The sequence below is a fragment of the Protopterus annectens genome, chromosome 9.part0 (assembly GCF_019279795.1).
Source record: "Protopterus annectens isolate FY-2018-M chromosome 9.part0, PAN1.0, whole genome shotgun sequence".
NCBI classification, from domain to species: Eukaryota; Metazoa; Chordata; order Ceratodontiformes; family Protopteridae; genus Protopterus; species Protopterus annectens.
Genome location: NC_056743.1, coordinates 1644517704 through 1644589792, shown reverse-complemented (window position 1 = coordinate 1644589792; position 72089 = coordinate 1644517704).

The following is a 72089-nucleotide window of genomic DNA, read 5'->3' as shown; positions in this document are numbered from 1 at the left end:
ACTGAAAATACATTTATGTGGAGATCAACATTATATGTAGTGATATTTATGTCTGTTCAGTCATCTAGTTATCCACATAAAGCAGTACAGATGGCATGTCTTCTTTTAAATAATATCAAAGGCCTACAGATAAGATCCCTCCTACCTACTCCTACTAAGTGCAGAATGTCAGATCATGCATTAGTAGGAATTCCCAGGGGATTTCGCAGTGTGTCCTGAAATTGTGGTTGGTTAATATCATGCAACAGTGGACTATAATGACAAAACATGTGACTTGGCAGTTGCCTGTTTGTGTGACGTAATGGTTAATGGACTCCCTACCTTCTTATATGACACACAAAGCACATCGTCTGTTATTCTGGTATTGATACCTTTGACCTTTTACTTGAAATACATCACCTAAATTCCAGTGGGATGGGTTCCCTCCATATGGCTCTGCCTAAATAAGGCTGCCGCAGGCCCCACACTTACTCTTAAGTCTTGTTCACTTGCAAAGTATTCACCCTCTCTGCCTGTGCCTATTGCCTGCAGCTTCAGCTTCAGCCTGTAGCACACACATCTGTATATAAAAAGTAGCTGTTACAGACATTCTCTTTGTGATGATGTAGTATCTTTACCCCAGTAATTTTCCACCCCAACATATAAGAAAGAGGATGAAAACTACATTGAGCACTTATGTGTTGTTCAGTGGTTATACAGGATTTGCTGATTACACTGCAAATCAGCTGTGTAGACTGCAATTTGCATTTACAAAGCACAGACTGATTCAGAGGCAATAACTTGCTAATTAGAACCATGTTAAAAAGGCAAAGATCAAGCTAGGGGAACCATTGTATATGAGAATTACCTTGCAGGGTGAACTCGCTAGCACAGCATTGATATATCTGTACCTTTCCACAAAGGAGTATTATACTCCATCAGGTATGTAACCATTTTTTTCCAACAAAATACATATGTGTAAAAATGCTTAGGGGGAATGGAGATTACATCATTGAGTCTTTCTTAGAACTGTACTGATGAGATGTCATTTATCTCAAAATGTGTTATATTTACATAGAAACTAGAGTACAATAAGGGTATAATGCTTTGGGGTAATTAGGTACACCAGTCTCCTGGTGATTTCCCATGATAGGTCTTGTAATACTACACTGCTATTTGTTTGGCACAGACATTGGTATATATGAACCAAACTAGAATGGACTCCTGTGTTGGGTGTGTGATCATACATCAGTATCCGTCATGGCACAAACAGGAATAGCTTATTATTACTACTATCCTACTTGCATCCACACCCTTTGTATGTTTGCACACTGTCAAGAATGACATGTGTCATCAAGCAGTGAATATTGCTAGCAATCTTTTATTGATGTATCTCTACATACTGTTGTCCCACATATGTGCTCCAGACATGTGTCCCCATTTGCTTGTCTTTCAGGAAATATGTATCCCTGACACCAGAGCCCTTTTACAGATGATGAAAATGACATAATCCTGGAGGCATTGCAGCAAAACCATCAACTCCTGCTATCCAGGGGGAAGGCAAACAGGAAAGAACAGGCAATAGTGTGGGCTGATCTGGTCTGTGATGCCAATGTTATTGTTTACCAGAGCAGGATATATGAGCTGGTGCAACACTGTGCTACCAATATGATCACCACCGCATGCAGAAGAGCAGTGGACATGGCCAGGGTTCGTAGCATTACTGGTGGAGGGCCTGTGGCAGAAAAATCACTATCGACCACTGAGAAATTCCTGGTGAACCTAGGAACACATTACAGCTCCTAGGCATCCTTCGCACAGTATGTTGTGGATGTGGGTGCCACCATTTCCACACAAGAGGAGCATCCAGGTATGCTTAGCTGCATTAGCATTGGAATGCTGTTGCATTCAGTGTGTCATGGTGTACATAGTTTACGTGGGTGTCATATGTGTTTTTTTTTTGGGGGGGGGGCGGTTTAGTGGAACTTTGAATGCCATGCTAAGATTGTGACCAACATAACAGTTAACATAGTAGCCACTGTAAATGTGGGACCTTTGGATGTATTACTCTATTATACTGCAACATGTAGTGCTGTTTACATTACCTCTCCCTCAAACTTCCATAGATCCATCAGGAAGCAGACAAGGCCATGCTCCTGCTCCTGGTAAGCACAACACTTTTTTGTTAGAGATGTATATTTAGTGCAATGTATTCGCTAAATTGTCATCCCAGGCCTGCTGGCTGGATTGATGTACTATCTGCATGATTGCCTACTGCACAGATATTTTCTGACTGTACACAGTGTAGACTCATTCCTATGCCTGTAGATGTGAGCACACTGATAGATTTCAAAGTATTGGCAGGACATTACAGACTGCCATATGTGTCAACTTTGCAGAGTTTTGCCAAATGTCAACAGTGTACATCATTGTTGGTCATGAGATTCCTGTTTAAAAAGCTTTTATTTACAATATCTATAGATGTTTGTTAGAATAGAATGTCCTCATGTCCCACTATACGGGGTTGGGGGTTAAGCAAAATCTGTAATAGTGACAGCAGTGTATACAGCATAACATATATTACAACATAGTACTGCAGAGCACAGTAGTTCAGGTATTAATGTACTGTTTTTCCCTTTTTATCACAGGCGACCAGGGGGGTTGGTCTCTATCGCCTTCACAACCTGATGTCAGTGTCTCTTCAGACTCTGATGATGATGGTGGCCAAAGTGAGGCACAGGTTGGGGGTTGCAGGGCTTAATCTGTTACAGAGGTTGACATCCCTCTTCTGCCATCATTATCACAGTACACAGTCAGTATGCCTACGTATACCTAGTCCCCTGAGGCCACAAATATTAGACAGTCAGAGGGTGGAGACATTGAACAGGACAGTGTGGCTACTATGGCTGCAGTTAGTGTCGATACTGGCAATAGCCAAAGAGCTGGCAGGGTTACAGGGTTAGGGTTGCCCATAGGAGGCATGTTGTCCCACCACCACCTGTTGCAGCTGTCTACTCATGTGTCATTTGGTGTGTGTTTAAGACCATCATGGAGGCACAGGCACATTCCAAATGGAACACAAGACGAATGCTCAGGGTTATGGATGCAGCACAGTCTGACATTCGTGACTGCCTCCACCATGTTGCTGATACCCTGTATCGGTTGACTGATGCAGTAGAAAGACAGTGATCTGACACAGATCATACACTATATGTCTTGGGATGCACATTGTCTCTGTTGGAATTATGGTTTGAGATAAGCATTGGACCTGTGGATGTAAGTCAGCAACTACCTCAGCTGAGAGTCCATGTGGCCATGCACAATCAAGCTCCCATAGTTACAGTACATCCAGCGCTCCAGAGGGGAGCATGGGCTCATGGTCCTGGGTGTTCCTGTGGAGGACATGGTCCCAGCAGACAACAGTCACCCTCAGGTACTAAGCCCAGTTCTGACCTTAGGCATGGATGTGCCAGTGCAACTCCTGACAGAGCCAGTTTCCATGTTCAGGGGCAGAGATGGTGAACTGTCAACTCTACCATTGGTGGTACACAGCTGTCCAACATACAGATACATAGGGCTAGCACAGAGCTTGACTGTGTTCTTGCAGACACTCTCACACCACTGTCAGAGGCAGGTGATCTACAGACACACACTCCACATTTCCAACATCCACCTTGCCTGCTTCCCATCATGGCTCACACGCTTGCCAGCCTATTGGGTCAGCCTAGGCCTTCTGCACCCACACAAAATACCCTGTGCAAGTGATGATACCCTGTGCCACATCCCTATCATCCTTTGATGCAAGGGAATGAAGCTATGTGTCTGATGCACATGGTGACTATATAAATTACTATGTTTTTGTTTTATCCATTGCTGCCTTTGACATGCCACTTGTACTGGTCATTGACAGATATTGCATGCTACCATTTGTGATGAGTAAACTACATTATTTTGGGTACATTACATTGAATGATGTTGTAATTGCTGTATACTTACAGAATGCAAAGTGTCTCATAGAACTTTGTATGCTTCAGTTTCAGGATTGTGTAAGACACACCTATGTGTACACTAGTACAATAAACTCATAGAAGTCAGAGCAGAGGATGGAATGTCAGCACAGAAGGAAATTTTCTTCAGAAAGGTAAAGCAGTATAGGTGCATGGATCCATAGATTCATATGTGTGTAATAGGCTATCATGAACAATGGTTTCTTTTAGCATAGTCATGCATCACTATTCTCTGACAAGGTCTGACATCCTTGATAAGTGTAATCAGGATTTTTTGAGCTGAGACATCTATAAGCTGTGGCGTGGGGGATGAAACATCTATGACTTCCCTGTGTCCATTAGACACATGTGTCCTAAACCAGTTATGACTGTCTTGTTCTGTATCCCATTGTATAACTTGCACATGATGTGCATTACAGTGGAAGTGTGCTTCACATGGATGGGGAGCCTGTTACATATAGGGTGCAGTCTCTGGGTTACATACCTATCCCTTCAGCATGTCCTATTTATACCACAGTCCAGGTGTAGGTGTGTAGAATAGGTAATTTTCATGCTAATCCTTTCTTGGATATGCAGGAGGTACATTGTTGGATCTGACACCTCCCTGTATGGCAGCCATCCATCCCCCCTCCAAGTCATGTCAGAGACAGAATACACAGTTTCAGACTTGACACAGTCTGCATAGGATGTTATTTACATTATGTATTGGTTTACTGTGGAACATTTGTGGCTGTTACAGTTGTCAGATATGCTTGTGTTGTTACATACCAAAGGTGGTATTGCACTCAACGATAGGTGTGAAGAATGCCAAATACAGTGTAACAATGTTGTTCTGGGATTTACTTGCCATGACTTTCTCTATAGGTTGTGCAACATGGAATGAATCCCCACACATCTTACCAACCTGTGTAAGTCAAAGGCTAGATCACTGCCCATATGTCCCCCTCTACTGGGTCAACTGTTGGAGGTGTGTAGACACTACGATATTTACCAGGGGTAGATGACTTCCCAAATGATAGTATTGTGCACTCCTTCGCATTTAGTAATTGTCAATGGCAACAAATGAAAGTGTGTGTCAGCCCATCCTGGATAACTGTTGGTTCTGTGTGGGAGTCAGTGACAGCTCCTAATTTGCAATCATCAGCAAATGTAGTCAGTCTGAGGTCACTGACAGTGACCATGACTGCACTGAAGGGAATGGCTAGAGGGGTAATCCCAGGAATGATTTGTGAGGGAAGTCCACTGGTGACTGGCCTCATTGTAGCGATTGAACACCCAATGTTATCGTCCTGGATAATGATGGTCAGACACTTAGTTATCCACCGGCTGAAATACTACTTTGTAAATAACCTCTATAGTGTTTCAGCAATGCCTGATGGCCTAATAGTGTCAAATGCCTTGGCAGGCCATGGTAGGATGAGTGACTCATTTTCCCCTCATTCATTGCATAGGTTAACAGACAATGAGGTTCACTGGTCAGAATAGACCTGATCTGCCTTTGACCAAATGGTCATGTCCATGATAATTCTTTTCATGACTTTAAATATCACACTACTGGGACATCTGGAGACAGTGCTTGTCAGTGCATGCTACTTGTTCTGCGTGTAACTCAGTATTGCAATTAATTCCATCATGGTTTCCAAGAAAATGGTCACCCAAGGTGTCTGCATCTGTACAGAGCACGTGCAAACAATAGAGGGGGAAGTATTACATTTACCCTGTGAAGGTGAGGAGGGAGGTTTTACACAGTTATTTTGCAGTTGGACACTACTCAAACAGTGTGTACTGAAAGGACACAATTACCTTGTGAAGAATGTTGAAAATAGGGGAGTTCCCTGAACTGCTGGTGCCTGGAAATTACTACTGCTGGTCTCCCCACAACCACTTTTTCTTCTGGGATACTATGTTCCTATACTGTTCCACTCATCAGAAGTAAAATGTTACTATCATGCTCAATTACAAACAATTACAAAATTCCCCGACAGCAGGACTGGTAGTGTGACAGGTGTATCAACAGACAACAGGAAATATAGACCTATTAGCCTGAGTAGCCATATCTGTAGGCCCATGGGGCAAATCATCATGGACCTGATCAGCAGAGATGTATGTCATCTGCAAACAGTTGACCCTATACAGTTTTGAATTACTGAAAGGTAGATCATGCTTGTTAAACCTGGTGGACATGCATGAAGCGGTTGCCAAGGACCTGGGTAAGGGGGCATCTGTGCATACAACTCCCTGGACTTATCCAATCTGTGTGACACTATTCCCTACTCAGGCATTATTGACAAAAATCACAGAAGGAGGCATCAACAGTATTAGAGGGGTCACTAAGTGGCTCACTGATAGAACTCATAGTCAAAATAGGGGAATCCACCTCCCGTAGCTGATCTGTTACCAGTGGTGTTCCACAGGGCTCAGTCCTGGGTCCTCTACTGCTTGGCATCCATTTAACCAAAGTACAAACACAAAGTGAATGTCTGTGGCTGACAAGGTTAGCTGATGCCTGCAAACTGTGATCAGTCATAGCATCTACCAGTTATGTCAATATCCTTCAAGAGGGTCTTCATGACCAAATGCTTGTTGACATATTTATGGCCGTAAACTCCATGCAAATATGTATGTAGTAACATTTCCATTGGTAACACCAATGTGCCTGGTAAGTAGCACTTTAGTAGCAATACCTGATGTACATACTCAGGGGTGATAGGCCTGGGCACACAGGCATGGCCACACAGGTTTATTTATTATTTACTTATTTATTTATTGACATTTGTTGACCGAGAAAGTCCACTAGGCTTGAGACCCATTTTCAGTGGAGGCCCAGGGAGAAAAGCTCCAAGTTACATGAAAATCATTCTGTAAGGAAACAAAATTATAATTATAAAGCAGGTGAAATAATACAGAAAACTATCACAGCAGCAAATATGTTGTAAAAAGGCACAGTAGAGTAACAATGGACCATTAGCATGTAGGAAAATTATACAGTTAGAAATATTTAACAATACAGCTCAATTTTTTTTTGGGGGGGGAGTAGGAAAAGGGAAAGATAAGTGTAGTGGGAAGGTAGCATTAAAGAGTTAAACTTAAAGGTAAGACAGATATAGTTAGAATCTAATAGCTAGATAGTGGGAATAAGTAGATTATAGGTGGCATATATTTAATGGTAGCATTAAAAGTAGAAAGTGACAGAGAAGAAAAAATGTGTTAAGATGGTTGTAATGATGTGTGGACTATGATACTAAAGATTAGGGATAACTCGTATGATGTAACAGCATAACATATACATAAGTGTATTTACTCCGTGAAACAGTTCTGCTAGATTAAGGAGGCTGAGGATATGTGTTGCATGTGCAGCTGGGGTTACCAGTGAGATGTTGTTTTAGTTTTCTTTTACAGGAGATTATGTTGTCTAATTCTGTAACTGATGATGGGAGGGTGTTCCACAGCTTAGTTATGGAATGGGAATAGAGGCAGCTACCTGCTCTTTTACTAGGTTTTGATACTTTATGTAGGTGTTTGTTGTTAGAGCATAGATTTTTGGATGGGACGTAAGGTTCAATGATATTTTCAGGGAAGGGCAGCGCTTGGGCTTATAAATGATTTTATGAGCAAATGTACATTGTGTGTAATGTAGGTAATGTCCAAATTCTTGCCAGTTTAGTCCTTTAGTGGCCTGACAATGAAGGGTGTGATTTGGTTGGGCTGATGCAAATTTTGCAATCTTATAGTAACAGGACTGTAGTTTGTGTTGCAAAGAGTTGTGGCGATTGGTGAAGATAGGAGACCCATATAATAAGGTTGGAAGGAAAAGACTTTTTGAAAGTTTTATTTGGATGGATTTGTCTAAGTATTGTTTGTTTCTGTAAAGTTTGCCTAATTTGAAGAGAGTCTTTTTTATTGTGTTATTAATATGCAAGTCAAAGCTAAGTTTTCTGTCAATAGTAATTCCTAGCAGTTTGGCCTGATTTACTAACTCTAGTGGGGTTTTGCTTATGGAGAATATAGTAAAGTCTGTGGGAACAGGTTTAGATGCAAAGATGAGTAGTTCAGATTTATTAGGGTTAATAAATAGCTGTGATTGGTTTAGCCAAAGTTCTATGGATGTAAAGGCCTTTTGTGTTAACTTTTGGATGTCAGAAAAGTTATTGGAGGTACAGATTATGGTTGAATCATCTGCATACTGTACCTACTTTACCATACACTGTACCTACTTTACCATAGATCACCATGTCCCCCCAGTAGTAAGATGGGAATTATATCTCACTCATGTCATAACTGAGGGCTCTGTCACCCGAAAATGATGTAGTTACATTCTCCATGTACTTTTCCCTAAGAAGGACAATATTTGAGTACAATGGACATTTTTTCATGTACCATTCCAAGCACTAGTGGCAACTGTACACAACACAAAGGTTCCTCACAAGGGAACTTCAAGTCTTCAGGATCTGTCCTGTGAGGATCGTCTGAAATAACTGTCATTGTAGCCTGTGTGAAATAGACTTCTCAGAGGTGATCTCTGCCGTGCATATGGGGAAACGCCTGACCCTGCTTTATTGGAAATGCTGCATATATGTAGGTAGAATGGTACATGGATTACTTGCTGTATTGACATTAACCTAGTATGTGACATTACTAACATATGCTGAGGGGAGAGATATGGCTCTCTTCAGATGCAATCTGTATGATTGCCTGGATGACTGTTATTTCACCACAGGACTTCTGCATGTGTCCCTTGTGGACAGGGGCAGTATGTGCTGATCATGAAAATAAGGTTAAGAACTTTCCTAGCATTGTAAAGGTCCTAGGGCCATTAAGCTGTTATAGTGCAATGATCCTGATTCTGTACTTTGCTGTGAAATGTTCTAGCAACCACACATTCAAACCTGGCTACAGTGAGAATAGCACCACTACCACCTTATGTTTACAGAACACTGCACAGCATACAAACACTATAAGTTGACTGCAATGAGATTCGAACCCCTACCTATTCAATGGTGCACACTACAGATCACAGTACTTAATGCATGCAACACCACTCACCTGCTACAACCAAAATACTGCAAAACCCTACCTCTTTCTAAGTCAGTGTGGTGATCATAATCATTTTGTATGGATATGCACCCACAAACCCATCCCAAGTGACCTGGAGTGAGATTAGAACCCCTAGTTGTCTAGTCTTACACACTACAGATCATAGTATTTAGCGTTCTTGTGACGGCTCAAGCCTGGCATTCAGATGGCAGTTGGTAGTCTTAAGGTACATGACATCAGCAAACCTTGTGGAAGACAGGAGTTTGGAGACTGGTAACAACTGCAAGGGCCAAAAGGTGCAGAATCATCACAGTTTGGTACTCAATGTGGGATTCTCAGTTGTTTGCCAGGGAGATGCATGCACTCACACACACACACACACACACACACACACACACACACACACACACACACACACACACACACGCACACACACACACACAAAATGTAGCCTGGAGTGGGATTAGAACCCCTACCTAACTAGGTCATGCACACTGCAAATCACAATGCCAACCGCACGTGCCATGGCTGAAGTCTGTTGTATATATCGCTGCAGGTGAACTACTTGTGGAGTACATAAACTAAGCTTTTGTTGTACAGCGTGGGTGGACTACAGAGTGACAGTGCTTCTTACTGTAATCTGAATCTAGTGGCCTAGCAATCAGATAAATGTTTGTTATCCTAGCTATGTGGTTACAGTAGCCATTTAGTCCATATGTAGCTTTGCATTTTGATGGGCAAGCACAATGTGCCCTGTCAATGTGTGGGTAGACAACATTATACATTACACCACCTGCTCAGCCACCTGCTCAGCTGTTTGTGTATATGTGGTGACATCCAGCAGGCACAGGGTGCTGTAAGTTCAGGTGGCACAGTGGTGCAGCGGTTAATGCCTTCGCCTCACAGCAAGAGGTTCTCTGGTTCAATTCTCGGCTGGGGTGCCTTCTGTGCAGAGTTTGCATGTTCTCCCTGCGTTCGCATGGGTTTCTGTCCCAGAGACTTCCCATAGTCTGAAACAGACTACCTATCTATGTCAAACAGACCTCCTCCGGGTACTCCGGTTTCCTCCCACATTCTAAAGACATGCTTCTGGAGCATTTCTCCCCGGGCCTCCGCTGAAAACAGGATCTGTGGAACCTAGTCAGACTTTCCCGGTCAACAAATGTTAAATAAAAAAAATAAATAAATAAAAAGTGCATTACCTTGTGTTGAGCCCTTAGCCTTGGTCCTTTGAGCAACATTATATATGTGTCATAGTGCAGCTTTACTCACCATTATCAGGGTATCTGGGACAATACAGGCATGCACACGCATATGCAAATATATATGTATGTATAAAACAGGGACGTATATATAAATGGAGGTGTGTATATGTTTGTGTGTGTGTGTGTGTGTGTGTGTGTGTGTGTGTGTGTGTGTGTGTGTGTGTGTGTGTGTTATGTAGATATATGAGGAGAGACAGAGATGTATGTGTTTATAGGTTCATAGGTTCATAGGTAGGTACTAGGCTATTGGCCCTCAGGCCTATATAAGCCTAGCCAAAAAATGTACCCTGGCTTTCGCCACCCAAGAAAATAATTTTCCTGTGCCCCTGTCGAGCAGAGCCACAGAAGTGATCCCTAGGGTGAATTTTCCATTTCCCATCCAATCATCAAGATTTTTCTTGAAGAGTGCTAATGAGGAGGTCTGTTTGACATAGATAAGTAGTCTGTTTCAGACTATGGGAAGTCTCTGGGACAGGAAGCTATCCCTCCAGCATGTTCTGTTTATTGTGGTGACAAGGTTTAGGTCCCTAGAGCATGTAGCTCAGAGAGATCGGGATTTCTTTAAGTGGAGCATGTCCAACAGCTCTGGGTTTGGCATAGCTTTGCATGTTAGGCAGTGATCACCCCTGAGTAGGCGATATGTGATGGAGTAAAGCTGTAGTTTTTTGAGACGGTCTGCGTAGCGCATCTGTTTGAGGCCAGTAATCCTCTTTGTGAGGTATTTCTGTGGTCTTTCCAGTTGTTGTAGATGTCTTGTGAGGTACGTACCAAAAGGGGCATTGTACTCTATAATGGGTCTAATGAGTGATGAGTAGAGGGGAACAATGACCTCTTTTTTTCTGGATGAGAATCCTTTTGTGATGAGATGAGCCACATAGAAGGATTTCCTGACCACTGTGGTGATGTGATTATAAAAGGAGAGACTACTGTCCACCTGTGTCCCAGGTCTCTTATCACATTTTTGGCATTAAGTAGACTACCAGCTATGTGGTAGTTCATGGGTACAGAGTTTTTACCAAAGGGGATGACAATACACTTTTTGGCATTGAGCTTCAGGCCATGACTTTGACACCAGGTATCTGTCTCAGTGAGGCCCTTTTGTAGTTTGTCCACATCATTAGGAGTTTCGATTATGGCTCCTAGTTTGCAGTCATCTGCAAACTTTGCTAGCCAAAGACCTTCTGTGTTAGCCTGCACTTCAGATAAGTAGGTACCAAACCGGAGAGTAGCCAGGACTGAACCCTGTGGTACTCCACTTGTCACTGGTCTGAAGTTGGATTTGGCATCCGCTACTTTCACAGTGTGGGTTCTGTCCATGAGCCAGTTGGCAACCCATCTTGTGACACAGGGATTTATACCTAGTTTAGTCAGCTTATCTATAATTCCAGAGTTGGGGATGGTGTCGAAAGCCTTGGCAAGATCTTGATAAACTGTGTGAACCATTTTACCCTCATCTATGGCTTTGGTGACTGCTTCAAAGAAGTCAATCAGGTTTAGGAGACATGATCTGCCTTTTACAAATCTAAATTGGGTAGGGTCCAGAGTTTGGAGATTACCAATGTCTTTGTTTATGAGTTCTATGATGATATGTTCCATGGCCTTGCAGACCAAGCTCGTCAGGCTAATGGGGCAGTAGTTCCCGGGGTCCTTCATGGCTCCACCTTTGTGGAGTGGGATAACCATTGCGGTGTGCCATTCAGTGGGTACAAAGCCTGAGGTGAGGCTATGATTGAACATGGTACTTAGGTAGGGTGCCAGTTCATTCTGTAGTTCATGTAGAACGCAGCCTGGGATATTGTCAGGTCCCATGGATGCTGTGTTCTTGGCTTTGGAGAGTGTGTTTTTTACCTGTGCAGCCATGATTATAGGAACTTTGCATTCTTCCAATATAGAGTTGGACCCCCTAGGGGGTGAGAGGGGGGGTAAAGTTAGCCCTGAACCTATCTGCTAGGATGTTGGCAATATCTGTTGGTTCTGTATATTTAGCGCCATTGTGCTGTAACTCAGAGCAGATCTGAGTGTTCCCATTGAGATTCTTGACATAGCTATAGAATGCTTTGTGGTTGTTTTTAGAGTCAGTGGCAATTTTGTTTTCATAACTAGCTTTGGAGGATTTTATGAGGCATCTCAGCTATATATCTACATCTATGTGTGTGTGTGTGTGTGTGTGTGTGTGTGTGTGTGTGTATAAATATATACTTATATATATATATATATATATATATATATATATATATATATATATATATATATATATATATATCCATAGGGGGAGAGAGATAGTGACAGATAGATATGTATACCTATATGTATGTACAGACATTTTAAGTGCGGAGCAACAGAATTGCACTCTGCTTAACTAAGTGTATGTGCATGCTCAGTGGGATTTTCACTAGTTATACACTGACTCCAGTCCACACTTGCATGTACTCCAGTCCAGGATTCTGTGTGTTACACAAAATTACTTCTGTACCTGTTACTGCACTGCTCCACTTCACTTAAATTGGCTACGACTTTCTGAAGTTGTCTAATTTAATTAATATGTGACAGACGTTAATAATATTACACCACATGTAGAAGTTATACATTAGAACCATGAACACTATCATACAACCTACTTGCCCTAGACCATTGACCCACACAAGCAGCTTCCCAAACAGGAGTCATTCATCACAAAATCACCTGAATAAATATATACATTGTTATTCCTGCATTAAGTAAGACATACAATGTATGATTGTTTTTTATGTTACTGCCTTGAGACTGCCTTGAATGGTGATATACCATTGATGAATTAGTGTTACGGCAGTTACAATGGAACACTGCTGTGTTGAGGGTGGGGGAGTAACACCACATTTTGTGCTGGGATACACAATAGTCTATCGTGTAACCCCACTGTTGAACATCTCCCTTGACTGATGTTCCAGTAATCTGTTGCAGTAGGAATGCATGAATATGCCATGCATGAGGCCTAGATACTAATGGAAACATGATAGTGGAATGGGTATCTGTAGTTCTATGTGGATGTTATTTTTGTCCAAGTAGCCGACTAACTTTACTTCCATAATGTACCAGATCCATGTATGCAATGCCAGTATTGTGCAGGTTATAGACTTACCTTGCAAATGCAACAGGTGACACAACTGTAGCTCAGAGCTGACTCTGGCAGATATAAGCAGTACACAGCCAATACATGGATATGTACAGGATGTGTACTGCTTATATCTGCCAGATATAAGCAGTACACAGCCAATACATGGATATGTACAGGATGTGTGGATTGCCTGGCATCTGTTTTAATTTCTGTATGTGAGTAGGAGTAAATGTAAGTCCCTAGGTCCCGAGGTTGTCAGTGAATGTGCTATGCTTTGTCTCTTAGCCAAAGCAAGGGCATACTGAGCACGGCTACATCTGCCTACAGGGACATCAGCAGGGAGTTCCTCCTCCAAGTCCTCCTGTGTCTGTGGCTGTGGTGACCTAGGCATTGGTGGGGAGCTATGTATCCCTTCCCTTTGCTGATCCTGCTGACAGCTGTTTCCACAGAATCAGATTGTGTAGCATAGCACATGCTATGAATAAATGTGCGCATGTGGCTGCAGAGTACTGCAGGGCTTCACCAGATATACCTGGGCACAAGAACTGTGACTTCAGAAGCACAAATACACGCTCTATGATGTTCCTAATTTGTGCATTTGCCTCATTATGGCATTCTTCTGTGGGTGTGTGAGCATTTCGGATGGGTGTTATTATTGTTCCAGGGCATAGCCAGTATCACCCAGTAAATGGCCATGTGGGATGTCCCCCCTAACAAACATCCTGTACAGCTATGATATGTGTCAGATATGGGAGTCATGATAGCTGACAGGACTGTCAGCACACACATTCAGAATAAACCCCTGGGCATTGCACACGATGACCTGGCAGTTGATGGATTGGTACCTCTTGCGGTTGACGTAGAGTCTACCCTGCTCACCAGGTGGTGCTTTGATGTGTACATGAGTGCAGCAGCATTAACTACAGCATCTAGCACATAGAGATGTAGCAGATCTGCAGCAGCCCCTAGCATTATTTCTGTTAAAATTCCCACGTCTGTCCTCCAAGGGTCCAAAGTATTAGGGGAAAATCAGAGTGAGGGTTTATGCATACTTTATACATGTCTGCTGTAGGTCCATCATGTGAGATTGGCTAAGTATTATGCATTTCACTTGCCAAAACTGTAATTAACATCATTTAATGGCCCTACTTTAAATTACTTGCTGCCTACATCATCACTGTGACCTGGGTGGTATTTTTCATGTGAACATGCTCAGCTGTGTGGTGCACAGTGCAAACCCATGCACCAGGAATTAAAAAATTCTAAAAAAGCTAACTGGACACACCCCTCTACTTATATCCACATCCAGTGGAAATATCAACAAGGTATAGGAGCCTACACAAAAGGGATCTTGCTCCTGTTACCGATTCAACAAATTCACCTAATTTGCATACATATCCATGCTGACAGCCTGTTGACTACATAGTTCATAGCCGTATGACCTAGGCAACAGTACCAGTGCACCATTGTGTGGACCTGATGCAACATTCTATAATACATTTCTGAGAAATATAAAATGCTTTTTATTCCTATTTCTTTTTTTAATTTTTCAGTTAGGCATGTTTGTGAACTATGGCACATAGCGCAAACATGCTGCAATCATTAAAAAAATATATTTTTACATATTCCCTTGTATTTTCTGACATCCACAATGCATTTTTAGCACATCAATGTATGTGATCTAACCATTTCAGCGGAGTTATTTCCATATTTGTGGACTTTTGCATCCTCTTCTTTCCATGTAGACAGCTGCACATGGAAAATTTTTGCTTGCACGACAGACACAAGACACAGGATCTACACAGATGCCTTTCTGCTTGTTGGATCACTCCACCTCGGTCATTTGCCTAAGATTTGCATGCTTATGAGGTCATTTGCATTACACGGAACTTTCCTTGTTTATGTGTGCTTGTGCACCGCTAAGTGGCACTTAGAATCTAAAACTGTTTGAGCTTGTGTACGCATTGCACCGGTTACAGCATTTTGTCAACTAGGATATTAACTACTTCCCTTGCATCATAATGGGCTATATTTTGTGGACTAGCTGTGAACATTGCTGGTTGAGAGTTCTTAAGTTCCTGGAATAGTTAAAGAAATACTTCTAACACTGCTTGGATTGATTATTTTAAGTTCACACAGCTTTGAGCTTCATAATTATTTTTTAAATCAGTTTACTAGTCAGCTTAGGTGTATTCTTGAGGTGGATAGAATATGATCTCTTATAAGCATTAAATCATTTTTTCTCTTGTTTTATAATTTTTTTTATGGGAATTTCACCATAGGAGTTTGATTTAAAATTTCTCATTGTATTTGGCATGGATAAGGACTGACCTAACAACTGTTTATGTGGAAGTAGAAGTCAGAGGCATAAATACCAGCTTTAGCAATGGGGTCCATCACAGGATAATTAGAGTGGAATTTATCAAGGTCATCAGGTAACTTTAGATGGTGTCCTTTTGAGAAGTCTTTAAGCACTGAGGTATTTGCAGAGAATATACCACCAGTTTTAAAGGCAAATGTCACTGATTTCTGGTCTGATTTAACAAGGGAGGATGTCACATAATGAGGTGTACAAGAAGTAGCCAAATTTGTACGTACACTATCAAGGCTATTAGTAGAAGTCAGTGGCATAAATGCCAGCTTTAGCAATGGGGTCCATCACAGGATAATTAGAGTGGAATTTATCAAGGTCATCAGGTAACTTTAGATGGTGTCCTTTTGAGAAGTCTTTAAGCACTGAGGTAGTTGCAGAGAATATACCACCAGTTTTAAAGGCAAATGTCACTGATTTCTGGTCTGATTTAACAAGGGAGGATGTCACATAATGAGGTGTACAAGAAGTAGCCAAATTTGTACGTACACTATCAAGGCTATTAGTAGAAGTCAGAGGCATAAATGCCAGCTTTAGCAATGGGGTCCATCACAGGATAATTAGAGTGGAATTTATCAAGGTCATCAGGTAACTTTAAATGGTGTCCTTTTGAGAAGTCTTTAAGCACTGAGGTATTTGCAGAGAATATACCACCAGTTTTAAAGGCAAATGTCACTGATTTCTGGTCTGATTTAACAAGGGAGGATGTCACATAATGAGGTGTACAAGAAGTAGCCAAATTTGTACGTACACTATCAAGGCTATTAGTAGAAGTCAGTGGCATAAATGCCAGCTTTAGCAATGGGGTCCATCACAGGATAATTAGAGTGGAATTTATCAAGGTCATCAGGTAACTTTAGATGGTGTCCTTTTGAGAAGTCTTTAAGCACTGAGGTATTTGCAGAGAATATACCACCAGTTTTAAAGGCAAATGTCACTGATTTCTGGTCTGATTTAACAAGGGAGGATGTCACATAATGAGGTGTACAAGAAGTAGCCAAATTTGTACGTACGCTATCAAGGCTATTGAGGCCTTTAATAGGATGGGTAATTAATTGTAAAAAGGAGCTAGTATTTATAAAGTCAAGGAAGTATTGTGCATGCCAGCCACAGCTACTGTAGGACAAGCAGTTTATTGACATATAGTTGAAGTCTCTTACTTTAAAGGTGTTAGGTTTAACTGGGATTTTGACTATGTTGTTAAGATAGCTATCATGCTTAGTAAGGGACATAGTCAGTGATCTATAACAAGCTGCGAAGTGGTAGCTAATCTTATATATGGTGATTTGGACAACTAGCAGTTCAAATTAGGTGTTTTAAGGAAGCTGCTGTGATGGAATGATATCCTTGACAAATACTGATATGTTCCCACAGTTGCTAGTACATCTAAAGATGTGATAGGCACTAAACCCAGGACATCTCACTATGTGAAAGGCACTAAACCCAGGAATACAGGAAGTGCTTCCATTGTTTTTAAACCATGTCTCTGTAATCACACACACTAGAATGTGTTTTGAGTTAGAGGAGAGCCATAAGTCTAAACATTTTTTATTATCTTAAGACTCTTGGCATCCTACAGACCCTCTTTAATATGTTCCAAATAAGAACTTCTTAGGTTCCAATGTCCAGCATGTAGATTTCAGTCTAAAAAAGTACCATGGGGGTAGCAAAGGCTTTATTCACAATGTAAAAGCCTTGCTAAGTGAAGCGCAGGTTATCTCTGGTAAACCAGGAGGGGTTGCCCACAAATAATTCATGGTCTAGGGAAACTGAAATATGCACATAAACCTCAGCAGCAAACCAACAGTAAATTTACACAAGGACCCAGCATTGTTGCAATCCAAAAATTTGGCAGACAAGTAAGGTGCAGCAAAGAATTTATTTAAACCAACCATCAGGTAGAAGAAAATGCAATATATTTATTAATTTATTTTATTTATTTCACCTTTGTTGAGCAGGCAAGTTCTACTAGACTAGTGGCCTCTTTTTAGTGGAGATCCGAGCTGGTATTATACTACTCAGGCAAATTTGGCCATGGGAACTTCCCCTGCTCATTTTGGTAGGTGCCATGGGATCTTTTATACCTACCTGAGCTACCACTAAGTCAAGCAGATACGATCTTAGTCAATTGTCTTGCCCAAGGGATAATACACTAAGGAGTATAGCATCCCCCTTATGCTGTACTACAACAGCAATCCAATCATCCACAGTGGGAACAAAACCCACAGCTTTCTGGTCTTTCATCACCAAATTGGATTGAGCTTTCTGTTGCTCTACAGAATAAAATGGTATACTGGTCTCAAAGCAAAAAACTTCTTCCTTGGAACCAAATCATAATAGTAAAAAACAAGAGCTAGCTTTATAGACTCACTTATAATTTGATATCACTAAACAAACAGGAAAAAAAATCAGCATTAATACCTATGCAAATCCTTAGAGCCTGCTTAACTTTAGAAGTTACATAGGTGAAAATGGGCACATCACCTTAAATTTACACATTCAAAATACTTGTGAAAATGCAAGTACATCTTACTATGGTCAGAATATAGCCAAAATTGGGTGTGTATACTACCACCCAGTGGTGAATGGAAAGAATTGCATGAAACTGCAAATAAAAGAATAGTCATCAAGTTCTGGGGAAAAGTATCCCAAGAGTAATAATCCATATTTGTTCCTTAATGTATAATATCGCTCATGTTTCTGAATGCTTTTGATATAAACCTTATTAATACCATAAAAGCAGAATCTGGCCCCTGGATATAAAACAAATTGTTTATATAGAGCATTACCGATTCTTTGACTTTTGATATAATTCAAAAGTTCAGATATCCATTAATTAAACTTTCTAGAAGTCTTGCTTGCACAAAATGTCTAGCATGTACAAACTGGTAAGTAAATAATATTCTCAGTTTTACATGTAATGGAACATCTGATCTCAGAAAATTCTTCAAAGTGAATTCTTTACTTTTTAAAACATACTGACAGAAGGTAGAGTTACAACACAGAAAATTTCAAGTCAGTATGCTACCATCTAAAGTTTTATGTGTCAGAGAAATGTCATTCCATTTCTTATACTGAGCTAAGAAATTCTGCTATTTGATTATCTCTCTTGTATACAAAATTACAGAACTGGGGGAACAATTTGTTAATTTCAGGTTCAGTTTTTAAAATGCCCAAATAATGATCGAATAGATTTTTAACAAGGTGAATATTTTTCCAAAAGTAGTTACAAAATTGTTACTTTTTATAAGTGGAATATGATGAATAAGTTGGCTTCTGGCTCCAGACTCACCTGAGTTGAGTAAACTGTTTAACACTGTTCAGTTTTCATGCTCACACTCTATTGGTAACATCCCTTCAAATGTGTGCTTTCTGTCATCTGTTGTATAACATCTTCTGTGGAATCATAAGCTAATATTCAGGTTGAGTATATTATGGGTATGTTATAGCTTGTCATCATTGTTTAAATGGTCAGTACAGTAGTGGGTGGGCTTTGATCACCTTATTGTTATATGCTGTTTAGCAATGGTCATTCTTTAACCTTCTTATTCTGCATTATCATTTTCTCTTTGAAAGGTATGTTATCTTGCCTCTTTACCACAACTTGTGTTTTGGCTTTGCATACATACATAGAAATATTTTAAGCACAGGCATTAATGTCCTTCTAGCTTGTCAATATACCAAAACATTTGTTCCCATAATGTGTCCAGGCTGTTCTTAAAACTATCTAACCTAGTACTTGCTTTAGTATAATTTGGTAGTATGTTCCATACATCAGCTACTCTGTCAGAGAACCAATTAGTAAACTTTTCATTCCTAAAGAATCTTCTACATAGGTTGTCTGATGATTCTCTACTACTCTTTGATAGCCCCAAACATTCCCAGAGGTAGTTGTCACTAAATGCCCTATATACCCGAATACGATTTTCTGTTAGATATCTGTAAGAGACACTGTACAAGTTCAGATATTTTAGTCTTTCATAATAACTTAAATGTTCACATCCATGGATGCCCTTGGTATAGCTCTGCTGTACTTTTTCCAGTTTACTTATACTTGTTTTCTTATAGGGTTTCCATATTGTTATTCTATACTCAAGTTTGGGTCTAATATAATTAACAATGACTTCATCATTTTTTGATTTTCTAGACTTTATAAATCTTTTTTATACAACCTATAGTTCTATAACTATCATTAACACATTAGCTGATATGATTAGAAAAACTCATAGCTGGATCTACCCATATACCCAGGTCCTTAAATGAGTCTACAGTTTCAATCATTGTGTGTTGTATTAAATATTTACCTTTCAGTTTATGCCTACCAAATTTCATATACTTAGTTTTTGATGTATTTATCAGCACATTATTCTCCTGTGCCCAAATGGTTAATTTAGCCAAGTTATTTTGCAGACATGCCTTATCTGTAACACATGTAATCAGTTTATCCAATTTCAGGTAATCTGCATATAGACTGTAGAACATCAGAAGAAAAGTTAAGTCTGAAAGATACAATCTAAACAAGTAAGAGCCTAGGACAGAGCCCTGTGGGCACACCCTGACTGCAACCAAGGATTTCACCTATCCAGTTGCTATATGATACTTGCCATGTCCTATTTGTAAGCCATGCAGCTATCCATTTTGTCAAGAGTAAATCAATACCTAGTTGTTCTAATTTAATGATCAATGTTTTGTGTATGACCCTGTCAAATGCAAATGCTAAAGTTAAATCTATATAAATCACATCACAGCACAATTTTAAATTCATAGCTGTTATTATATTGTTATAGAACATCATGTTCCAGGTGGTAATAGATCTATTTTCAACATAAGCATGCTGATATGGTTTCAAGTCCCAACCTGTCCAATTCTGACAATAACTTATCCAGTAGTACCTTGTCCATTATTTTTCCACAATATGAAAGTAGACTTAAGGGTCTGTATTACTTTGGGTTTGACCTACTCCCCTTTACCTTAAAGACAGGTTTAATAAGCACATTTCTCCAATCTTGAGGAATCTCCCCATATTTATATGACCTAGTTTATAATAGATATAACAGTACCATAAGTTTTTGGTGAAGTGTTCTCAGGTCATTGTTACTAATTCCATCTCTTCCCTGTGCTTTGCTTGGTTGCAGTTTGCACAGTTCTTTTTCAATGTAATCTAATTTGATTTCAGAATCTGAGGTTACTTGGATGTCACTAGGACAACTTATCGCCCCTTTTCTGGAGCCAAACTGTTTTGCTAAGATTTTGTAAATATGTCTATAATTTGTTGGTTCTGAGAATAAATTTTAGAATGTGCACACAGGTTATCATTTTGTATATCTTTACTCCTTCCACATTTTATGTATCTATAAAAAGGTTTCCGATTATGCTCAATTCCTTTATATACATTTTCTTCAAATTATTCTTGATCTTGTCTCACACTACATTTAATCTGTTTGTCCAGCTTGTTTATTTCAGTCTTCAAAGTTGTAGTTCAACCTCTCATCTATGTCTTACATTTTTTGTCTCTCGCCTTAATCAGATATCTTGTTCTTATGGAAATATATCTCCTTTACATTGTATGCCTAAATCCTGATGTTAAACATTTTTTTTTGATTTTTGCACTCAAACAGTTTCTCTTTCAAACCCTTCCATATTCCATCTGCAGTTTTTTCCACGGAACACCTCACTTCAGTTAATTTTACATAGTAACTGTTTTGGTTCCATATAATCTATAATTAACTTTCTGTGCATTGGTTTAGATTTTAGTTTGGCAGAATTATCTAGCAACAAATTAACCTTTATAACCCCATGATCACTGCACATCAATGGTGGTAAAACTTGACTTGAAGTACAGTAATTTCTTTAGGAAGACAAACAGTGTCTAGTATGTTCTGTACCATTTTTTTTTGTTTTGTTTTTTTTTTTTTTTTTTACAATATGAAGCAATTGTTGTTCCTGAATATACATTGTGAATAATATCCTTAGTTTTGTTGTTGAATCAATATTATTCCAGTCTGTTTCTGGTATATTTAAGTCCCCAGCTAATATTATTCTTCCCTCCTGTGTTTCATGCAAGAAGTGTATAAAGTACTCTAGGTCATCTACACTTGACTTTGGTGGTCTGTACACTCCAACAATTGTTATATGTTCCAAGGATGTCTTTATTGTCACCGTTACACAGTGTATAGGATTGGTGTTATCATTGAACATGTAATGATTACAGATCTCATAACTATCTTTAATCCCTATCATAACACCTCCACCTGATTTTTTTAGAATGTCTGTTACAGTAAAAACATTTATACCCTGTCAGAACTGGTTTCAAGTCATTGTTCTTTAACCACATTTCACAAATATTCTGTGGGAGCATAGCAAATTTTCCAATAAAAAAAACTTTATTATTAATGTTCCTAGCATTAACAAACATCAGAGATCCTGTGAACTCTTACATTTCCGACCTGGCAAAAATCCTTCCTAGTGTTTGTTACATGTTGCAAAATATCTGCTACAAAAATTCTCTTCCTTGATCTTGATAAATGCATGCCATCCTGTCTGAACACACGTGTGCTGAAAACTAGGCTTGGATGCTCTACACATTTCAATTTTTTAAAACAGGACATTTTTTCCATGTAGGTATTTACCCCAAAAATCTTTTCATTAATGGTGACTTGACTATTCTTTCTGTAGGTGATTTCTGAAAAATACATCCTATCACCAGTACAAGCTAGACTATCTATGAGGACTGTCAGTTCCCTACTAACAGTCAGAGAATCTTTGCAGATGAGATTATTTGTACCAACATGAATAAAAACAGATCCTTACTTCCTTACATTAAGGCATTCCAAAGCTTGTCTCACATCTTCTATTTTTGTTCCTGGTAAACAAAACACTATTCGATGTTTATTATCATTTCTGCAAATATAAGTATTAGTTCCTTTAACAATTGAATCTCCAATTACAATAATATCTTTGCTGATCAGTTCTGAAGAATCTTCAACTTCTAATACAGTAATATCTGCTTTAGTAGATAATGCTGTGGTGTATTTGGCAGGCAGAGGTAAATTCCATAATAGCCTACATTGTAGCATACTGACAAAAATCATAATCATTTGCTAATACTGTGCCATGCCAGTATAAAATACTTTTGTATGAGAACGCTAATGTCTCAGTCTACTCACGTAGTGATGTGAACAGTGACTCATAGGTTTTAATCACTTCCCCTTTTGGTTGGCATGTTACTTTCTGATGTTCAGTTTTTACTCTTCAACACTGTTGTAATATTTCCCTGAAACTTGTGTCTTCATACATCTTTAATATGCATTATTCTGAGGCTTCACTTGCATGTGTCTATAGAATATCCTTATAAATCCCTATGTCACAGGATGGGTTGCCAACTGGCTCACTGACAGAACCCACACTGTGAAAGCAGCAGACTCCAAATCCGACTTCAGACCAGTGACAAGTGGAGTACCACAGGGTTCAGTCCTGGGTCCTCTCCTGTTTGGTATCTACTTCTCTAAAGTACAGGCTAACACAGAAGGTCTTTGGCTAATGAAGTTCACAGATGACTGCAAACTAGGAGCCATAATCGAAACTCCTAACGATGTGGACATCCTACAAAAGAGCCTCACTGAGATAGATGCCTGGTGTCAAAGGCATGGCCTCAAGCTCAATGCCAAAAAGTGCATTGTCAGCCCCTTTGGTAAAAACTCTGTACCCATGAACTACAACATAGGCGGTAGTATACTTAACACCGAAAGTGTGATAAGAGACATTGGGACACTGGTGGACAGTAGTCTCTCCTTTGATAATCACATCGCCACAGTAGTCAGGAAATCCTTCTACATGTCACACCTCATCACAAAAGGTTTCTCATCCAGAAAAAAAGAGGTCATTGTTCCCCTCTACTCATCACTCATTAGACCCATTATAGAGTACAACACCCCTTTTGGTATGTACCTCATAAGACATCTGCAACAACTGGAAAGACCGCAGAAATACCTCACAAAGAGGATTACTGGCCTCAAACAGATGCCCTACGCAGACCGCCTCAAAAAACACCAGCTTTACTCCATCGTATATCGCCTATTCAGAGGTGATCTCTGCCTAACATACAAAGCTATGTCAAACCCAGAGCTGTTGGACATGCTCCACTTAAAGAAGTCCCAATCCCTCTGAGCTACATGCTCTAGGGACCTAAACCTTGTCAAAACAATAAACAGAACATGCGCTGGAGGGATAAATTCCTGTCCCAGAGACTTCCCATACACTGGAATAAACTACCTGTCTATATCAAACAAAGCTCCTCATTAGCACTCTTCAAGAAAAATCTTGATGATTGGATGGGAAATAGGAAATTCACCCCGGGGATCACCTCTGTGGCTCTGCTCGACAGTGGCACAGGAAAATAATTTTCTTGGGTGGCAAAAGCCAGGGTACCTTTTTGGCTGGGCTTGTATAGGCCCCAGGGCCGATAGCCTAGTACCTACCTATGAACCTGTGAACCTATGAGCCTTGAGAAAAGCCAGAGGTTTGAAACCTGAAATCCAGTTTGCATTCCATTTTTGAAATAAAGCATAGCTGTCACCATTATTCCATCTTCTTTAATGGCTCTGTGTAGTTATGCAATGATTTTACTTTATTAATGTTGGAGTGTTTCAGATACCCTGAGGGGTGTATGTATTAGCCTAACTTTTCTGTTTGCAGACTACTAAAAGCTAAGGTGTCCATGATATGTATTTTATGTCCCTTACCCCCATGTCTGAGGCAGTCATTCACCTTGCCAGCAAACTGGGGATATACTGGCATGTGGACTAAATTGCTAGATTGACTCTTCCCAGGGGTACAATAAAGTCATGTTTTCATAACATTCTCAGTGTACTACAACCCATTGCTGACAATCTGATGTTGCCTCTTCTAGTATAGGTTCATAGGTGGGTACTAGGCTAATGGCCCTGGAGCCTTTACAAGCCTAGCCCAAATAAATTGCCCAGGCACCATGCCACCCAATGTTGGTTCACAGTGCCCCTATCCAGTAGGGCAACTGGAGTGATCCCTGGGGTGAACTTTCTGTTAACCATCCACTCATTAAGATTTCTCTTGAAGAAGGCCAGTGAGGTGCTCTGCTTGACATAAATGGGAAGCTTATTCCAGAGTATGGGCAGTCTCTACAATCCATTAAATCATCCAAGGCTAGTTTTGAAAGAAAAATTGCCAATGACTACAAAGATAACCACAAAGCGTTCTTTAGCTATGTCAAGAACCTAAGTGGAAACTCTCAGATCTGTTCTGAGTTAGTGCAGAATGGCACAAAATACACTGAACCGACTGATATTGCAAACATTCTGGTAGACAGGTTTAGTGCAAACTTCACCCCCCTCTCACCCCCTAAAGGGCCCATAAGCATACCAGAAGAATGTAGGGCCCCATCAATCACCGAAGCACAGGTTAAAACAGCCCTATCCAAAGCCAATAACACAGCTTCAATGGGACCAGACGGGGTCCCAGGCTGTGTCTTACAAGAGCTCCAAAATGAACTAACCCCTCACCTAAACACACTGTTCAAACGCAGCCTCTCTATAGGCTACGTACCCATAGAGTGGTGCACAGCAACAGTTATCCCGCTCCACAAAGGTGGAGCCACAACAGACCCCAGGAACTATCACCCTATAAACCTGACTAGCCTGATCTGCAAGGCTATGGAATGCATTATCATGGAACTCATTAACAGAGACATTGGGAACCTCCAAACCTTGGGCCCTACCCAGTTTGGTTTTGTTAAGGGCAGATCATGCCTCCTAAACCTGGTGGACTTCTTTGAGACAGTTACCAAGGCATTAGATGAGGGAAAGGAGGTCCACACAGCCTACCTAGATCTCGCAAAGGCTTTCTACACCATTCCCCATTCTAGTATTATAGACAAGCTTACCATCTTGAATATAAACCCCTACGTCACGAGATGGGTTGCCAAATGGCTCATGGATAGAACCCACATGGTGAGAGTTGCAGGCTCTATGTCTGACTCTAAACTGGTTACAAGTGGTGTCCCCAGGGCTCAGTCCTAGGACCACTCTTGTTCGGTATATACTTCTCAGAGGTACAGGCAAGCATAGGAGGACTATGGCTGACCAAGTTCTCAGACGACTACAAACTAGGGGCCATAATTGATTCTCCGGCTGATACGAACACCCTTCAGATGGGTCTCACTGAGATGGATACCTGGTGTCAAAATCATGGCCTCAAGCTAAATGCCAAAAAGTGCATAGTCATTCCCTTTGGAAAAAACAAAATACCCGCGAACTACCACATAGGTGGTAGTCCCTAAATACAGAAAATGTAATAAGGGATCTGTGGACCCAAGTAGATAGTAATCTCTCCTTTGATAATCATATTGCCAAGGTGGTTAGAAAATCCTTCTATGTGGCCCACCTAATCACAAAAGGGTTTGCATCTAGAACAAAAGAGGTTATTGTGTCTCTCTACTCATCACTCATTAGACCCATCATAGAATACAATGCCCCATTTGGGATGTACCTTACAAGATACCTGCAACAGCTGGAAAGGCCACAAAAGTACCTCACCAAGAGGATTACTGCCCTCAAACAGATGCTCTATGCAGCCCAACTCAAGAAGCTCCAGCTGTACTCAGTTGCATACCGCTTACTCAGAGATGATCTCTGCCTGACATACAAGGCCATGTCCAACCCAGAATTGATGGACATGCTCCACCTAAGAAAAAAACAAATCCCAGAGAGCCACACGCTCTAGAGATATAAACCCCACCACAATGATAAATAGGACATGCTAGAGGGATACACTCCTATCCCAGAGACTCCCCATGCTTTGGAACAGGATTCCAATGTACATCAGGCAGAGCCCCTCACTAACACTCTTCAAGAGAAACCTTGACGGGTGGATGGGAAACAGAAAATTTACCCCGGGGATCACTGCACTGGCTCTGCTGGACAGTGGCGCAGGGAACTAATGGCTCTGCTGGACAGTGGTGCAGGGAACTGATGACTCTGCAAGACAGAGGCACAGGGAACTAATCTAAGGGGGTGGCAAAAGCCAACACATTCTGGATAGGCTTATAAATGCCCTTGGGCAGATAGCCTAGTACTTACCTATGAACCTATGAATCTGTCCCTCCAGAGTGTTCTGTTAATTCTGGTAATGAGTTTGTGATCTCTGGAGTATGTGGTGCAGAGGGATTGGGATTTCCTTAGGTGTAACACTTCAAGTAGGGCTGGGTTGGACGTGGCTTTGTAAGTCAAGCATAGATCACCTCTAAGTAGACGATAAGAGACTGAGAACAGATGAAGTTTCTTGAGTCTGTCCTTGTAGGACATGTGTTTAAGGCCTAGGATCCTTTTTGTGAGGTACTTTTGTGGCCTCCCCAGCTGTGGTAGGTGCCTGGTCAGGTACATGCCAAATGGAGCATTATATTCAATGATTGGTCTAATGAGGGATGAGTAGAGAGGGATGATGACGTCTTTCTTCATGGATGCAAAGCCTTTGGTTATAAGATGTGCCTTGTAGAAGGACTTTCTGACCACAGTGGCAATGTGGTGGTCGAAGGTGAGGTGGCTGTTGACCTAGGTGCCCAGATCTCTTATGGCCCCTTCAGTGTTCACTGGGCTCCAATCAATGTGTTAATTTTTGGGAACTGAGTTTTTTCCAAAGGGAATGATAAAGCTTTTTTTGATGTTAAGTTTCAGGCCATGGTTCTGACACCCATCATTGTTCTAAGGGAGGCTTTTTGTAGGATGTCTACATGACTTGGAGAGTTGATAATGACTCCTAGCTTGCAGTCATCAGTGAACCTGGTCAGCCAGAGCCTTTCTGTGCTGGCCTGGACTTCCAAGAAGTAGATGCCAAACAGGAGAGGGCCCAGAACTGAGCCCTGTGGGACTCCACTCATGACTGGCCGACGGTCTGATTTGGAATCCACAACTTTCACTCTGTGAGTCCTATTTGTGAGCCAATTTGCAACCCACTTAGTGATGTAAGGATTGGTGCATAGTTTCATGAGTTTATCAATGATACCTGAGAGGGGAATGGTATCAAATGGCCTTGGCCAGATCGAGGTAGGCTGTATGCACTGCCTTATCCTCATCCACAGCCTTGGTGACTGCCTCGAAGAAGTCAACCAGGTTCAGCAAGCAGGATCTCCCCTTGACAAAGCCAAACTGTGTGGGGTCAAGAGTTTGAAGATTGCCTATATATTTGTTAAGCAGGTCCATGATGATGCACTCCATAGCTTTGCATACCAGACTCATCAGGTTAATGAAGCAATAGTTCCCAGGGTCTGTAGTTGCTCCCCCTTTATGGAGCTGGATGACAGTAGCAGTGCACCATTCGTTAGGGACATAGCCTGAGGTAAGGCTGTGATTGAACAAGGCACACAGATGTGGTGCTTACAATTTGCAGTATTGTCATAGCTCCTTCCTCACTCTGTTTTTTTTTTTTTTCCATTATTTTGTTCCTCAACTCCATAAGCACATTTATGTTGTCTGCTGATTATGTTATTATAGTGTAACACTTTATTCGTCCTCAACATCTCTGGCACTTTTCATTGCACATTGATCTTATATTTGCAGCTGTTGCTGTTGTTTATGTCAACATTATACAACTGTGAGTGCACATTGCATCCACTACTGTAGTTGTACATACACCATCATTGTTTACCTCAGCTACTTGCATTTAATATGACCACAAGGTGATGTAACATGATCTGGCCATAGGTCTGTGCTTTGGTCACAGTGATAGACTCCTTGTCATGCAAAATGGCCTAGCCATATGCATAACTGACTAGTATTCCTGCTCATCATGCTGGAAATGTAAATGTTTTAAATGTTGGATTGGCTGAGTTCTGGGCTCAGTGTTAATGGCTCCTTGGGCTAGTGTGCTATTGAGTGCATCCCCCTTTCATCTCAAATCCATACTTCTACTTCCAATCTTCAACAACCTGGTACAAAGATAAAAGCAACACACTCATACCTATAAAGAGCTTAGAAAACAACTTATAATCCTGTTATCCTTCTAATCTGCAAAACCATATAATGAGCAACAGCTATCATAGAGAAATGTCGATGATCATATATAACCACAGAGAAATGACAGCACTCTTCTCATATTAAAAATTGACAAAAATCCGTCCTTTGCATGCACTAAGATGTTGCCATTATTCATGCAAATAAGTTAAACAGTTGCACTTCAGCAGGAAAATGTACAATTCTGCTAAGCCAGTTCCTATATTCTTAATGTTTTGTTTGTTCAGGGAACCAAAATCATTCTGTATGCAACCAACTGCAGAATTATCCACAGTACTAACAAACCATATGACAGTTATGTATACACATATTAACTTCAAATGTACTGAACTGAGTGATCATACAGCCATTCTGACTATTGCTTCAAAATGCAGTTTTGTCTTACCTCTCTGTGTTTGTTGCTCATTCTTGTCTTATCTGGCCAGTAATCTGAGACATACAGTCTGTAAGACATTCTATATTATTGTCCTTGAAATGTGTGAGGTTTTTAAATTGCAATAATGTACAATTGTTAAATGAAGGGGAGGTTGGATGTTAATGAAAATAACCTGTGAATTGTGTGCTGCTTACTTATATTTCCAACCTTGATAAAATTACTTCTACACTTTGTAAGACTGACCTGACACCTACTGGAAGTAGGGCAGTCTGCATTCACAGTTACAATACATTAGCAACAAATACTGCGGGAGTGCCTGCACTGTGTTTAAATCTGCTACACAGAGCCAAGTATTTGAGATTCAGCAATTCTCATGAGTTCACACCTCATTTTACATTTTCTCCATGCTCACAGTTTGAATCTATACCATAAAAAGGCAACCATGTAGCTAGGGAACCTAAAGTTGAGAGACTTGTTTATGTGGAGAACACAGAAGAGGCTATTATTTGGGCTATATCTGCACAGAAGACTATTGACCTTCAGAAGGTATGCTTGCATTTTTCAGTTATATACTGTATATGTTGAACTGTGATGAAGAAAAGTCTGTTTATTTGTAGCAAATTATACTTTTTTCTGTATGCATTACTTAGAAGTGTACTGATAGCACAGGCATGTTTGTCAGGGTATTTCACAGCTATACATGATTGGCAATAGCTTAAAATGGAATGTTCTGTGCTAAACATGTAGACATGTTTCAGGGACCATTCATTTGATAGCACTTTTAGCATTCCACTGATGTTTTAGCAAAATGTGTCATTTGCCTGTTCTTTTGGGGACCAAGGAGCAAAGCTGAATTTCTGTTTTGACAAAAACAAGGATATGTTACTTTTATTACTTTTCTTGTTTTGCATACAGTCTTGTTTTTTGTATGTGAATGCAATATGTTACAACCACACAATTCTTGTTGTTCATATTTCAAATATCTTAACTGTTTTATGTTTCTTCAGTGGATAATAGTGAAATGCTACCTTTTCTGTTTTATCTGGAAACATAATTTTTTTCTAGGAATATGATACTTATATATATTATCCTTCTTTTGTGTTTTAGGTCACCTAGGACTATGGCACCCAAGTATCTCAATCCCTGACCCCTCCCCCATTCAGGGATCCTGAGAATCAGGTCATTGTGAAACCTTTTAGGTGCCATGGTGCCTTTCTCCTTGAGATGAGATATGGTAATATGTCAGACAGAATGGAAATTCTGCAGTAAATAATTGCTGATGTGAATGCAGTAGGCTTCCACAGCAGGTCATATGATTAGGTGTGCCATAGGGCGAGTGACATTATCTCATTTGCATGAAGGAGGGCAGCCAAGGTGGCCTGTGATCAGATGGGTATGTAGATGACCTACTAGAGAGTCACCACTAACAGCAAATTAAGAGTTTATGTTGATTGTCAGGGATCCAGACAGCTCTCATGAAAGTACAGAACAGCATGTCCTTGACAATGGTGCTACTGTTTCAGGGTCAGCAAGTATGCCTCAAGAGGAGTTTCCAGGTTGGCTTATGTATCTAAATTGTTAAATACTCTTGTATAGTAAAATGTTTGCAACAATACATTATTTTTGTTTAACAATAAATTGATTACAGGTGGGATTATAGATTGCTACAGTTAATGTATTCTGATTGATTTCAGATGGGCTTAGGTTGGACCTGTATTTCAAGTTCTTGTTGAAAATATAGTTAATGGACATATAAAGGGCAAATAGTTGTACTTCTGTATTACTGTTAATTGTGATGATGTTGTCCTTAACATTTGCTTAATTTCTTCCAGAATCATCAGGGAAGCATAGCATCAAATGCACATGGTAAGCCAAATAGTTTATTTGTCAGTGGTGATAAGCAGTTCAAAGAACTATATATTTTATCCGGTTCCACTTCATATCATCGAATTACCATTTCATCGAATTGCAAATCATCGAGACCAAATCGTCGAAAACTCATTTCATAGAAAACTCATTTCATCGAATCTCAAATCATTGAAAACTATGAAGCAACTACAAATAACATCCCAGACACTTTCTACTATGTTTATGCAGGGGGGCAAGCCCCCCTGCACCCCCCACACCCCTCGTAATTAAATATACCAACTCCAAGGTCACACTACAGTGAGGTTAGGAAATTACCTTTTTTCCCCCACTGTAGTGCAACCTTGGAGTTGGTATATTTAATTACAGGGGGTGTGGGGGGTGCAGGGGTGCTTGACCCCCTGCATAAACGTAGTAAAAACATTGTGGAATGTTATTTGTAGTTGCTTCATAGTTTTCAATGATTTGAGATTCGATTAAATGAGTTTTCGATGAAATGAGTTTTCGACGATTTGGTCTCGATGATTTGCAATTTGATGAAATGGTAATTCGATGATATGAAGTGGAACCTTTTATCCTTATGTGTGATGTGGTTGTCAGGACTGTTGTGTGTATTGCTGTACTGTTTGCAGTAGTGACATCACTGTTAATTTGTCAGCATACATTTGACTATAGTTGTGTAGCTATTATTTTTTTTCCTGTGTTTGTTGCTTGTTAACACTGGTGAGCCTGACAGTGTAAGTGTAGGACTTCTACCACCTGATGTCAGTCAGTGTATTGGCAGACTCTGGTGATGATGGTTGCAAAACAGAGGCACAGTCAGGGGGTGCAGAGTTTGAATCTGACACTGAGGTTGACATTCAGCCATCCTCTGTAATTCCATTGGACACAACCAGTAAGCCTATGCCAGCCGATTCCAGTGAGCCCTGACAAACTGGACCAGTAGAGGGTGAGACACTCGATCAAGGAAGTCTGGTTACTGTGACTTCAGTGCCTGTTGACTCTGGCCATAGCCAAAGTGTGGGCAAGGTGCTACGCAGGAGGCTTGTTAGGGGTGCTCGGAGGAGGCCTGCTGTCCATCCTCCACCTGATACAGGTATGTCCTCCCATGCCACTCAACATATGTTTAAGGCTGTCATGGAGGCACAGGCACATTCCCACAGGTACTCCAGAGAAATGCTTATGGTTGTAGATGAGGCACAGGCTGACATGTGTGACTGCCTCCACCATGTTGCTAGTTCAATGGATCAGACAAGTGACACATTGGAATGTGTGGTGTCTGTGATGGAACATCTGCTGAGATTGGGACAGCATCTTCATGGGTATAGATCAGCCACATTATTGGCTGTTAACCAATGTGGCCATGCTGAATCATGCTCCCATAGTGACAGTACTTCCACTGCTCCATCAGTGGTTGAGGTGTCCACACCCAGATGTGGCAGGCCATGGGGTCATGGTCTTGGATGTCCTTGTGAGGAGACCTTATCCAACAGATATCAGTCATGCTCAGGTAGCAGCAGTGTATCTGACCATGGGCGTGGACATTCCAATGCAACTTCTGGCAGAGACAGTTCTCGTGATTGGGTATGACAATGATGAACTGCCAGCTCTACAATACACAGCTCACACCTGACTGATGTACCAAGATGTAGAGCTAGCACAGAGCTTGGCTGTGTTCATGCAGACACTCACACAGCAATTTCACCTGGAGGACCCATACAGGCACACATGCAAAAGTTACATGGTTCATCCATGAAGCTTAAAACTCATTTTGTCACACTGGCCATTTGTTACTTTATCCAAATATCTGCTCACTTTTCCTTGTTACTCACACACTCTCACCAACCTTTTATGTCAGACTAGGTTTCCTGCCCCCCCCCCCCCCCCACACACACACACACACATAAGCACACAACACTCTGTGCAAGTGATGATAACTCTGACATATTCCAGTTTTCTATCTTTTGGATTCAGGGATACATAGCATTTGTGTCTGATGCTCATTGTGCATAGCTGACTTAGTACTTAGTATATCTGCTTTTGTGATGTTGAATTGGTAATTTTACCTTTGACTTATATTGGTCTTAGAAAGTTTGATAGTTGATATACAGAACTGGAACCAAAGCCCAAATGTAGAAATGGCACAAACGAGGCAGATGCAGTCTCCTCGGACAAATAGTTGATATACACCAAACATTTTTGCATCAGTATTGTTAATGATCTTGTGAAGGTTATGAAGTCTGAAACTGAAATGTGTCTCATTACTTTCTAACTTCTCTCTTTAATGATTTTCCAGTACAAAAGTATGGTGCTAAACTGAGGACATTTGGTGACCATCAGTATTTTTGAGATGTATGACTGTGTGGATCTTTGATGCCTAAGGTTCAACACTTACTTTGTAAATCCAGTAGTTGCAACAGTTTCAGTTCAGGGCTGACTCTGTCTGATGTTAGCAGTACACAGTCGTTACATGAGTAGGTAAAGGTTCTGAACATTGCCTGGTATCAATGCTATGTATGTGTAAAGGATGAAGGTTTTAGTCCTTAGGTGGTAAGTTTTTGCACTATGCATTGCCTCTTAGCCAATGCGAAGGCATACTGAGCACACCTACATTCGCCTACACCCACAGCAGCTGCTGGACCCTCCTCTGACTTCTCCCCTGTGTGTGGCTGTGGTGACCTTGCCATTGGTGGTGGGATGCATGACCCTTCCCCTTGTTGATCCTGCTGAAGCTGTTTTCTCAGGATGATGTTGTGTAGCATGGCATATACATTACATTTTTCAGCACATGTATGTTGATTATACTGCAGGGCTCCCCCAGATGTATGTAGACCCTGGAACCTTGACTTCAGCAGCTCAGACACATACCCTGTGATATTTCTGGTTTGAGCATGTGCCTCATTATGGTGTACTTCAGCGGGTGTTTGTACATTTCTGATGGGTGTCATCAGCCATGGTTCCAGTACATAACCTGCATCCCCCAGTAAATGACCCTGGGGATACCCCCATTGATCCTCTGATACAGTTAGGAGGTATGCCAGATATGTGAGTCCTGATAACTGCCTGGATTGCTAGTGCACATGTTCAAGATGATTCCCTTGGCATTACATGACTTGACGGTTAATACAGTGGAAGCCCTTTCTATAAATGTAGAGCCTTCCCTGTTTCCTGGGTGGATACTTGATTTCTGTACAATTTATGGCACCCAGTACTTCAGGGTAGTGTGCTACAGGATAGAACCCTTACATATTTGTAGCCATGTCCTCAGGAGTATGAGGAAAATATATGCTTTTACTGGCATGTTGTAGCTTAGCATTCAGGATTTGATGGAAGATCCTAGATGCTGATGCCTGTGGCACCCGCAGCATGTCCCCTGTTGGTCTCTGAAAGGTTCCTGTAGCTAAAAGTCTATGTGTTACTCATACCTTTGTCTCCACTGGTATGGGTTCCCCCTCAGTTGACCTTGCAATGAGTTGAGGATGACAGAGGTTGTAGAGTTTCCTTAGTGTGTCTCTAGCTACCCAGTTGTGCTCTACACTTTCCACATCATGTAGATTGTGATAAGGTAAACAGGATCTGAATCTCCTTCTGATATATATATATATATATATATATATATATATATATATATATGTATGTATAGATAGATATAAATATATTATAAGAGAGCTTAAGCTCTGTGTCGATCATTCCATTCATTGACATGTGAAAGAGCCGGTACAGCAAATTGAAAATCATCTGATTGAAATGTACCTTCTTTTTCACTATGAATTTGCAATACAGTGGGGATCTGGGAAAATGTTCTTTTCCCACTGTAATATGATCCTTTTACCTTCTTCCTGTCTGTCCCAGATCTTCCTCACCAGATCATCTTCTGCTTTTTTACACATGTGCCCAAACCACCACAGTCTGTTTTCTTTGATCTTCTCTGCAACTGGAGCTACTTTGGCTTCTACTCTTATGTCCCCATTTCTTTGTCTGGTCCCACAATGTGCATCCTACCACCTTTCTCAGGCACTTCATTTCCATCACCTCTAGTTTCTTCAACTGCTCTGCTTTTACTGCCCAGGTTTCTATACCATGCAGTAGTACTGGTCGTACCACTGTCTATTACAACTTACTTTTCAGCTTCTTTGGCATTCTTCTGTCATAGACTATACCTGATACTCTATGCTAGTTGGCTAAAGCCCTTCTGATTCTAGCTTTATCCTCTTCATTTAGACTACTCTTCTCCTCAACCACCCCTCCCAGATACTTGAAGCTGTTTAGCTGTTCCACTATCTTCCCTTCTGTCTCTATTCTGAGCTTCTTCTGATTTCCCCAGTTTGGTGCCATTACCACCTTCTTATCTGTGCTTAGTTTCATCCCATGTACCTTCAGATTTGCATTCCATTCTCCTATCCTTTGCTGAAGTTCTAGCTTAGAGTCTGCCTGTACTGCCACACTGTCTGCTTACAGCAGCTTTGTTGATCTGTCCCACTCCAGCCTGTTTGCTAATGTAGTCCATCACCAGTATGAACAGCAATGGGCTCAGAGCTTAACCTTTGTGTACACCCACTCCCACTGGGAACACCACTGTGAGGCCGAACACTGTTTGTACATGGGTCATTGGATCCTTGTACATACCCTACACTAATTCTACCAATGTTTCTGGGACTTCAAGCCACCACAGTACTGCCCAGATCAGCTTTCTTTGGACCTTGTCATATGCTTTCTCCAAGTCTAGGAATGCCCAGTTGGACTTGTGATGCCTGTACACTGGCCCAGCAATCATGGAGCCTCAATCCTCACCACTAACACCAGTGAGGGGCATCCATATATGGAAAAGGATAATAAATACACACACAGTAAGGTACAATGTCCCTTAAGAGCACACAGAGATCACAGTCAGTCTGGGGCTGGTTTCTGCCTTTCTGTCCAGGTCCCCAATCAGACTCCCACTGGCACAGCTATAGGGTCCAGATCTCAGCCTAGTGGGCAAGCTAAAACCTTCAGCACCCTCACTGTCCAACCAGTGTTTCATGTCCCTGTCCAAGTAGCTGACACATGCACACTTTGAGATAAGAGTTTATACAACAACACAGACACTCCTGGGGAAGGCTGGCACAGGTTCTTCAGCTGTGCCCCTTTTCTGCCCAGTCTAAAAGGTTGTACAAGCTGCCACCTCCCACTAATATTTATCAGTTACTCGAAGGCCCTTAAAAGGGTGTCCAATTATTACTGTGCAATATTATTATCCAAATGGTAAGTGTGACTTAAGAGTCAAGACTTATTTGGAGTGACTTGGTACAGCATCACTATATACATGAAATGGACTCATACAGCTTAAATTATTTCTAAATAAAACAGCCACAGTTGAAATGTTTAAAAATATTTAATAATAAATAATAAAAATGCAAGACAATACTTCTTACTACACAGTGCTAGTCAAGAGTCCAGAGATCACAGAAAAATACTTAAAATAATTCCGTAGAAAAATTCTAAAATCAACACAGAAAAACACTTAGTCTAATCTTCCTATTTCCTAGCTATTTCTAAGAGAAAACACAGCTCTAAATAACTTACATATAGAAACAGGCAGTGCTGGTGAGTTGAATGTTCTCAAGACAAAATACCCAGAGCTCTCTGATTCTCTCTCTTTAAATTGATAACAAAGAGCTGCTTCACATGACCTCATTCTTCACACTTCTCTGGTGTTCCCAGGCTAACAGAAAATACATTTACATTCTTTACACCTGGTCAGAAACCAGAGCAATAAAAGACATTTATGCATGCAAATTCTATCCATTAACTCTGGCCTTAAAACAACAGGCAGGATGCCTCGCTCTAGACATAACGGCTCTGAATTTTAACATGAAAGACAGTCATGAAATGCTTAACTTAGCTTTCTTACAGCAGAGTGCACTGTTGTTACATTTTTGAAGTTCAATATCCAATGCAGTCTTTTCACATTTAAGAGAACAAGCCTGTGGCTTGCATTAATATTTACAAATGACAGAATTATCTACAAAATTCTATTTGGCTAGGCTGGCAGTCTTCACCTATCTTCACAGGACTGTCTCCTCATCTCTAGCTTCTTCTCAAGTATCTGTCTCAGTGCAAACATCGGGTCAGTTGTGCTACATCCTGATCTGAATCCAAACTGCTCATCTCCCATCTTACATTCTACTACTCTGCATATCCGTTTATCAATCACCCTCTCCAGAACTTTCATGCAATGTGATAGGAGTTTGATGCCTCTGTACTGCCCACAGTTGTGGATGTCCCCATTTGTTCTTGTACACTGGCACAAGTATACTTATCTGGGATACACCTTTCTCTCCACACTGATATTAGTATGTTCAGGAGCCATTTCTCCCCTATCTCACCCAGCATCTTTATCATATCTGCTGTGACCTCATCTGAGCCTGCTGCTTTCCCTGACTTCATCTTCCTTAGTGCTGTTCTTACTTCTTCTAGGGTGGGCTCCTCTTCTTCTTTCATCATAGGCTGTTTCTGGGGCAGTACAGATTCTGCGGGGTTTTCTTCATTTAGAAGCTGCTGGAAATACTCCTTCCATCTGCCTTTAATGTCATCTGGACTGGTGAGCAGGTTGTTGCTGGCATCCCTTATGAAGGGTGTCTGACTATCTTCTTTATCTTTCTGTCTTTGTCTTGCAACCTGATATAGTTTCTTTGTGTCCCTTACTGAGTCACTTTCCAGATGTTGGTATAGTGCCTCTGATGCCTTATTCTTTGCTATTGCAACTTCTTTCTTAGCTTCTTTGTTAGCCAACCAGTAATTCTTCCTAGCCTGGTCAGCCTTTTCTATCTCCCACTTCTTCCTGCACTCCTTCTTTCTTTTGTTAACCTCTTGGCCTTCTGCATTCCACTACCAGCTTTCTTTATGTATTTTATTTCCATACCTGACTCAACCACATATCTTTTCTGTAGTCCTAACCCATGCTGTTTTTAGGCACTGCCATTCTTCTTCAATTCCACCTATTTCTTCCTCTTCTTTGGGTGCTCGAGTCCTGTGTAATTCCTTGAAATGTTGTACATTCTCTCCATATCATCTGATTATGGCTAGAAACTCTGCCCTTGACCTCCACCTGACCCTGTCTCATATCTCCAGGTTGCTTGATTCCTCTCTCTCAATTTTCTCTAAGTGCTCACTCTAAGTTTTTTTTTTAGAGAGGATCATTGAATCCTCTCTTCATAATTTTGTGTCTATGCCCTGTTCATGCAGTCTTATCCATTGAGCCATGTTAAATGTTATAACCTGTGAAGACAGAAGTTTCAAACGCAACCCCACTTGAGATGGTAGAATCAGCATGGAATTCTTTATTAGTATGTCTCACCAATATACTCATCTAGTTGAACCTAGATCTCTATCAACAAGAGATTGCCAAACAACATTGTAATGTGTCTTACAACGGGTCTATTTCAGAAGACTGAAAAACCAAAAGACTGAATCCAAAAAGACTGAAAATTCAAAATACCGAATGATGGAATTTGCCCCTTCTCCACTATTGTGCAATCTTGGAGTTGATGTACGTAGTTAGCAGGGTGTGTGTGTGTGTGGGGGGTGCAGTCCCCTGCATGAGGGGTGCAGTGGGTCTTGCCCCTGCATTAAAAATGTGTTCAGTATTTTGAATTTTCAATCTTTTGAGATTCAGTCATTTGGTCTGTCAGTCTTCTGAAGTAGACCCCTTACAATATGTATAATACAGAGCAGAATCATAATATCAATGGAATTTATTTTGCCAATTCTTCTAGGTGTCTTGCAACCTCTTTTTTGTAATGGTTTACTGATTTCTTATTTTGTCCCTTAATATGTGAAGCCAACTTCCAGTCGAAGATGGGTGTGAAACTTTCCTTTCTGTATATCACCAGCTGCACCCTCTCATTTTCCTAACTCCATCCTGACTAGTTCTGTTTTATTGCAATTCAGTTCTAATCTTTACATTTGATGAAAGCTACCAAATATATCCAGCACCATTGGTAAGGCCTTATCTATATTTTCAGGCAATAAATGCATTCATCAGCATACAGCTGAAATATAGTCTTACCACTGATAATTTAATAACAACTAATAATAAAATAGGGCAAGTTGCTAAACCAATATACAATTTGTGCTTCTCAAACAGCTCCATCAAGCATGTTGCCTCAACCCATACTAACTGTCAATGCATGATATGCACATTCTGAGGAATATCACTCAATCTGAAAAGACTATTGCAACTGCCAGATCTGCCATGTTATGAAGTTAAGTGAATTAGTAGAGTATCATGGGACAGAAAGAATTGTATTTGCATGTTTAGCTTTTGAATGGGAAAAATAGCTCCTGCTGTTTCTTTCTGGTCACTCTTGATGTTTGCTACACATCTAACAGCTATTCTAAAATAACAAGGCAACCCTGAATGGGAAATGTGGGGATACAGCTTAACATGCAAAACTAACTAGGAACGTAGGTATCCACTTAACATATAGGGCCGGATTCACGAAGGCTTGCACGGAGTCTAAGAGTAGAGGAAGACTCCATGCAGCCAACATGTCTGCCGAGCAATCCAGGAACAGCCGGCAGGGGCATGCAAGAGAGCTCCTAGAACTCCTCTTACATGGACAGGGCTAGGTTATGCAAATTACCTCATTTGCTGCAGAAAGTTATGCAAATGAGGTGCATTTGCGATCCAGGAAACCCTAACCTCTGCAAGTAAGAGTAGTGTTATGTGCAGAAATGTACTCGGTTGTCAATTGAGTACCATTCTGCAAATAGCAAAACAGAGCCGTGACAGCTCCAAATAAAGAATGCATCCAGCTGAGGAAGTATGCAAATGGCCAAATATATGGCCTTTGGCAATTCTACCCATTGCAAAAAAAAATGTTATATTTTTTTTACCTCGATCTCCAAAGTTTAAGCATAGCGCAGTGTCGCGCAAAAGTGCTGTGCTGTAAAAACCCCCCAAAAAATAAAATAAAAGCCAAAAATAGGCATTTTATTTAAAATATAAATCTGCTATGCAAGTGAATGGCAGGCTGAAGACAACATGGCTACTGAGTAGAGGTTGCTAAGGGGGGAAGCTCAGTCTAAGAGATGTAACCAAGCATTAGTAGGCAGTCCTATGCAAATGAGGGTAAGGATAGTGAATCCCAATTTCACATGGCAAATGAGCAAAGTCCGTGGAGTGTAAGAGTAGGATAAGGGAAGTATCAGAGTAGAAGATAGATGACATCATGAGCGGGGTATGTATGAAAGAATGTAAGCTCATTGGAGCAGAGTGGCATGTGTTTGCTGTCAGTTACCCATCACTGAAAGAGGCATGTCAACAGGTATCCTAGCTAAAGGCAAGAAATTGAAGGTGTATGCCGTGGACAACACTAAAGTTTTTTGTAGAAGTGCCTGCAACATGTATGCACGCATGTGCACGCCTGTGAAACCGAGTAAGACTGTGTGTGCATGTGTGCACCTGTGTGCATGCGTCTAAGCCGGAGTAAGCAAGTGTAAGGTTGTTGAAACCTGTGTAAGTGTGTTTGCACCTGTGTGCACGCGTTTAAGCCGGAGGCAGCAAGTGTTAGGCTGTGTAAGCATGTGTGCGCGCTTGTGAGCTGGTGTGCACGTGTTTGCACTTGTTTGTGCGGCGCTGCCCTGTGTGGAAACAGAAAGGGAAAAGGAAGCACAACAAATAGTAGGAAGTTAACCAAGGAGAACTAGCAGAGCTAGCAGGTGAAAACAATCAGAATCAGCCAATTACACAGGCAGTACACTAGCCCAGCCCAGCCCAGCCCAGCACTTACTCTGCAAACAACTTTCCACTATGTTTTTCTCAGAGACACTGCAACACTTCAGTAAGCTAATAGAAGTGAAAACTGAAAAAGCTTTACTGAGATAAAGAAATGTTAGGGGCTGCCATTGCTGTTATAAGGCGACATATGCAACATGATGAGGGTGGTGACAATGCGAATGCTGCTGAGCAACCCACAGTGATGAGACGGAGAAGAGTGTACAGGCCCAGGGTAACATACCAGGGGCTACATGAGCTGGAGATAGTGGAGTGCTATAGAGTGGACAGAGACCTCATGCAGCAAATTGTTGAGCTGTGCAGATCATGCCTCACACACAAAACCAACAGAGGGGAACCCATTCCAGTGGAAACCAAGGTATGTGTTGGCCTAAGAATACTATCAACAGGTACCTTCCAGCACATGTTGGTGATCATGTATATTTCCCCAATTCCCGTGAGATATTGGCCAGCAATATGCGTCTTTTCCAGCAAATAGCAGAATACCCTGAGGTAGTGGGTTCAATAGACTGCATGCACATACGCATCAAAGCACCAGCTGGAGAGCGGGGTAAGGTCTACTTTAACCGCAAGGGTTTCCCCTCCATTAACTGCCAGGTCGTGTGTGATGCCCAGTGCATAATAATGAATGTGTGTGCTGGCTGCCCTGGAAACTACCATGATTCTCATATCTGGCATCTGACACAGCTGTACCAGACATTTGCCAATGGGGACATCCCTCATGGCCACCTAGTGGGGGATGCTGGATATGCACTGGAGCCGTGGCTGATGACACCCATCAGAAATGCACACACACCTGAACAGGAAAGCCATAATGAGGCACACGCACAAACACAAAATGTAATCGAGCGTGTGTTTGGGCTGCTCAAGTCATGGTTCCGGAGCCTGGATACATCTGGTGGAGCCTTGCAGTACTCACCAACTACATGTACCCAAATAGTCATGGTATGTGCTATGCTACATAATATGATCCTGTGAAAACAGCTGCAGCAGAAGCAGCATAGGCCTGGGCCAAACAGCCCACCACCATTGCCAAGGCCATCACAGGCAGAGTATGACTCAGAGGAGGAACAACCTGAGCCTGCCCCAGTAGGCAGAAGGAGGCATGCCCAGTAGGCTTTGGCCTTGGCAAAGAGGCAATGCATAGAATATACACTGGCTCAGTAGGAACCCTGGAAATGATACCTCTCTCTGACTCACACATATAGTAAAAGGGATGCCCAACTTGACACTACCTGTTTTCAAACATGTATAGGGATTGTAATATGTGCATCCGACATAGGCAGCCCTGCAGCACCACCTGAGGCATGATTGCCATGTTTTAAGCAATATAAAGCAGTGCTAAGCAGCTTTTGCCACTATTTAGTATATGTAAACAAAATTGCACACACGAAGTAGCACAACTTTGGGCAATGTTGGGCAATATTGGGCAGCGTTCATCAATGTTGGTTAACTTTGAGCAATGTTGTGCAGGTTTGGTCAAAGTTGGGCATAGTTGAGCAAAAGCAGGTAAACATGTTTATATTTGCTTTACTGTTTCTTAAGCAGTCTGGTCTGCCCAGTATGAAAATATGAAGCAGTGACAGTCCTCAAACCCAGGATATTGTGCACTATAGTCACAGTACTGAACCACTAAACCATGTATGAAGAAATGTTAATAAGTCTATGCAAAGTGTCTCCTGGAAACCCCGCAGGCACAGCATAATCCCTGTAGAGTTATGACACAAAGGTGAGGCCTGCAGTAAAAATACAACTCGATTTACAACACACATATAGTATAAATGTTAATATTGGGCGTGTTCACACACATCAACAAATGTGGACTTCACACAGCAACATACTGAAAGTTCATACTGGGCATGCCCACACACTTGAATAAATGAGGCAAATGTCAGCCAACAACATACTGAAAGTCCAAACTGGGCATGCTCACACACTTAGGCCATGTCTGAGTACAGCAGTGGGCCACACATATCAGGCAGTTTCATGTGTTAACCCAGAACCTCTCACAATTCACCAATTCTGACTTGTGCACACAGTGATATGACAACAGACACATATATAATATATTGGAACCCTGTCATAATCAAATATGTACTACAGATACTTAGGTTGGTCATAGAAAGTTGAAAAGCAAAGAAAAAAACCCCCAAAATCAGTATCATCAATAAACAATGTGCACTCCAAACACTATCCAATCCAGGTCATGGAAAGATTATCTGCTAAGGAGTCCATACAGAACCACGACACTTCCTTCAGCTATGTCATAAATAGCAATGTACACTCATATCTGTCCTGAGTCTGGGACAACTGTAAATGACTGACAATGCCAACATCCTGTCAGACAGGCCCATACATACATACCCACCTCCCACTGACAAAAGGCCCACTCATCATACCAGGAGATATCACATGTAGAATGGGTAAGCAGCTCCTTCCAAAGCTGAAAACATGGCATCAATTGGATTACATGGTGCCCCTATATGTGTCATAAGTGAACTGCAGAACAAACAGACCCTGCACCTGAACAGTCGGTTGAGCCTCACCCTCTCTAAAGGATATGAAACTGTTGAATGGGTTACAGCAACATATGGCACGCTACACAAGTGTTGGTGCACAACAGACCATGGGAACTATAGTCTTATAAGCCGATGAAGTCTGATCTGCAAGGCCATGGAGTCCATCATGATTGAAGTCAGAAACAGAGCTATTGGAAGCCTATAAACACACAACCCTACCAACTTCGGACTGTTCATGGGCAGATCATGTTTCCCAATCCTGCTAGACTGTTTGCAAGGCAGCCACCCAGGACATACATCAATGAAATGAGCTACACACGTCCCACATACACTTTGAATAGGCCTTTCTGAACCTGCCAGACACATGTTGTATCCACAAATTCAATAAACTGTGCATAAATATGTATTGCCATCGGATGGATTGGCAACGGTGCCACAGATAGATCACACAAGGTAAGAATTGTGGAGCCCTGTTCAAGCTGGTTACACCTGCTGTCCCCCATGTCTCAGTCCTGGGATTGCATAAAACTAAGTGCACACACAGTACCATGTCTAGTCTGATGATGTCAGCATCCCACAATTATAGCAGTGGAAATGAAAACTCCCAGTAAAGCATATCGCGCGTCGTGTTGATGCGTATTTCTCCAGTATCATAGCATAGTTAGGTAGGGGTTTGAATCCTGAAATTGCTGAGTGTGTGTGTGGGTATGTGTCTGTGTGATTTCCTTTGAGAGTATTACCCTTTTTGGAGACTAGGCAAACACCTTAAAAGTGTTATATTCCTGTTTGGCAGATCTGATGATGTCAGCATCCTATAAATATAGCAGTGGAAATGAAAACTCCCAGTAAAGCATATAGCGTGTCGTGTTAATGCGTATCTCTCTAGTATCATAACATAGTTAGGTAGGGGTTTGAATCCTGCAATTGCTGAGTGTGTGTGGGGTGTGTGTATGTTCTGTGTGAATTCCTTTGAGAGTATTGCTCTTTTTGGAGTCTAGGCAAACACCTTAAACGTGTTATATTCCTGTTTGCCAGGTCTGATGATGTCAGCATCCTACAAATATAGCAGTGGAAATGCAAACTCCCAGTCAAGCATATAATGCGGCGTGTTAATGTTTATCTCTCTAGTATCATGACATAGTTAGATAGAGGTTTGAATCCTGCAATTGCTGAGTGTGTGTGTGTGTGTGTGTGTGTGTGTGTGTGTGTGTGTGTGTGTGTGTGTGTGTGTGTGAGATACTGTTGGTCAATGTGTTGTATGTTTAGCTTTTACTACTGTATGACATATCAGTATAACAACAGTATGTGCATTGCACACTTCAGGTATCTGTGTGGCAAATACATATATGTACGTGTGACCTCAATTAGTTCAAAGGTGTGAAGTCTGCTTTCTACATGAATACATCTGTTACCTATGACAGATTGTGCTGCTTCTTCTCAGACCTAAGGTCACATATGTATGTTTGTGACAAGGCCAGCCACTAAAGTGATCTGTGGCCTAGGTCATCTGTGTCACACACACCCATGACAGTTTCTATAGAACAGTGTGAGTGAGGGTTCATGGCTTGGGTATATTTCAGACATGTTCAAACACAACAAAGTCTGTCAATACTGGATATTCAGTATAGGTGTACAACAACTTTGTGGATATGCATACAGACCCCTTATTGGTTATGTGATACACCAGGGGGACTTCAGATTACCTATGGAAATGTGAATACCAAAGGACATATGACATAACACTTGGTTGTATATACACATCGGTACCCGTTCTACATGTTTGGGGTCACTACCTATGTGGTACTGTCGGGATACAATGTTTAATAAATGTGGATGACTATGCTATATTTGGCATACAGCTTTACAGCATGGGTTGGACAACAGGTAACTGGATAAGTGTCTCATCCGGAGAATGCATTGTAGGCCACTGTATGCATTTCCAGATGGGGATGGACATATCCCTAGTGTGTTTGCTTGTACCTAGGAGGGCTATATGCCAAACAGGAGTGATCCCAGGAATATGTGGTGGTCAATACCACTGGCTACTGGTATAGTATAGTACCGGACGGATCCAAATGCTACTGAGTTACCTACATCTGTGTAACAGTTGTCAAGACATCATCCAATGATTGGTTATAATCAGGCTGTTGAGGTTGTGTACACTACCAGAATGCAAACCAATGACAGATAGTAACAGTATCACCCACAGCATAGTGTCAAACCATGTCATACAAACATGTGTACCCAAGTTAAAACATATGTGTATTAAAATGCATACTGGCCACCAAAAGAAACAATGAAGTATTGACACTGTGTAATACAGGGCATGTCACCCTTCCCATGTATCCACTATGCATGTACATGCAGACAGTGCACCTCCACCATGGACACAAATGTACAACTGCAAATCTGTACTGCACACATCACACACGTACTGTCCACTCACCAACACATGCTGCCCAAACTACACACATCAGCCAAGTGGCACATAGGCGGACAATACATTTTTGGAATTTACACTATTGTAAACAATACTACATTGATAATCATAGCTTTAATGCATCATGCCTGCTCAGATATACCTACAGGGATATCATTACACTGCACTGTTCACAACATGCTAACATTGCTACACTGTTATAAAGTCACCCTGTGCATCAGCACCATGTTAGTCTATTCCTGCATCAATGTTACAGATGACAGGAGGTGGCACAGTTTCATCATTTGCACAGGGTGTGTTGTTGGTTTGCCAGAGCCCGACAATGACCCATCCAATCAACATGTATATGTGTGTGTGTGTGTGTGTGTGTGTGTGTGTGTGTGTGTGTGTGTGTGTGTGTGTGAGTGTGTGTGTGAGGAACAACAGTACAGCATGGGTCAATGTTTATGTAATGTGTGTGTGTATGTGTTAGTCCTAGGTGCTTGGATTATGTGTGTGTGTCTGCATGTACACAGTTGCACCATGTGGCTGCCATATATTGGAGGTTGTGGGACAGCCACAGACTGTACCTGCCAGGCTGTACAGATCATCGTCTCTGGCCACGGACACAATACCTGTGGCTGGCAGGGGTGCAATGGACAGTATCAGGTACTAAGCCAGACTGGGTACTATCATCAGAGGCAGAGGTATGTCGACTGGAACCATATCCCTGCTGGGACTGGCCAGCGCCACGTGCACGTGGTCTTTTATGATGGTCTATTGAGAGCCCTGCTCCAACATTGCTGGGGCTGGTACTGCCACTACGGGAGCGGCTGTGACTTGTGTGTCATCTGCGATGACTGCCAGCAGACAATGTTGCTGGCATACGTCCACGTCGATGTCTCAGCCATCCTGCACTGTCCTGGCACATGGACATTACATTGCGGAGGACATCTAATGTCTCCCCCCAACATCTATCAATGACCTCGGTGTAGTGACGCACTGCACCCGCAAGGTCATGGATACTGTCATTGATAGGAGTGTTATGGGCCTTCTGCACTCTCAGTTCCTGTCTGGTGTACCGTTCCATACATGCCTGAGCCTGCATTACAGCCCAGAACATACTTGAGGTTGTAAGACCTGTGGGTCATGTCTTCCAGCGGCATTACGACCAGCAGTGCTCCCACAAGAACCCTTGGACATCCGACTATGTGGTACCATTCCAGGAATCTGGGTACGGCTGCTGTGAGGGGTTGCATGTGCCATAGATACCACACTATCCTGGTCAATGCCTACTGTATGCTGTCCCTCAGCTAAGGCCATTGGTGATGAGGGATGTATTGGCAGTATGAAAGTGCACATAGATGGTGTGGAAAACTGTATACTGTCAATTGGCGGAACGACACACCCTGTCAAACCTGCCTGTGCCACAACACATGTTTCATCATCTCCACTATTTGTGGCAGTGTCTTCAGGTTCCTTGCTGTACTCAACCAACACAACCTCAGCACCTGTGAGAGGGAGACAGGAAACACACTTTACAATCTGTACAGGATGTTAGCATACATGCACACATGCACACATGAACAAATGCACACATGCACACATGAACACATGAACACATGCACACATGCATACATGCACACATGAACACATGAACACATGCACACATGAACACATGCACATATGCACACATGCACACATGAACATATAAACACATGCACACATGCACACATGCACACATGAACGAACACATGCACACATGCACATATGCACACATGCAAACATGCACTCATGAACACAAAGACACTACTCACTAAAGTAGACACACACACACACACACACACACACACACACACACACACACACACACACACACACACACACACCAACAGCAATCCAGAACATACCATTAGTGGTCATTGATAGCAAAGTACAGTATCACAAGGCAAAGAGTCCTATCACACGTGTCAGCATGCAAGATGTGTGTTGCTCAACAGCATGCAGTGCGAGTGTAGAGAGTCCTTGTTAATAACAGTATACATGTGTTTGATGCATGTGTGTTGTTCAATGATTGGCCTTGCCCGGTAACACAATGTGTACATGGACACAACATTGCTGTGCAAGTATTAAATGCTTTACAATGTCCTATGCACCATCACTCACAGGTATACATACCATAGCTGGATGCACACAACTGTCAGGTGTATAGCAATGAATGCTATGTGTTGTACTGTAATAACTGTAACTGGATGTAGTGTAGTACCATGAGCCATCATCAGACAGCATGATGTGGTCACTCAACGCAACTAATGTGTGCCACACTGGCAACTATCTTGCTCTACCTGAACTGCAGCACTGTGGCTACATTAACCATTTCACAGGCAGTTGTTACATGGGAATGTAAGGTGTTCAATAGGGAGCATTGCCTGATATGAATGTCTTGTTTGTTGAAGAGTTTTGCAACATCCCATGATAGGCTTCTACCCCTCAGGTATAGTATGTGTGCTGTGTGGATGACATTTGGGATACTGGAGTCTGACCTTACAGCAGGTGTCTATATATGCCATGTGTATCATATTGACACATACTGTGTATGACAAGGTGGTGTATGTTGTGTGCATGTGTATTGACACTGCCTATACAATGTCTACTACAGTATACCACAATTGTTTGGGATGGTCTCTGTATAGCATGTGTTTAAGGCAGCCACTCAAGCTACTGGAATGTGCACAGTCCCACAGAAAACTTGCAGAGCATGCATTATGTGTAGGTGTTGTACATGTGTATATGGCCTAAAACCCACCTATGACATGCACATGTTATTTGCCATATGAAATGTAGAACACTCACCAGCATGGGTCTGCAGTCTTGCTGTCACACCAGAGGGACCTACAAGGATATGAGACAGTTTGTCAGTGTCAACAACTGTGGCATTGCTGCTGTGACTTTGCAATTTTACAGTAGTACAATGGTTGACAGTCACAGGCATACAGATTATGTTCACAATTATCAGTATTGCACAACACCAGGCTCCACATCTTCCAAATACACAGTACACATCTGACATATGCATGTTCGAACAATCGAGCTAACAGTAGTCTACAGATATGGCATGTTACCTGCATGCTCGGAGTCAATGTGCTGGGTTACTCCGGCCTCCATGATGACACATTTTGTTGTAGTGGTTGGCCAGGAGCCACCACGCTGAGGAGCAGCTCTTCCTCTCTGGTGAGGGGCGGGTGTGATGCTGCACCATCACCTGTGGCAAGCTGTTGTCTACGGACATCAGAGGCATGCTGCCGGACATGTCTGATTAAATCACTGCAGTGATGGCGTACCTGCTCATAAGTCTGGTTATGCATGCCTACGTCATTAACCCGACAGACAACATCCTGCCACAGTGAAGTGTGCTCATGCTGGTCCTGGCTGGTTCTGGAAAACAGCAGGGTGTGATGTTGCAATAGTGTGGATAAGATTATTTCCTCCTCTTCATGGGAATAGGCAGGGTTGTGATGATGAGACATGTCCCTGGAAGAAAATAAGACAATTATTGTGAGCAAGTCTTGTGGCACACTTAACATTCTAAAGTACAGATATCAATAAAATGCCATATATAGCAACCTATTGGCTGTCAGTAGATACACACTTTTAATACCACACATCAGTGCTCAGCCCACAACTGCCTGACAGTGCCTGGCATGTTCTATATATTAAACCATGTTCTGCACAGCAACAAAGTGAAACCAGTATGTAAGACTATACAACAGCACATGGCACACTGTATGTGACACAATGCACCACCTAGCCACAGGAGGTATATATGAAGCTAATGCATACAGAAATTTGTCATCCATTGAAAAGATTGTAAAGTACAGTTACAGTACTACCAGTACACCACAGTACTTGTTGATAGCAAACCCCTAAGTACCATATGTGCACATTCATCAATATAGGTGGCATACTGTTGTACTAGACTATACATGTTGCTAGATATGCACTTATATCCTGTAACACACATACGACCCAGGCCATGTTACAGGCATACCCACACACACATCAGACATACCTACAAGACACAAAGGTATGGCAACCCAGATGAGCTTTACCTGTGTACCATACAGTACTGTGTGTCAGCACTTACAAAACCTTATGCCTGAGGTATGTAATGTGTGAGGACTACAGGTAACAAACAAAAGAGTGTTTCAAAGCAATGTGGATATACACCATACTGTGCTGTTTAGGCCTACAGCTTCAGGTAGTACTGCAGTTCATACAGAATTTGTATTTACTAGTGTCAACAATCAATGAGCATGCATGTACTGCTTTAGCTTACAATGACACACTCCAGTCAACACCATGGGACTATGTCACACCGTATATCATACAGCTTTTGCTGCCTAGCAATAGCATACATATCTTTTGCGGGGATCAGAGCTAGAAATCTACATACCATGATGTAAACATTTACCCACTAGGCTATCACACATATACACAACGTTGACACATTCACCATCACATTCAGTCAACCTCACATAGCAATTAATGCAATATGTAAATGCGTGTGTGTATCAGGTCATAGGTAGCTCATAGGCTATTAGGCGTAGGGCCTATAGAAGCCTAGCCATATAGTACCCTGCCCTTCAACCCATGTAATTTAAGTTCATGTGCCCCTGTCATGTAGAGCCACAGAGGTGATTCCCGGGTAGTATTTTCTATCTCACATCCATTCATCATGATTATTCATGACGACTGCTAATGAGGACCTTTCTTTGCTATTGATAGGTAGTTAGTTCCAGGGTATGGTGTGTGTCTGAGATGAGAATGTACCACTCCAGCATGTTCTGCTTTTTGACGTTGCAAGGTTTAGATCAGTACAGTGTGTAGCTTGTAGGGATTTTGATCTGTTGACATGGAGCATGTCCAACACCTGTGGGTTTGGCATAGATTTGTATGTTAGGAGTTGGGAGGATGGCTTAATGGCTAAGGTATTTGCCTTACAAACACAAGGTGCAGGGTTTGAGTCTCACAAGAGATAATTGGCTAGGCTTAAAATGTCTCGCAAGGGCCATTAGCTTAGTACTAAACTATGAACCTATGAACCTAAAAAAGATTGGCTCTGGGTGTGCGGTATGTGACACAGTGTAGCTGTGGTTTTGTAAGACAGTCTGCATAGGGCATCTGTTTTAGTCTGGTAATACTCTTTGTGGTGTTTGTGCCTGGCGTCTACAGTTGCTGTAGATGTCCTCTGAGGTACATACCAAAAGGCCCATTGTACTCTATGATGGGTTTTATGACTGATGAGTAGAGTAGAACACTGACCTCTCATTCCATGTATGACACACCTTTTGTGATGACATGTGGACCATACACAGTTTACATAACTAGTGTGATACTGTTATTATCAAAAGGGACACTACTGTCCACCTGTGTCCCGTGGTCTCTTATCACACTTTTGGTGTTGAGTAGACTACCACCTATGTGGTAGTTCATGGGTACAGGGTGAGGGATGGCAATACGTTTACAACATTGAGCTTGAGCGTACATATAAACATCCATTGGTGTACATATAGATTTACATGTAGGCACATATACAGTCCACCTTTCATGGTGGGAATATCAATTATGCAAGGGTTGAGAGAGATACAGTTATGTAATAATTTTGCACAGTCTTGTGCATAATGCATTGAGGATATTCTCAGGCCATGTATCTTTAGCAGGACTCCTTGTCTGGAAGACTATAAACTTAGCTAATCATACCCACAGCATTTAAACACCACATGTCATATACCAGAACTGTATGCTGTCATGTTTGCCACACACTACAACCTACATCAAAATACACACATAAAAACCTTCCCCAACATATATATGTCCACCCTTCACAAACTCTATGCTCTATGCACATGTTAAGATGCTAATATATCTGACACATAAATGTCTCTACATATTTGTGTGCCATACACACACAAGGTACACACTGTTGTAGGTCGGTAGACCTCATGGATGACCTGTTGGGCCTTGCTACAACATGAACAGTTGTCACATGTGTGCATGGCAGTAATATTACAGGGAGTATTTATAGCTGCTAATGCTACATTACTATACTAGCCTGGTACAGCAGTTGCCAATGCTAAGCTACACATTATATGACTATCATGCATGTGTTACTGTGTCACATCCATGTTTATATAGCTGTTTGCACTACTCCCCCAGACAGCCATTATACACAGTACTGTACAGAACACAGATGACATGATTGGATGTTTGACATTAAATGCTGAGCTACATATGTCACAGTTATGTCCCACTGCACACAGCTACACACTAATTTGTCCATGGCAGTAGTCATGCATGGCGTCAGTGCATACATAACTACTGCTGCCACATATGCATGTTTCAAATTATTTACAGTAGTCTTCATAAACATCTACTACTTGCCGGTAATCACATTTCTGTCACATACCTGTTTGTCACTTTCAGGTCCATCTGGACAATTCCACTACTGAGTATGCCTACCTACATCCTTGGTTGACCCTAAACACATGTATATTTAAAATATGGGGGGATGCAGACATACAGAAAGCATTATGTCTTATTGTGTGAGTGTTATCTTATGGGACTTAATGGATTGATGTGTACCTGTTGGTTTATCAAGGCAAGTGGTCTGTCTGCATAGGTCCCAACTATGAACCTATCCAGATGGTAGCCAGATGTTAGCCTGTTATTCTTTGTCTGTGCAACCCACAGGTATTTTCAGTACTGGTGCAATGGCATTGTTACAGTCAGTTGCTACCAGTACATGGCTAGATCCTTTGGTATTTTTGTGTTGTACTCCTACTTAAGGGTGTGCTTGTGGAAGCCCTCACAAAGCAGTTTGCAGAGTATGTAACAGCAGATGAGCTGATATGCTTGTGTGTTTGTGCCTCTGCCAGGCCTATGAAACACTCAGATACATATTTGCTTGGAGTGTTAAAAGTGAGGTACACCTTCTAACTAATAGAGACAGTAAGTGCAGACTTGAGTGAAGCAGTGCATATGGATTTGCACTCCTTTTATGAAGTACAAGCGGTGTCTACTGCTATTATTGTGATTATTCATTGTGTAATACAACACCTCTCTGACTAACATCAGTACTTTTCAGATGGATTCAGAGGGACATAGCTAAAATATGTTTCACAATCAGGAAGTATGGCCTCTGCCCTAATCAGATATGCCAGTGTTTGTCCTGCTATGATACTGTGTGGGGGTTGTAAAGTGCCTCAATAACATTAGTTGCTGCTAGAATGGCTGCTTCTCTTATCACAGTCATGTAATTCAATTCCACAACAATTGCTGGTAAAGATCCACAAAACAAGCTTTGTTTTTTGGCCTTCCTATTTTTCCTTTACATTCACTCATTGTTTTGCATGATATATTTATTTCAGCACCAAGTTATTGTATATCAGCTGTGGCTTAGTGGCACTTCACACAGTCAAGTGTGTCCAAGGTCTGGGGTTCGAGACTGACAGAAGTGTTATATTTTGCTGCTGAACAGAACAAGGGCCCTGGCATACAGAGTGATTAAGGCACTTTTATGCAGTTGTAAGTGAGTTTGCGCTAGTTTGTGCGACACTTAGCGATGCTAAGCTTAGCGCACACATGCGCACACTCGCTCAAACCCGCTAACTACTGCTTAAAAGTGCTTACTCCCACTAACCCCCGAGCTAATTTCTTTGAAAGAAAAGAAAATGGGGAGATAGAACAGTGGTGAAAAAGGGGGCACAAAGAGGGAAAGATAGTGGGGAAACCAGCTCGGGATGTGCAGGATGGGTGTAGGGAAGGTACATAGCTACCCATTTCTTTACGAGCAACAGCTGTGCATATGTTACAAATTTGGACTGTAATTTGAAACCTTCCACCCCTGAGAGAGCTGTGAGGACAACAAAGTATGTTGTACTGCCAATTCTAATTATCAGTTTACATGTCCAGCAGACATGTGTGCAAAATGGGCAGCTATGTATGGGGCGTAATTTTTTTGTGGGAACAAATTGCCCTTTTTTTTTTCAGGTGAGAGTGGAATGTGAGGTACAGGAAGTAGGTATATTTGGGGAGGTAGGTTGGGCAGGTAAACAGACAAGACAAACAAGACACATACAGGGGCGAAGTATGACACATGGGGTGGGTGAACCCAACTGACGGGTATGGATGTTTGGAAATTGCAAGCCCATGAGCCCACAGATGGTAACAGTGGGACTGAGATCCCCACCCATGAGCAGTCACCACTGAACCTTCACAGACCCGAGGGTGGCTGTGCTGGGGGCTGCGTAGGAGGGGCAGTCTCACCCATGAGTCACAACACTCTCACCTCGAGCTGGCGTAGGGGATCAATGACTAAACGCTGGATCTCCCTACGTACCACAACCCGGACCCTTCGGAGGGTGACAGGTGGCCCTTCTCCACCCATGCTTGCAGGGGGGGATGAGCACCATCCCCTGCAGTGCTTCAACCCGAAGGTGGCACAGGACCAATGGAGGAGGGTAGCCCGGGCTGGGCACCAGACCTGCTGGTGCCAGGTGCAATTGCCAGCTGAGGAGGGACAGGTGGGTCTGCTGGGACTGGCCTTCCCGTAAGTTCTGTGATTAAGTGTGTTTAATTACAACATAGACAACAGCATTCCAAATTAGTTGTAACAGCATGCAGTAATATTCCCATTAACCCAACACACCAGGGTTACAACAGTTGAACAGCAAGCATAACACTTGCATATATTGAATGACAGTGGACATTACAACAGCATGCAGGGATGATTGGTGGCAACAGGCCACCAAGATTGTGGTGTTTGAACAGGGCACATGCATCAAAGAAAATGCAGAATTTTATAGAACAATAGGACATATGTCCCAACAAATGTTTTGAGATTAGACATACCCATTGAGGTGTGGAATTGCATTGTTAATGCACATAGAGTAGGGTGTAAAAAGAGACCTCCATTAACATCTTATAAGTACTTTTACTCTACACTACATTCCTATTGACTGCAGGTGTATATCCCCTACATGTATTATTACACTAGGCAACATGCATTAGATTGTGTAATGGGTTTGGCTAGTTCATTATATACATGACCTATATCTGACGTACTAACTGTCCAAGATGCAGATGTTACTGCTACATAGTTATATTTTATTTTTATATTTATGTATCTACATATCTGGATGTGTTCATGTGACATTTTCAGTTACATTTCTACAGAACCCTACATTTCATGTAGCACACTCACATTTCTGGGGAACACCTTGACAAGCTACTCATGTGCCAGATTAACCTATGCATGCCAGCCATTTACCGACTGTTGAGGACTGTATATATGCTTCACAGCTACTGGTACTTCCTTCATCCACTTTATATGGGACTGCACAACTGTGGGTTGACAGCACTTAATACAACAGTACTATTTATTTAATGCAAGGGTACAACAACATTTCAAATTATGTGACACAGACACACTCCAAGTATTATACCTTCATTAATTACATTAAACACTCTTTTCTACAAGCTCTCTCCTTTATTTGATATTACAGTGCATACGGAAGACCTATTCAAGACATATTATACCTTTATTGATAGGTTACAACACTCCTTTTCAGGCTCGCTCACTTATTTTATATGACAGTACATGCAGAGATTGTATTCCAGACTTATTTTACCTTTATTAATGGGTTACTACACTCTATTTCTGGCTCTCTGACTTATGTTATATAACAGTACATGCAGAGAAATTATTCAGGGCATTTTATAGCTGTATTATTGGGCTACAACACTTTTTTCATGCTCTCTCACATATATTATATAACAATACATGCAGAATAATTACTAACCTGCCTGGTGGTGCAGTCTTAGCAGCCTATCTGCATAGGCTTGCTGATTTGCTGCACAGCACCTGCAGCTGTGAAGTAAATGAAGGGATATTGAGACATACCTCTCCGTTATTTAGACTATATTAGCATGTCTTACATACTGTATTCCATGGCTATCTACTCAGTAGTGGGGCATCTTGCATATGACGGGCCTCCTGGATCCATTGGTTCATTAGGTCCTGCTTCTGCCTCTTCAGGTCTGCATGGTGGTGACGGACCTTCTCACCAGTCTGAGGGATGCCTGTGGCACTGGTAAGATCATGAGCCAGCCGGTTCCAAGCCTCTGTCTTATACTCCGTCCCTTGGAACTGGCCCTGCAGGAGTCGAGACTCATGATGATGGACTAGGAGCCAAACCATGTATTTTGACTCCTCGATGCCCCAGCGTTGCGCTCGAAAGTGAGTACCCTCTCCAGCACCAGACATTCTAACTGCAGATGGGAGCTACAATCAGTTATGGTGAGTATTCCCGCCTATGGATCTTAAATATGCTGCATTTCCTGCACTTTTTTGTGATTGGCCATTTTTGAAAATTCTCGGCTGACTGCAGACCTGCTTAGCAATGGTTAATCTACCATTTGTAAGTACATGTATGATAACAGTGGATTATTATCCTAAGCTGTCATGGCTTAGTGGTTCAGTACTTTGATTATGGTGCACAGTGTCCCGGGTACGAAACTTGTCATTGTGTTTTATTTTACTACTGTCCAGACAGGCTAGGGGGTGTGGCTGTGTTTAGGCAACTTTGCTCAACATTGCTCCACGTTGCTCCACATTGCCCTACGGTGCACTGGTTAGCATGGTGCGCAGCTCCGTGCAAACTTATTGCACTGGGTAAAGTGCTGCTTAGCTATGGGCAACTAGTTTGCGCTGAGTAAAGTGCTGCTTAGCTGTGGGCAACTAGTTTGCACAGGGTAAAGCACTGCTTAGCTGTGGGCAACTAGATTGTGCTGAGTACAGTGCTGCTTAGCTATGGGCATTTATATGTCAAGAGCCTTCTTACATTTCTATATCTACATTTTGTTCACTGATACATAGGCCATTTCAATGCTTTTTAGTAATATTTTAGTCATATATATGTCAGGAATTATTTCATATGCTAATTTAAAACATAAAATAGAGAGGGGAGTGGTGGGAGTCAAACCGTGAATGCCTCCTCTTTGTGCGAAGGCTCTAACACTATGCTATTGGTATTTGGATTGATTTGCATAAACATTTTTATTATGCTCTTCAATGTCGACATTGCTATCTCTAGCTAAGCTATGGGCACACCAGCACAAACACGTGCAAATACGGGCAGCTATATCGGGAATTAGGAAAAATATATATATTTTACATTTTATAACTCTGCTGGGGGTTTACAATCTGAGGGAGTGTAGTGTTGGATAGGTTGAAATTTGAGCGGAGTCGCTCATGTGTGTTGGCATTTCACAATTCAAACAATTGCAGGGGCGTGGACCTTAGGACTGCTCAGCAGTCAGACACACCCCCTGCCTTCCTGCACGGTCCATGTTAGACTTGGAGTGGAGTCAGAGTGCCCTCATGAATATGCATGGCACGCTGACGTCAGACCGTTCAACTGCAGTTTCCGAGTAAGACTTATATAGTCTTACACGGAGGTTTCGTGAATCCGGGAGATATTTTATCAAGCAGACAAAAAATCTTTATTAAGTACAGGTAAAGAGAAGACCCTAAGTAAAAGGAATGACATAAAACTACATTGGGAGGAATATGCTGGTTTTCCTCCAGTAATGAGTTAAGCAGCTGCTTAAAACATTACCATCTAAAATGCAATCTGAATTATTTAGTTACATAATTTTCAAGAATGGAAAACAGAAATTAAAACCTTCTCAAAATGTTTAGAAGCGGTTGTGAGTCAAATCAAGTGCTGCAACTGTGGTTTGGTTCACAATAAAGGATATCCATAAATTAAGTAAAACGAAGATCAATGAATGTATATTTGAATTTCAAAAATAGTTTCAGAAGCTCTATAAATACAACCCCCCCCCCCCCGGATTCAATAAACTCCATGTAGGCTCTGTAGAGAGCCTACACAGAGTGTTTTCACATACGTGATACTGCTCATCTTATGGTATTGTACCATGCATATTAATGATGTGTGGTGCATATAACCAAGGTTGTGCAGCTCGCACCAGTGTTGCTGGCTGCAAAACCTGTAATATGAATGCAGCACATACCTCTCAATCTGTTAGTGCAAGAAATGTGGCAAAAATTAAAATAATGGGGGGACAAAGGGACAAAAATAGGGACAGATTTACCATTACATTCCTATAAACATAAGAATGTAGGTAAACTAATAGGATTTGTGTTGGTATGCATTCTGTGAAGGATATGAAGTACAAAACTGAAATGTATTTCATTATGTATTGACTTCAATCTTCAGCAATTTTCCAGAAATCCATACAGTTTACAAGGAGCAGCCCAAAAATAGTATGCAAACATCTGGACATTCTGCTAAATTCTGGACATTTGGGAGGTATGATGCAGATGCAACTTCTGTGTAAGGTTGCTGGTCGTGAAAGCAGATTGTAGGTCAGCATGGCAATTGCTTTTCCCTTACGTGTGTTTTCATCATTAAAATTTGTTTGGGGCACTGCCATAGATTGTTTTCTTCATTTCAACTATGTCTCCAAGTTTTTTCTTTTTATTTAAATGAGGCCAGTATTTGCATGATGCACCACTTAGCACAAACGTGTTTGGCTGTGCTCACCTGGTTTGCTCAAACCGCAGTAGTGCACAGACTGGAGGAATGCCCACCAAGGTTGCAGATAGGACCCAGACAGCCACAAACATGATCTGGATTCATTTACTTAATACTATTGACCATCGCTCAAACACAGTAAGATTCATTGTACTGCAATTAACAACGAGAGGTTTACAATGAATACTTAGACAGGGCATATCATGTCACTAATCCTGTGGCAACAAGTGTTAAGTGTAGATTTGGAGTCCAGATGGTCTGGAGTTATAGCACAAGGTGTGCAAATTTGTTTTACTGTTGTGAGATTGCAGATTATAGCAATGAAGTGCAACATTTACACAAGTGCCTGTATACCAAATAATCCTGAAATTACAGTACTTGACACTGTTGCGCATCACTGAACATCACACAAACATGGTACCCACCAGTGTGTACCCTCACCTACCATGTTTGCGTGATGGTAAGTGATGTGCAATGTTTTCAAATGTTGAAAAACCAAAATGTTTGCACTCTCATTAAGCACAAGATATGTAATTTGTGGGAAAACATCAGGATGCAACATCCAATTGTCAGGAAATGCTCATTCTACATTGTGCTTGAGCTATGGTATACATGTCTGGTGTTGCTGGTGAGGGAATGTGCTTCCAGGTGCAGAGGTGGGGTGTTAATTTGTCTAAAGTCTTTATGGACTCAAAGTTAAGGGACATGGGCCCCAGTTGCTGCAGTGAGCTTATTCAGGCTCAGAATACAAGCCTGAAGCCTGAATTAGTATTGTCAGGACATTCACCAGGTATCCCCCACATCAGTGAGCAATGCAGACATACTTTATTGACTTCTGCAGGAAGAAGAGGGATACCCTCGACCAATGGATCATAGTATTTAGTACAGGGGACATCCCACAGATGTGTACGTATCAATTTCAGTGAGTAATTGTAAGAGTTAAAAGCTGGATATAGTCAAGGCTGGTATTCATATATTCTGTTCTGTTCTGTTTTTTTCCACAGCTGTCATGGAGTAAGCCTCAAATGTCAGATACCATGCTGCATGTTTGTTAAGGATGCAAGAAACATGTGGTATGTATGCATCAGAACAGTACTGTTCTAAATAGTAATTTAATAATAATAATAATAATAATCTTAATAGTAATTCAGTAGCATTAAACGTTAAGGACTGCGTATTTGGTATTTAATACAGTTGTATCAAACTGAGCATGCATATCTCAACTGTAAGAGAAAGTATGCATGCCTTAGTTTGTAGCACATAGCAACAGTTCCATATTCTGAAATAACAGTGAGCATACATCTGTAAACTGTAAAAGGAAAGTATGCATGCAGTAGTCTGCATGACAAAATAATAGTAAAGTATTAGAGAGCTGTCAGCGGTTGTGGGTTCTAAAAACACACTTCCCAAATATACAGTACTGTTAGGTTTTATCATTATTGCAATGTAACTTCAGACCACTATACCAGTGACACAAATGGCATTCTATAAACTGTAATCAGTATAATTGGAACATGCATATGTGCAATATATGCACATATCAAGGATTTGTGGCTGCAATGTATACTATAGTGAGCCTCTGTTATGAACTGGGTAGTCTTAAAAGTAATGAAGACATTTGTTAGGAGTTTGTAGTGTTAAAAGTAAAGGTAACAGAATAGAGTCAAATAATTGTATCAATGCTTTGTATGTCACATATGAAGTTATTAATGTTCTCCCTTTTTCTCTCTCACCCAACCCTTATCTTTTTTTTTTTTTTTTTGTTTTTTTTCCCCACAGCCCAGCAGGGTAGGCATGTGCCACGGGATCCTCCTACCCCCACTCCACTACCTACAGCACCGCTGCCCAGCATGTCTGATGAGTAACCTGGCAGGACCCCTTTTACTGTCCCTGCACTCCTGGACCCTCAGGTAGTTCTGCCCCAGAGGATAGGTCTGTGCCTCCCTCCAGGATCAGTGGTAGAGGTTTTCACTTTATCACCTGAGAAGAACTGCCAGGGATGGTACAAAGGATTGTGTGCCTCACTGTGGGTGCACGCCTATGCTGGATGGATCACCTGCTCTCCATCATCATTCAGAATACCTGTAGGAGACACAGACATCAGGGACTGCAGCCAGCAGCATGGTGAGGTGACAGTGATGATTGTCCACTTTGTGAGGACTAGTTACACTGTCAACCAGCTTGATATGCATAGGGCCTGGATTTCCCACCCTCTCCCCAACCATTGTGTCTTTCACCATCCCTGTCTCTTGTTTGTCTTGTCTGTCTGGAATTGCTTTCTCAACTACCTAACTTACCTCTCCCATACATTCCTACATACCTTCCCAATATTCCTCTCCCTCTTCAAAAAAAAAAAAAAATGGCCACCTGTACCACAAAAAAAAAATCATCCCATACATAGATCTCCATTTCGTACATGTGTCTTCATGACACACTCGAATTGGTCGAATTGGCTATACAACATGATTGCTTTGTGGTCACCCCTCTCTCTGGAGGTGACAGTCCAAACTCAGCTAATATTTTGCATATATGATCATTTATTTATTTATTTACATTTGTTGACCGGGAATGTCTGACTGGACATAGGTCCATTTTCAGCGGAGGCCCGCTGGGATGGTGAGAAGTTGCTTATTTTTGTATAATGCTCCTAGTTTTTTGTGGACTTTTTTATGGTCATGGATATGTGAATGTCAAGTTTTAGTTTATTGCCTATATCCCACTCCTAGCAATTTGGTGTGTTCTGTTGGGTGTATAGTGGTGTTGTCTTTTGCTCTGATGTTAAAGGGAGAGCTGTTTTGAGTATGTTTGGTGGGTTGGAAGATGAGTAGTTTAGTTTTGTTTGGGTTGAGTATTAATTAGGCATCAGATAACCATGTTTCAACAGAGGAAAAGGCTTCCTGTATGACATTTTGCAGTTTGGGTAGGGACTGGGCTGAGCAGATGATGGTTGAGTCATCTGCATATTGTATGAGTGTGCCATGTTTTGTGGCAGAGGCTAGATTATTGGCAAAAATAGAGAAGAGTAGGGGTCCAAGGATGGATCCTTGGGGAACCCCTATAGAGACAGGTAAGTGGGGAGATATGTCATTCTGCCATACAATGGATTGTTGGCAGTCAGACAGGTATGTTTCTGTTTTTTTCATGTTTTTTTTTTTTTGTTGAAGCAATGGATAGCTATGGTTCTTTCCTACATCCTTCCTGCACATTCCTGCCTTTCTTTCACTTTCTTTTTCCCCTGCTTGCTCCCCATTTTACCACTTTCCTGTTTTCCCCATTTCTTTTCTTTTCTTTAAAGAATTATTGCATGATGGTGTGCATTATGCACCAACATGAAGTAATGGTGAATAGCAGTAATCTAAGTAGATGGGATTAAAGTATAATACATACTTGTAAAATTACTACTTACACCCATATTTGAACCCAGTAACACCTGCCTCGAACAGCAAAGCATTAACATGTGCTGCTACAGAGTCAGTTAGGTAACAGGTGTATTTTATACAGTCAATAGTAGCTGACAGTTTAGCAAGGATTTTCCTTTGCACTCCCCATGCTTGTTTCGCATATCACCAATGTCATATCTTTCCCATTAATTTTGTATGAAGCAGCATTGCATGATCTCCCAGTAATGTTTTATAAAACATTATTGTGTGATACACATTTTAGCTTTATAAAGCATTAGTGCACTATGGTGTATGATGGTGTGCATTGCACAACACCATTAAACAACAGCAATACAACAATACAAAAGTAGTTCAGCAGTAAAATATGGCTAGATGGTACTGGTTTCCAATACAGCTGTATATAACTCTTATGACTGCTTCTTGCCATAGCCTTGCTTTAGTGCACAATGCAGACCATTGCACAATTATGCTTTAAAGAAAATAAATGAGAAAGATAGGAAAGTGGTGAAATGGGGGGGGGGGGCAAGCAGGGGAAAGAACAAAGTGAAAGGAGGGAAGGAATGTACAGGACGGATGTAGGACAGAACCATAGTTATCCATTTCTTCTACAGTAGCAAAATGTTTAGATGTGCAGAATATTAGATGAATTTGTAGTGTCAACCTCAGAGAGAGGGGTGACCACAATACAATCATGTTGTATAGCCAATTGTACCAAATCAAGTATATCAAAATGACGTGTGTGAAATAGAGAGCTATGTATGGGACAACATTGTTTTTTTTTTTTTTTTTGGGGGGGGGGGTACAGGTGCCCTTTCTTTTTTTCTGAGAGAGAGGGAAATGTTGGGGAAGGGATGTAGGTATGTCTAAGTCAGGTAGTTTTGGCAGGTGAGTAAGCAGTCTCAGACAGACAGGACATCCAAGACACGACACAGGGACTGTGAAGAACACAAGAGGTGGGTGAACACAATGGTTGGGGAAACAATGGGGTCATCACGAACCCATGGAAGTCAAGCTGGGTGAAAGTGAGAATCGATATAAAGGTACTGTTCAGGTGCATACATACCACATGCTTCTCACACCTATGCCAATCATTGGACTGCCATCACTCTCACCTCACTGCACCAATAGCTGCAGTGTCTAATGTCTGTGAATCCTTCTGTTATTCAGTACAATGCTGCAGAGCAGTGAATCCATCCAGTGTAGGCATGCACAAGTTGTGCGGTGCACAATCCTATGCACTGACCCTGACAGTTCATTGTGGAAGATAAACTCATCACCTCTGCTACTGCTCTCAGAAGGAACCACTGGCCTATCCTGCAGGGCAGAACCACCTGACTGTCCAGGTAGCACAGGGGCAGCAGAGGGGATACTATCAGGTTGCGCACCAGATGTGCTGGGCAGGGTGCTGTAGGCAGTGGAGTGGAGACAGGAAGATCCTATGGGACAGGCATACCCCACTGTGCTGTGGAAAAAACAAAAAAATAAAAAAAGAGAGAAGATATGGGTTGGAGTGGAAGGAAAAGAAGGAGAACATTAGTAACTTCATATGTGATATACAAAGCATTTATACAATTATTTGACTCTATTCTGTTACCTTTGATTTTAAGACTATGAACTCCTAACAAATATTTTTTTAATGTTAAGACTACCCAGCTCCAAATAGAAGTAAGCAGTCCTTGATATGTGTATATAATGCATATATGCATGTTCCAATTATACTGATTACAGTTTAAGGCAGGCATGGGTCCCACTGCTTTGGAGCTCTGACATTACATTGCAATACTGATGAAAACTTAACAGTATTGTATATTTGGGAAGTGTGGTTTTGGAATCCACAATCTCTGACTACTCTCTAATACTGACCTGTTGTTTTCGCCTCCAGACTAAAGCATGCATACTTTCCTGTTACAGTTGAGAGATGATCAATTTGATACAACTGTATAATAAACCAATAAAGATGCCTTTACTTTTAATGCTAAAATAACAGTACTGTTCGGATGCATACATACCACATGCTTCACACATCAGTGCCAATCTATTGGCATGGGTTTGTGCATTCACTTCTTGGTTTGTGATGGCTGTGGTAAGAACAGAACAGAGCAGAATAACATTATGAATACCAGTCCTGACTATATCCAACTTTTATCGCTTATAAGTAGTTTCTATAAGTGATACTTACACATCTGTGAGGTGCCAACAGTCCTACATTCCTCAATTCAGTGGTCAAAGATGTCCCTCTTCCTCATCCAAAGGGCTCTGTAGTGATTCCTACATTGTTAACCAATGCGGAAGATACTGGTACCATTGGTCAGAGCCCAGGCAAGACTATTCCATACCTCTGACTTGTAATCCAAGGCACGATAGTCCCTATGCAAAAGCTTGGGCCCATGTTCATTCACTAGGATTCCAACAAACACTTTGGACTCCTGGATACCCCATCTTTGAGCATGGAATCTCAAAAACCCTCTATGAACATCTGCCATACCTACCACAGATCGAGATCAATATAGAATGGAGTTTTTCTGATAATTGCAGGTATTGTGTGCACTTTTTGGTTTTGCAGTATTTGAAAGTGTTGCACATTGCTTAGAATCATGCAAACATGATGCTTGAGAGTGTGCTCTGCTGGGCAATGTGTTTGTGTGATGGCCAATAATATTCATAGGTTTATAGGTTAGTACTAGGCTAACTGCCCTTGTGGGCCATTTTAAGCCTAGCCAATTATCCTATCTGAGAATCAAATCCTGCACTTTGTGTCCATAAGGTAAACACCTTAATCATTATGCCAACCTCTCACCCTAACAAATTAGTACCAAGCTAACTCTCCTTGAGGGCAATCCCAAGCCCATCCAATTACCTCATGTGAGAATCAAACCATGCATCTTGTGCCTGTAAGGTAAAAACCTTAACCACTATGCCAACTTGTCACTGGGGTGAGTCTTATCATTCTTTCACAATGGGCTGGCTTATGTTTCTTTCACTATGTTGATAATCAAGTAAAACTCATAAGGTATATGACTTTTTCATGGGAAACTAGCGGTGTTATTTAAAATGATTAAGGAAAGGGTAGCCAGAAAAACAGAAGACTACTGTCTCCTTTATTTAAAAAAGGACATTTGTTGTTTCAGCATTCACCTGAACTCTATTTCATGCAGACTGAACATCCATTTATTATTTCATTTGAAATGTAGCACCTCTGGTGTGAAGCAGCCCTCTCAGTTTTTATTACAATTTCACTGCTGGAATTTGAATTCATGTACCTTCTATTTGGATAGAAAAAATGGGCTTATGTTTTCTTGACATGAAAGGCAAATGTATGCATGCTGATCTAGTGATCCTATCATGAGAACTGCTGTGAAAAGACAATCCCCCGGATTCACGAATCCTCCGTGTAAGACTAAATAAGTCTTACTCGGAAACTGCAGTTGAATGGTATGACATCAGCATGCCATGCATATTAATGAGGGCATGCTGACTCCACTCCAAGTCTAACACAGACCGTGCAGGAAGGCAGGGGGCGTGTCTGACTGCCGAGCAGTCCTAAGGTCTACACCCCTGCAAGTGTTTGAATTGTGAAATGTCAACACACATGAGCGAGTCCGCTCAAATGTCAACATATCCAACACCACACTCCCTCAGATTGTAAACCCCCAGTAGAGTTATAAAATGTAAAATATATATATGTTTTCTAATTCCCGATATAGCTGCCCGTATTTGCGCGTGTTTGCACGGGTGTGCCCATAGCTTAGCTGCAGTTAGCAATGTCGACATTGAAGAGCATAATAACAAATGTTTATGCAAATCAATCCAAATAGCAATAGTATAGTGGTACAGCTATCGCACAAACAGGAGGCATTCACGGTTCGAGTCCCCCCACTCCCCTGTCTATTTTATGTTTTAAATTAGCATATGAAATAATTCCTGACATATATGACTAAAATATTACTAAAAAGCATTGAAATGGCCTATGCATCAGTGAAAAAAATGTATATATAGAAATGTAAGAAGGATCTTGACATACAAATGCCCTTAGCTAAGCAGTGCTTTACCCAGCGCAATCTAGTTGCCCACAGCTAAGCAGCACTTTACTCAGCACAATCTAGTTGCCCACAGCTAAGCAGCGCTTTACCCAGTGCAAACTAGTTGCCCACAGCTAAGCAGCGCTTTACCCAGTGCAATACATTTGTGCGAAGCTGCGCACCGGGCTAACCAGTGCATTGTAGGGCAACGTGGAGTAACGTGGAGCAACGTAGAGCAAAGTTGCCTAAACACAGCCACACCCCCAGCCTGTCTGGACAGTAGTAAAATAAAAAGCAATGACAAGGCTCGAACTCAGGACACTGTGCACCATAACCAAAGTACTGAACCACTAAGCCATGGCAGCTTAGGATAAACATCCACTGTTAACATACATATACTTATAAATGGTATATTAACCATTGCTAAGCAGGTCTGCAGTCAGCTGAGAATTTTCAAAAACAGCCAATCACAAAAAAGTGTGGGAAATGCAGCATATTTAAGCTCCATAGGCGGGAATACTCGCCATAACTGAATGTAGCTCCCATCTGCAGTTAGAATGTCTGGTGCTGGAGAGGGTACTCGCTTTCGAGCGCAACGCTGGGGCATCAAGGAGTCAAAATAAATGGTTTGGCTCCTTGTCCATCGTCATGAGTCTTGACTCCTGCTGGGCCAGTTCCAAGGGATGGAGTATAAGGCAAAGGCTTGGAACCGGTTAGCTCATGATCTCACCAGTGCCACAGGCATCCCTCGGACTGGTGAGCAGGTCTGTCACCACCATGCAGACCTGAAGAGATGGAAGCAGGACCTACTGAACCAATGGATCCAGGAGGCCCGTCATATGCAAGATGCCCTACTACTGAGTAGGTAGCCATGGAATGCAGTATGTAAGACATGCTAATATAGTCTATATAATGGATAGGTATGTCTCAATATCCCTTCATTTACTTCACAGCTGCAGGTGTCTGTGCTCCGTATCCGCAAGCCTATGCAGATAGGCTGCTAAGGCTGTGCCACTAGGCAGGTTAGTAATTATTCTGCATGTATTGTTATATAAAATATGTGAGAGAGCATGAAAAAAGTGTTGTAGCCCAATACTACAGCTATAAAATGCCCTGGATAATTTATCTGCATGTACTGTTATATAAAATAAGTCAGAGAGCCAAAAATAGAGTGTAGTAACTTATTAATAAAGATAAAATAAGTCTGGAATACTATCTCTGCATGTACTGTCATATAAAATAAGTGAGCGAGCCTGAAAAAGAGTGTTGTAACCTATCAAATAAGGTATAAGATGTCTTAAATAGGTCTTCCTTATGCATTGTAATATCAAATAAAGAAGAGAGCCTGTAGAAAAGTGTGTAATGTAATTAATAAAGGTATAATACTTGCAGTGTGTCTGTGTCACTTACTTTGAAATGTTGTTGTACCCTTGCATTAAATAAATAGTACTGTTGTATTAAGTGCTGTCAACCCACAGTTGGGCAGTCCCATATAAAGTGGATGAAGGAAGTGCCAGTAGCTGTGAAGCATATATACAGTCCTCAACAGTCGGTAAATGGCTGGCATGCATGGGTAAATCTGGCACACGAGGAGCTTGTCAATGTGTTCCCCAGAAATGTGAGTGTGCTACATGAAATGTAGGGTTCTGTAAAACTTTAACTGAAAATGTCACATGAACACATCCAGATATGTAGATACATAAATATAAATATAAAATATAACTATGTAGCAGTACCATCTGCATCTTGGACAGTTAGTATGTCAGATATAGGTCAGGTATATCATGAACTAGCCAAACCCATTACACAATCTAATGCATGTTGCCTAGTGTAATAATACATGTAGGGGATATACACCTGCAGTCAATAGGAATGTAGTGTAGAGTAAAAGTACTCATAAGATGTTAATGGAGGTTTCTTTTTACACCCTACTCTATGTGCATAAACAATGCAATTCCACACCTCAATGGGTATGTCTAATCTCAAAACATTTGTTGGGACATATGTCCTATTGTTCTATAAATATCTGCATTTACTTTGATGCATGTGCCCTGTTCAAACACCACAATCTTGGTGGCCTGTTGCCACCAATCATCCCTGCATGCTGTTGTAATGTCCACTGTCGTCCAATATATGCATGTGTTATGCTTGTTGTTCAACTGTTGTAACCCTGGTGTGTTGGGTTAATGGGAATATTACTGCATGCTGTTACAACTAATTTGGAATGCTGTTGTCTATGTTGTAATTAAACACACCTAATCACAGAACTTATGGGAAGGCCAGTCCTAGCGGACCCGCCTGTCCCTCCTCAGCTGGCGATTGCACCTGACACCAGCAGGTCTGGTGCCCAGCCTGGGCTACCCTCCTCTGTTGGTCCTGCGCCACCTTCGGGTGGAAGCACTGCAGAGGATGGGGCTCATCCCCCCCCTGCAAGTATGGGTGGAGAAGGGCCACCTGTCACCCTCCGAAGCGTCCGGGTTGTGGTACATAGGTAGATCCAGTGTTTAGTCGCTGATCCCCTACGCCAGCTCGAGGCGAGAGTGGCGCGACTCACAGATGAGCCTGCCCCTCCTATGCAGCCCGCAGCACAGCCACCCTTGGGGCTATGAAGGTGCAGTGGTGACTGCCCATGGGTGGAGATCTCAGTCCCACTGTTACCATCTGTGGGCTCATGGGCTTGTGATTTCCAAACTTCCGTCCCCATCTATTGTGTTCACGCACCCCATGTGTCATACTCCGCCCCTGTATGTGTCTTGTTTGTCTTGTCTGTTTTCCTCCCCAACCTACCTCCCCAAATATACCTATTTCCTCTACCTTACATTCCACTCTCACCTGAAAAAAAAAAAAAAAAAAAGGTCAATCTGTTCCCAAAAACAAAATTACAACCCATACATAGCTGCCCATTTTGCACACATGTCCGCTGGAAATGTAAACTGATAATTAGAATTGGCAGTACAACATACTTTGTTGTCCTCACAGCTCTCTCAGGGGTGGAAGGCTTCAAATTTCACTCCAAATTTGTAACATATGCACAGCTGTTGCTGGTATAGAAATGGGCAGCTATGTACCTTCCCTACACCTGTCCTGCACATCCCGAGCTGGTTTCCCCACTGTCTTTCCCTCTTTGTGCCCCATTTTTCACCACTTTCCTATCTCCCCATTTTCTTTTCTTTCAAAGAAATTAGCAGAGGGGTTAGCGGGAGTAAGCACTTTTAAGCAGTAGTTAGCAGGTTTAAGCGAGTGTGCGCATGTGTGCACTAAGCTTAGCCTTGCTAAGCATCGTGCCAACTCACGCAAACCCGCTTACAATTGCTTAAAAGTGCCTTAATCACTCTGTATGTCAGGGCCCTTGTTCTGCTCAGCAGCAAAATAAATCACCTCTGTCAGTCTCAAACCCCAGACCTTGGACACACTTGACTGCATGAAGTACCACTAAGCCACAGCAGATATACAATAACTTGGTGCTGAAATAAATATATCATGCAAAACAATGAGTGAATGTAAAGGAAAAATAGGAAGGCCATAACACAAATCTTGTTCTGTGGATCTTTACCAACAATTGTTGTGGAATTGCATTACATGACTGTGATAAGAGAAGCAGCAATTCTAGCAGAAAATAATGTTATTGAGACACTTTACAACCCCCACACAGTATCATAGCAGGACAAACACTGGAATATCTGATTAGGGCAGAGGCCATACTTCCTGATTGTGAAACATATTTTAGCTGTGTCCCTCTGAGTCCCTCTTAAAAGTACTGATGTGAGTCAGAGAGGTGTTGTATTACACAATGACTAATCACAATAATAACAGTAGACACTGCTTGTACTTCATAAAAGGGGTACTAATCCATATGCACTGCTTCACTCAAGTCTACACTTACTGTCTCTATTAGTTGGAAGGTGTACCTCACTTTTAACTACCTATCCCTGACTCCAAGCAACTATGTATCTGAGTGTTTCATAGGCCTGGCAGAGGCACAAACACATAGGCATATCAGCTCATCTGCTGTTACACACTCTGCAAATAGCTTTGTGAGGACTTCCACAAGCATACCCTTATGTAGGGGTACAACACAGAAATACCAAAGGATCTAGCCATGTACTGGTAGCAAATGACTGTAACAATGCCATTATACCAGTGCTGAAAACACCTGTGGGTTGCAGAGACAAAGAATAACAGGCTAACATCTGGCTACAATCTGGATAGGTTCACAGTTGGAAACTATGCAGACAGACCACCTGCCCTGATAAACTAACAGGTACACACCAATCCATTAAGTCCAGTAAGATAACACTCACGCAGTAAGATGTAATGCTGTCTGTATGTCTGCATCGCCCCCCCATATTTGAAATATATGTGAGTTTAGGGTCAACCAAGGATGTAGGTAGGCATACTCAGTAGTGGAATTGTCCAGTTTACCTGAGACTCCAGTGCTAATGTCAACAATAAAAATACACAAACCCTGCAGAAGTGAGTACATCAATATGCACAGTATAACAGTCCACAAACAGTTCATGTGTCAAAAGAATACTTCTCAATAACTACTTTTGTATGGCAGTTAATTACATAAGTAGAAAAGAAACTACATACTCACATATATCTTGTGTAAGCATTTGTAGGGGTGAGTTAAACTCTACACTGATATCTCTGTACTGGAAGTGGCAACAGTCAGGTCTGAGTACAACATGTACATGACTGTCTTCACCTCTAGTTTCAGATATAAGAAGTATACCAACCTTCTGACTTAAACAACAGTGTCCACAGCAAACAAGTATGGGCCCCACTCTGGAAGTCTGAAAGGGCTACACCTACAAAACTTAGAAATTTATAGCATTGGGTTGCTATGACAGTGAGTACTGCAATTACCACACAGCAGGCTGTATGCATTTACCAAATACTGGGCACCAATTGGTGCAGAGGTCATCACATGCACATGTGCAGATACCTATAAAAGAAGACTGTACTTGCTATCCCCACATGCAATCATTACATTGCACGTGATAAAGCATCACTGAACTTGGGGATGAGTAAAAACTAGTTATTACTTAATAACACAAAAGTTTAATTAAGTAAAAAGATTTGAGTGAATCAACAACCAAATATATTAAGTAAAAAAAACTTAATTAATAAGCAAAAGGAATTAAGTAAAAGCAATCTTTACTTAAGTAACACCAAAACAAAAATTGTCAAAACATACACAGACAGACCTGAAAGTGACAAACAGGTATGTAACAGATATGTGATTACCGGCAAGTAGTAGATGTTTATGAAGAGTACTGTAAATACTTTGAAACATGCATATGTGGCAGCAGTAGGTATGTATGCACTGATGCCATGCAGGACTACTGCCATGGACAAATAAGTGTGCAGCTGTGTGCAGTGGGACATAACTGTGACATATGTAGCATAATGCATTTAATGTCAAACATCTGATCATGTCATCTATGTTCAATACAGTACTGTGTATAATGGCTGTCTGGGGGAGAAGTGCAAACAGCTATATAAACCTGGATGTGACAGAGTAACACATGCATGATAGTCATATAATGTGTAGCTTAGCATTAGCAACTGCTGTACCAGGTTAGTATAGTAATGTAGCATTAGCAGCTATAAATACTCCCTGTAATATTACTGTTATGCACACATGTGACAACTGTTCATGTTGTAGCAAGGCCCAATAGGTCATCCGGGAGGTCTATGGACATAAAACAGTATGTACCTTGTGTGTGTATGGCACACACATATGTAGAGATATTTATGTGTCAGATATATTAGCATCTTAACATGTGCATAGAGCAAGGTACATACTGCAGCTGTTTGTGAAGGGAGGACATATATATGTTGGTGAAGGTTGTTATGTGCATATTTTCATGTAGGTTGTAGTGTGTGGCAAACAAGACAGCATACAGTGCTGGTATATGACATATGGTGTTTAAATGCTGTGGGTATGATTTGCTAAGTTTATAGTCTTCCAGACAGGGAGTCCTGCTAAAGATACATGGCCTGGGAATACCCTCAATGCATTCTGCACAAGGCTGTGCAAAATTATTACATAACTGTATCTCTCTCAACCCTTGCATAATTGATATTCCCACCATGAAAGGTGGACTGTATATGTGCCTACATGTAAATCTATATGTACACCAATGGGTGTTTATATGTACACTCAAACTCAATGTTGTAAATGTATTGCCATCCCTTTTGTTAAAAACCCTGTACCCATGAATTACCACATAGGTGGTAGTCTACTCAACACCAAAAGTGTGATAAGAGACCACGGGACACAGGTGGACAG